Source organism: Triticum urartu, chromosome 4 (genome assembly GCF_003073215.2).
Source record: "Triticum urartu cultivar G1812 chromosome 4, Tu2.1, whole genome shotgun sequence".
Classification (NCBI taxonomy): domain Eukaryota; kingdom Viridiplantae; phylum Streptophyta; class Magnoliopsida; order Poales; family Poaceae; genus Triticum; species Triticum urartu.
Window position 1 is genome coordinate 558,546,555 of NC_053025.1, and position 72,089 is coordinate 558,618,643.

Genomic DNA, 72,089 nt, shown 5'->3' on the forward strand with positions numbered 1-72,089 from the left:
GGCGAGCTCCATTGGATCCATCTGTTCGGCGAGTGCCGATTTGACATGGAGGCTGTTTTCGATGTCCCGAGAAGTCATCGTCGGCGCGGCGGCCGAACAGGCGGTCATGGTGAAACCGCCTAGCCGGAGAGTTTGGCCGACAGCCAAAGTTCCCCTGACAGTAGTACCATCTTTAAAGACGAGACGAGATATCCTTCCTTCTGGCGACGGCACAGAGGAACTCTCAATGAAATCACCAATGTCGGTGTCAAAACCGGCGGATCTCGGGTAGGGGGTCCCGAACTGTGCGTCTAGGCGGATGGTAACAGGAGGCAGGGGACGCCAAGTTTTACCCAGGTTCGGGCCCTCTTGATGGAGGTAAAACCCTACGTCCTGCTTGATTAATATTGATGATATGGGTAGTACAAGAGTAGATCTACCACGAGATAAGAGAGGCTAAACCCTAGAAGCTAGCCTATGGTATGATTGTGTGTTGTCTCTACGGACTAAAACCCTTCCGGTTTATATAGACACCAGAGGGGGCTAGGGTTACACAAGGTCGGTTACAAAGGAGGAGATATACATATCCGTATTGCCTAGCTTGCCTTCCACGCCAAGTAGAGTCCTATCCGGACACGAGACGAAGTCTTCAATCTTGTATCTTCATAGTCCAGCAGTCCGGCAAAAGGATATAATCCGGCTGTCCGGAGACCCCCCAATCCAGGACTCCCTCAAGCCCCATGAAACAGTACATCATTATTGGGCCAGATTCCTCCTTGTGATGAACAAGGTTAAGGACTGCCGCGAGGAAGACGCAGTCTCACTTTTCTGCAATAACTGCACGAACAAGGGAATCCTTAACGCCATAAGTCTCCGTGACATATCATGCTTCGCCGACTTGGCGTCCATAGTACGAAAGTACTGTGCGATGGAAAGTGCCTGGAAAACCGAAACGAAATTTTGGGATAATCCGGCTCCGAATATACACCCAGTCCGAAGTAAAAGGGTGCACTATCATAAGACACCCGAGTTAATTACAAAGAAGCAAAAACCCTCTACAGGGCGTGGAACTGTATTGGAGGGATGGCTCAACGGACCCTGCAAAATTCATAGTACAGCGGATACCATACTAACACACAGCCTTAGAGCATGTTGGATACTCCGGCAGGTGGCCAAAAGCGGCGAGGATCTTCTCGTTCCAGATGCCACAGAGCACCATCCCAGGGATAACAATATGGTATTAACAGTCTTTGAGACCTTCGCATCAAATAATAGGCGCAAGCGAACACTCTGCAGCATTGCCGAAATCTGCCACGTGGCAGCAATAAATCCATGGAGTGACACAGCTATTACCTTCAATGCCAGTGACGAACCTAAATTCCGAACAGCCCGAGCACCAGCTGCACTAGTCCTCAGTCCAATTGTGGACGGCTTTCGACTCACAAAAGTACTCATGGACGGCGGCAGTGGATTAAACCTCATCTATGAGGAAACTCTTCAAAAAATGGAAATAGACTGGAACCGCATTGAGTAAAGCAGCACAACCTTCAGAGGAATCATCCCCAGTCAGGAAGCACGTTGTGCTGGGAAAATCACACTAGATGTGGTATTCGGCACGCCGGAGAACTATAGGTCCAAAGAAATTACATTCCAAGTGGCCCCATTCAGTAGTGGATACCACGCCCTTTTAGGACGGGAGGCGTTCACGATCTTCCAAGCCATACCCCATTATGGGTACATGAAGCTCAAAATGCCCGGGCCCAACAGAATCATCACTCTCGCTAGTGATCCGGACACAGCACTCCGCGCCGAAAACAAAACAGCTGCATTGGCCCTCGAGGCATTATCCGAAGCCCTTTCGGCCGAGGAATTAACTGCGCTACGCTCCACAGTGGACAGGGACGACGTGATACTTGACAAGAGATCCAAGTCCACCTATTTTAAACCAGCGGATGAAATAGTCAAATTCCAAGTCCACCCAACGGACCCTACAAAAACAGCCTCCATCGGGGCACAGTTAAACCCCGCCGTGGACGCTGCACTACGAGAGTTCCTGCGTGAGAATTGAGACATATTCGGCTGGCACCCCTCAGACATGTCAGGAATCCCAAGCAGGCTGGCCGAGCACAGCCTCAATATCCTAAAGGGATTCAAGCCGGTCAAGCAGGATCTTCGGCATTTCTCTGAACCTAAGAGACAAGCTATGGGAGAGGAACTAGCCAAGTTATTGGAGGCCGGATTCATTAGAGAAATAAAACACCCGGACTGGCTATCAAACCTGGTGATGGTACCAAAGAAGGACAAACCATGGCGCCTATATATCGACTTCAAGGACCTCAACAAGGCTTGCCCAAAGGATCCCTTCCCCCTCCCACGCATTGATCAAATTATCAATGCTACCGCAGGACACGAGTCATTGTGTTTCCTCGACGCATAGTCCGGTTACCACCAAATCAAGATAGCGGAGTCCGACCAAGCCGGAACGACATTTATCACACCATACGACCCCTTTTGTTTCAACACAATGCCTTTTGGGCTCAAAAACGCCGGCGCAACATATCAGCGTTTGATTTAGACATGTCTGGAGAAACAGATCGGCAAAACAGTAGAGGCATACGTAGATGATGTGGTCGTTAAAACCAAACACGTCGACTCTCTAATAGACGACTTGAGGCTCACATTCAACAACCTCCGAACATACGACATCAAGCTCAATCCGGAAAAATGCATTTTCGGCGTACCAGCCAGAAAGCTCCTAGGCTTCATTGTCTCCAGTAGAGGAATTGAAGCTAATCCAGCCAAAATCCGAGCTCTGTCATAGTTGGCTATCCCAACGGACCTCAAACAAATCCAGACATTAACTGGATGTCTGGCGGCTCTAAGCCGCTTTATCTCCCGCTTAGGAGAAAAGGCATTACCCCTTTATCGCCTCCTTCGGTGCATCGAACACTTCGAGTGGACGGACGCTGCCACAGCCGGATTGGAAGAAATAAAAGCCATACTGGCAACCAACCCAATCCTGGCCGTGCCAAACATCGGCGAACCAATGTTGTTGTACATTGAGGCAACTCATCAGGTTGTAAGCGCAGTGCTCGTCGTCGAACAAGAAGCGGACGGAAATAAATTTCCACTTCAAAAGCCAGTATATTATGTATCCACTGTCCTCACTCCATGTAAATCACGGTACCCACATTATCAAAAGATAGCCTATGCGGTATTCATGGCATCCCGGAAGCTGCGACACTACTTTCAAGAGTGTTCGATTACAGTAGCCTTGGAAGTGCCACTTAATGATATTATAAACAACCGCAACGCCACGGGCCGGATTGCCAAATGGGCCATTGAGCTCCTCCTGTTCGACATAACATACAAACCTCGGCGAGCCAGTAAATCACAAGTATTGGCTGACTTTGTCGCCGAATGGACAGAAGCCGAACTCCCTAAAGAGTACGGCACATACTCCAATTGGATCATGCACTTCGATGGCTCCAAAATGTTGGCTGGTCTGGGGGCTGGCGTCGTCCTGACGTCCCCAACCGGAGATACAGTGCAATACGTACTGCAGATACTGTATATAGACTCCAACAACGCAGCCGAATATGAAGCCCTGTTACATGGTCTTCGGATGGCAGTTTACATGGGCATTCAACGCCTGGAGGTGTGTGGGGATTCGAACCTCGCAATATCTCAAATAAATGGAGACTTCGATGCCAAGGATCCGAAGATGGCGGCCTATCAAAACGCTGTCCTAAAGATGTCAGCTCGGTTCGAGGGGCTTGAATTTCACCATGTGGCTCGGGAAAACAATCAGGCGGCGGATATCCTCGCCCGCATCGGTGCAAAACACAATGCGGTCCCTCCCAACATCTTTTTGGAGAGGTTGTTTAAGCCATCCATGGTATGGGAAGGGGACACCGGTAACAATAGTCCGGACCCGGCCAAAATGCCCGATACCGAACACTCTGACATAATCGGAGGCTCTGCCACCGAAATAACACCTTCAGCCCACGTCATAATGGCCATCATTGCCCCATGGACAGAACCATTCTTGGCCTACCTAACTAGGCAGGAACTTCTCGAGGACCAAAATGAGGCACGCTGCATCGTGCGGCGATCTAAAGCCTACAGGGTCCACGAAGGAGAGTTGTATAAAAAAGCACTATCGGAGTCCTTCAAAGGTGCATCTCTGAAGAGGAAGGGCCGAAGCTTTTGGCAGAAATTCACACCGGACTCAGTGGCCACCACGCCGCAGCCCGGGCCCTTGTAAGCAAGGCCTTCCGTGCAGGTTTTTATTGGCCGACGGCCCAGGCAGACGCATAGGACTTGGTCCAACGCTATGCCGGTTGCCAGCTTTTTGCAAACCAAAGCCACATGCCACCCACCGCCCTCCAAACAATCCCCATTACCTGGCCCTTCGCGGTCTGGGGGCTTGACATGGTTGGACCCCTTAAAGGGGGAACCCATAAGAAAAAATACTTACTGGTCATGATGGATAAATTCACCAAATGGATAGAAGCCAAACCTGTTAAAACAGCTGAATCCGGAGCGGTGATAGACTTCATATCCGGGGTTGTACACCGTTATGGCGTCCCCCACAGCATCATCACTGACAATGGCACGAACTTCATGGCCGACGAGGTAAAACTCTGGTGCAGCAACATGGGCATCAAGCTCGATTATGATTCCGTCTATCACCCACAAACCAACGGCCAAGTTGAGCGAGCAAATGGTCTTATCATGAGCGGCATTAAACCCAGATTAGTGCGGTACTTAAAGGAGTCTAACATGCACTGGGTAGAGGAGCTCGACTCCGTACTCTGGGGGCTGTGGACCACACCGAATCATACTACCAGATATACACCCTTCTTTATGGTGTACGGTGCAGAGGCAGTTCTGCCCTGTGACATAATTCATGACTCACCCCGAGTGCGCATGTACGAAGAAATAGAAGCCGAGCTCGATCGGCAGGATAGTCTGGACACCCTGGAGGAGGAGCGCGATGTGGCAAAAGCCCGTTCCGCATTCTATCAGCAACAGGCTCACAGATACCAAAGCAGAGAAGTATGGGACAAAACTTAGAACGTTGGCGAGTTAGTTCTACGCCTGCCGGAGAAGAAAAAGACCAAGCTCGAGCCCAAATGGGAAGGTCCCTTCATTATTGACCAAGTTCTGACCGGTGGACCATATCGTCTGCGGGATGCATCGAATAATCGACTTGAGCCGAACCCATGGAACGCAGTCAGGCTCCAAAGATTCTATGCCTAGCGCCGGACTCTATGTTCGTCTCCTTCCTCTGTCCATATTTTTCATATACATTATCTATCTTTTTTCTATTTCTTTCTTTTATTCTTTCTCAAGGCCTTCAAGGGCCAACTTGTGCCTCGCTTGCACACTATAGACGCGCTAACCGCGCTCATTATACCTGGGGGCTTCTTACACAGAAGCTTAATTATCTATCTCGGCTTCATGCCCCGCACATGTGTTATTCTTCTGCATGTACCTTTTCTTCGCCATTATATGCATCGATATGACTTAAGTTTTGGCCAAGCTGGGTTGCCTGGCTCTTGTATTAATTCGGCTAGGGCATAAGGGGCGCACCTCTGCGATTGTTACTGTCGGGTCAGCCGGATGTGTACCTCAGACTGGGTGAAGCCGAAAGCTAGCGTTCTTAAGGGAATATTCGGTCGGCGAACAAAAGATGATTTTTATTTATTTTCCATATATGCCCCCAGATGTTTTTGCCTGCGTCTCCGCTCGTAGTCCGGACATGCACTTTAGGGCATGCGTACCCAGGGAAAGGAACCCCTAACGGAACTATTCTCCCTGGAAGATGTTTCTTACTACCCATGTAATATAACATAACTAGTTGGGTACTTGTCTGTTCAAGCACTAATGACCCCTACGCCTGGTTTCCACGCATACCCCGGTTCTTATATAACTGAGCGGGTATTCGGACACACTCCAGACTATCGGGTCCCGAGGTTAAAGTGAAAAGGTCCGCCATGACAAATGATTTACAATACGGCTAGAAGGCATTATACATGTCACTTTAATTACATAGTCATGTAGACTGACTAAATTCCTCTTCTATACCATCCAACAGGCGGTCTAGCCTACAATCCTGTTGGGAATACTTTGCGGCTAATTCTACTTGCCCATAGACTAAGCTAATGGGGATTTCTTTCCCATCGGGCCCCACAGGTCCGACCTCGGCCATGTGATTTGGGTCAGCCTTGGTATACCGCGTCTTCACCATGGCCCAGGCTTCCCTGGCACCTTGAAGGCAGGCTGATATCTTCCATAATCGGAAGCGCCGCCGTGCTCCCTTGAGCTTCTCCGCAAGCTCTCCAATGCCTTCTGGCAGGGAGACTGATGGCCACAAGGTCTGGGCAATACCTTGAATCACCTGCCGAACTTGTTCGTGCAGTTGTGAGAGCTCGGATAGAAGATCACCCGCAGACCCGGGCATCTCCTTCGTGGGATGACCCGTCAGCATACCTGCAGACATAACTCTGTTAGCCGGCTTCTCCGCCGTCCCCCTTTTAAGGGTTCGTTCAAGCACTTACTGAAAATGCCGCGTCGAAGCCGCTTATTCTCCTTCTCGGAGTCCGCAAGCGGGGCTCGAACATCTTTCAGTTCCACGCTCAGCTTGGTATTGGCGTCTTGGAGATTGTTTTTCTCCCGCCTGACCTCAGTCAGCACGCGTTCGCCAGCCTTTAGCTGTCGTACGGCATGCTGGTCCTCCGGATTCTCTCTGGATTCATCTGCAATATCTATTGTTAGATCTGCAGCCACGACGCACGCTATATGGTACCCATCATTCCTTGAAACAAATGTTACCAGCTGGGGACTTTTTAGGTTCCTTCAATGCGGCAACGGCGGCCCAAATTGGGTCTTGCATTCCTCTACCTCCTGTGACAGTCGAGTATTCTTCTCTGTAAGAACCTGCACAATAGATGATCCTTAAATCAGTTCTGCTAACTGTTTCAATTCTCAGGGGCTAATGATACATATAATCGTCAGATTTGCTTACCCGTACATCCCTTACATACTGGTTCGTGGCTCTGTCTAGACCATTTTGAGTAGCACGGAGGTACACGTCTCCAGAATTGAAGGCATCAAATGCCTCTGGTGAGAAGCAAGCGTCACGGAGTACGGCCCGGCGACGCCTATGAGTCATGGCGCTCTCCACTTTTGAATTTGTAGCGGGTAGTCTATCCGCATCCTCTGTAGGGGGAGTATCCGGCGTCCACCCGATGCCGCCTCCGCCTCTATGTCCGGTCCTGGAGCCCGACTGGTGGAAGTATGATCGGCAGCCTCACCAGACATATTCCGGCGAGCGTTTTTTCTGCTAAAGAAACATGGACGTCATTACATTTTGAGAAAGACGACAACCACGGAGCGGGGGTTTTGTCATACCTCTGCACCGGCGTCTCCGTCCTGACCGCCTTCCTTTTTGGCCTTCCTGGCCTCGGTGCCTCTTGTTGGCGAGTTGTTGTGGGTTCGGCACGGCGTGCCGAATGCCTTCCCTATAAATGACCATATGTATATGGTAGGTGAAGTGTCTAAAAGGGGATCCTAGTTTTTGGAGTTGGGATTTTTGGTTCTTCTTACGTGCGACGCAGGAAGCAGTCCGGGATAGTTGGCCGTAATGGCCACCATGCCGTCATCACAACTTAATTGATAGAACTGTCGGTCTATCAGCTCCACGAATATGTCCGGATCTTCTTCGAGTCCGGGACCGAGGGCCCGGTCAGGGTCCTCTGGTTGTGGAGATGGGTTGTTGACCTCCCTTATGGCTTTTCACAGTTCCTGCCGCAAAATGGCAAGGTGAGTACCTACGACAAAGAATGCGGGAAGAATGGGAGTAAGGAGATATAACTCACCCAGCTTGGAGGGTTGTACATGGAGAATCCATCCCATGGCTTGATGCAGATGAACTCCTCTTCCTCTCCCTTGAACAACTCGGACAGAACTTTTGCTAAAGCAGCAGCGTTGTCCGGACCCTTCCGCCCACAACGGGTGGCATCATCTTCCCCGTTAAAACACCACAGGGGATGCCCTCGATATTGAAGTGGATGCACTCCCCGCATTATGCATATTGACATAACCTCGATTACTGTCAATCCTGATTGAGCCAACGCTTTAATCCGGTTCATCAGGTAAAGGACTTCTCCGATGTCTTCCTCCTGGGGCTCCGTGGGCGCCAACTTCGGCGTTTCTTCAGAGGAGCATTGTTGAACTCGGGAAGACCCCGCCGAACAGGGTCCGGAAGGGGGACGTCCTCCATATAAAACCATTCCGAAGGCCAGTCTTCGGACGTCTTCTTCGGAGTACCGGACAGGTATCCGGTTTCGGCGATGCGCCATATTTCGGCTCCGCCCACTTGATAAAGTGACCCCTTCTGTGTGTAGGGGACGAGGCAAAATAACCTTTTCCACAGCTCGAAATGAGCCTCGCATCCCAGGAATAACCCGTAGAGGGAAACATAGCCGGCGATGTGTAAAATGGAAGCAGGGGTGAAATTATGCAGTTGGAGGCCGTAAAACTCCAGGAGACCGTGGAGGAATGGATGAATTGGAAATCCGAGTCCCCTTAATAAGTAAGGAATAAGGCATACCCGCTCCCCCGTAGAGGGGCTGAGGAAGCTCTCCGCTTGCTCCCCGCCATTGTAGGTGGCGAGCCCGGCTCGGACGGGAACCATATATGCTGGAGGGAGAAATCCCTTGGTCTGCAGTTCGACTAATCAACTGTGTGGGACAAAACACCTCTCCCAATCACCAGGCTTAGGGCTACGGGGGCGGGAGCAGGAGCTGCGGAGGTCGGCCATGCTGGAGTGGATCTTTCCAAAGCGCGCTCCGATGGATTCTCGCTGGGGGAGGGTGGTATGGATTGGATCTAAGAATCCCCGTCCCTTTAATAGAAAATTTATTTATCTGGCTAGGGAGCGAATGTAAAAACACCCCGGCTCCTCGTATTCATTTGACGCGTGGAAGATAGCCCTTATTAGGCGCGGAAGCCAAGAAGTCCAACATTTATGGTGCCAGACACTACTTGACAAACATTCGAAATTTGGAGAAGAACCCGCCTTGCAATGCCGCAGACAATACTGCGTGTCGGACTTGACGTCATTGAAGCCTGGTTCGGGGGCTACTGAGGGAGTCCTTAATTAGGGGGTCTCCGGACAGCCGGACTATATCCTTTGGCCAGACTGTTGGACTATGAAGACACAAGATTGAAGACTTCGTCCCGTGTCCGGATGGGACTCTACTTGGCGTGGAAGGCAAGCTAGGCAATACGGATATGCATATCTCCTCCTTTGTAACCAACCTTGTGTAACCCTAGCCCCCTCCAGTGTCTATATAAACCAGAGGGTTTTAGTCCGTAGGGCAACATACAATCATACCATAGGCTAGCTTCTATTTAGCCTCTCTGATCTCGTGGTAGATCAACTCTTGTACTACTCATATTATCAAGAATAATCAAGCAGGACATAGGGTTTTACCTCCATCATGAGGGCCCGAACCTGGGTAAAACATCGTGTCCGCTGCCTCCTGTTACCATCCGCCTTAGACGCACAGTTCGGGGCCCCCTACCCGAGATCCGCCGGTTTTGACACTGACAGGGGGTGAATAGGCAACTAACAATTTTTAGCTTTTCTTTACCAAATTAAACTTTGCATCAAAGTAGGTTGTCTAGATGTGCAACTAGGTGAGAAACCTATATGATGCAACAACAACAAGCACACAAGCAAGCAAGGGAAGTAACACAAATAAGCTTGCACAAGTAAAGTTACGAGATAACCAAGAGTGGAGCCGGTGAAGACGAGGATGTGTTACCGAAGTTCCTTCCTTTTGAGGGGAAGTACGTCTCCTTTGGAGCGGTGTGGAGGCACAATGCTCCCCAAGAAGCCACTAGGGCCACCGTATTCTCCTCACGCCCTCACACAATGTGAGATGCCATGATTCCACTATTGGTGCCCTTGGAGGCGGCGACCGGACCTTTACAAACAAGGTTGGGGCAATCTCCACAACTTAATCGGAGGCTCCCAACAACACCACGAAGCTTCACCACAATGGACTATGGCTCCATGGTAACCTCAATCGTCTAGGGTGCTCAAACACCTAAGAGTAACAAGATCCGCTAGGGATTAGTGGGGGAATCAAATTTCTCTTGGTGGAAGTGTAGATCGGGGCCTTCTCAACCAATCCCGAGCAAATCAACAAGTTTGATTGGCTAGGGAGAGAGATTGGGCGAAAATGGAGCTTGGAGCATTAATGGAGCTTTGGGGGAAGAGATAAGTCAACTTTGGGGAAGAAGACCCCCTTATATAGTGGGGGAAACAATCCAACTGTTACCCCCCTGAACAGCCCCGCAGAGGGCGGTACTACCGCTGGGACTGCAGTACTACCGCTCCCCCACGCGGTACTGCTGTTCGGACCCCTGCGCGGTACTACCGCGGTGGTAGGGCGGTACTCCCGCTCTCGAGCGACACTACCGCATCTACTGCCGCTGCTTAGTGCCGCACAATCCGACACGAGAGGTGACCCCCTCGAATCGACGCGGTAGGAGCCCGGTGCCGCAGCAGTACTACCGCTGCCGAGCGGTACTGCCGCCTGTGGCTCTTGAGCGGTACTACTGCTGGGAACCGCAGTACTACCGCTGGGACCCAAAACAAGTACAAAGGAAGGGGAATGAGCTCTCCATTGAAGCGGAAAGGCTCATAGGGTGTGAAAAGGATGTGTACATGTTGATTCCACGGTAGCCTTACCAAAGCGGACCCCCTCTTGATAGTACGATGCCTCCTACGAAACTATTCCACCAAAATAGAAACGAAAGAGCTACACCGTCTTGAATAACACTCCGAGGGGAAAGAAATTGTCTCGTGCCAAAGGATGAAACTCTGAAATGATCAAAGCACACGATTAGTCCGCAAACATGTTGTCATCAATCACCAAAACTACCGCAAGAGAGATATGCCTTAACAATCTCCCCCTTTTTGGTGGATTGATGACAACCAGGGATTTGCACAAAGATAAGACATGAAAGTAAAGATACTTAGAACTAAAAAATATAGATGGGCTCCCCCTGAATGTGTGCACCTAGTTAGTAGTGCCTTTGGAATGCAAGACACACACATTAGGATCAACACTCCACCTATATTTTATAGTCCAACATCCTAAGCAAATGATACATGAGAGCAGGGTATATAACAGGATAAAGCATGCAACTCATAAGATACTAAAGTACTAGAAAGACATAGAAAAAGATAAGGTAAGGATAAGGTAGCATATGTTTCACACCATATCTCTCGAACTTAGGTCTCACGGGCACAACACCAAACAACGCAAACGGCGAGAAAACACAGCGACACCACAAACCAAACCACAAAGACACACTCGCAAACACAGCAACAACACAAATCCCTAAACTCTCTCCCCCTTTGGCATCGAGACACCAAAAGGGAAAAGAGCATTGCTACGGCTCCAGGTGATAGCAAGCTGAGGATCTCGAACATCATATCCCAGCGAGATCGTCTGCACCACCGTCATCGGTCTGAAACTGCTCGGCGTCTGAATCGGTCCACGGGCAATGCTGCTGAACCCACTCCTCATTAGTGATTCTCTCCTCAGATCCACTGTTAACAGTGGCACCCAACTGTCACATGAGCTGCTTGTGACGGCTGCGGGCCTTCTTCTCAGAGACATGAGACATGTACTGGCCATGAGACTCCATGCAAAAAAGTTTCTTCATCTTGCGCTTAATCTTCTTAGCCCATGAGGGCTCCACGCCGGAGGGCTCATAGTCCTCATCCATGTCTGCCTCAACCTCGTCCTCAGTCTCCATGTCAGCCTCAGCTCCGGAGGTCTCGGTGGGTGGAGGGTCCGGGGTGCCCCAATTGTCCTTCTTCCTCAAACGCTTGATCTCATGAGAAATCAATTCTCCTGTATCCAATGCAGTCCTGGGATAGTGATGAGCCCATGCCTTCTCAATGAGCAGCATGATGAATGGACCATAGATAGGGCACTTGCGCTCAGAAATGGCAGACAGGAGTTCAGACCACATAACATGAGAAATGTCCAGGGACTCTCCAGTGTTTGCTTCCTTCTCACGCTGGCAGAAGAGAAGCATGTCCACAAGATAGGAGTGGACCATATCCAGATTCCCAATGCGAGGGAAAAGAGTCTCTCGGAAGACGCGGTGAAGGATGTCCAGAAAAGTAGGCAGCTCATAGGTTACCTTCTTAGTCTTGGGGTTAACCTTCATAGTACATTAGGGCCAGAGGGCTTGCTTGTGAGTGGAGGTTACATTGTGGTGAGGGCGGAAGCCGACTGGACTCTCAAGCCCGTGATCTTCCACCCCAAGTGAGGGAGTCCTGGATTAGGGGGTCTCCGGATAGCCGGACTATCTCCATTGGCCGGACTGTTAGACTACGAAGATACAAGATTGAAGACTTCATCTCGTGTCCGGATGGGACTCTACTTGGCATGGAAGGCAAGCTAGGAAATACGTATATGGATATCTCCTCCTTTGTAACCGACCTTGTGTAACCCTAACCCTCTCCGGTGTCTATATAAACCGAAGGTTTTTAGTCCGTAGGACAACAATCACAACATACAATCATACCATAGGCTAGCTTCTAGGGTTTAGCCTCTCTGATCTCGTGGTAGATCTACTCTTGTAACACCCATATCTTCAATATTAATCAAGCAGGACGTAGGGTTTTACCTCCATCAAGAGGGCCCGAACCTGGGTAAAACTTCATGTCCCTTGCCTCCTGTTACCATCCGGCCTAGACGCATAGTTCGGGACCCCCTACCCGAGATCCGCCGGTTTTGACACCGACATTGGTGTTGTCATTGAGAGTTCCGCTGTGCCGTCGCCACCAGGAAGGATGTCTTGTCCCGTCTTTAAAGACGGCACTATCACGGTGGTTCTCTTATGACCGCATGTTCGGCCGCTGCGCCGACGATGACTTCTCGGGTCATCAAAAGCAATCTTCATGTCAACTCGGAACTTGCCGAGCAGTTAGATCCAATGGAGCTCTCTTCCCTGAACGAGCTCTTGGATCGCATCACCGCCCTGGGAGTCGCTACAGACTACGATCAGGTTGGGCTTAAACCCGATTTGAGAGAAATTAACTCTCCCCAGGTCTCCCATCACGTTGCAGTGGTGGAAGAACAATGCGGCAACCCTTCATCCATCTTAAGGACTAGCTACGTCCAGATTCCCGATCCCTCCAAGCCGGATACCTGCAGAGGGGAGGATGTCACTCAAAGCCTGAACCCAGAATTAGGCAGCGGGCTAGATTTACCGGAAAACATCCAAGAATCCAAACTTTCGAGTTCGGAAACTCCTTGGCCACTGAGCCTCAGATTGGGTGAGGATTCGGATTCAATTCCACCCACCCACCCAAACATACGTGATCTATCCTAGATTAGGCAAGAGCCCGAAGAAACAGTACACCATTACTGGGCCAGATTCCTCCTGGTCAAGAACAGGATAAAGGACTGTCGTGAGGAAGATGCAATTTCATTCTACTACAATAATTGCACAGACAAGGGAATCCTCAACGCCATAAGTCGTCGCGAAATTACACGCTTTGCCGACTTGGTGTCCATAGTACGAAAGTACTGTGCGATGGAAAACGCCTGGAAAACCGAAATAAAATTTTGGGATAATCCGGCCCTGAATACAAACCCAGGCCGAAATAAAAGGGTGCATTATCACAATACACCTGGGTTAACTACCAAAAAGCAAAAGCCCTCTACGAGGCAAGGAACCATACTGGAGGGATGGCTCAACGGACCCTGCAAAATTCATAGTACAGCTGATGCGATACCAACGCACAGCCTTAGAGCATGCCGGATACTCCGGCAGGTGGCCAAAAGTGGTGAGGATCTACTCCTCCCAAAAACCACAGAGCACCACCCCGAGGATAATAATAATACGGTCTTAACGGTCTTCGAGACTTTTGCGTCAAATAATAGACAGAAGAGAACACTCCGCAGCACGTCCAAAATCTGCCACATAGCAGAAACAAATCCTTGGAGCGACATGGCTATTACCTTCAATGCCAGTGACGAACCTAAATTCCGAAAAGCCCGAGTACCAGCCGCACTGGTCCTCGGTCCAATTGTGGATGGCTTTCGACTCACCAAGTTACTCATGCACGGCGGCAGCGGATTAAACCTCATCTATGAGGAAACTCTTCAAAAGATGGAAATAGACTAGAGCCGCATTAAGCAAAGCAGCACAACCTTTAGAGGAATCATCCCCAGTCGAAAAGCATGCTGCGCTGGAAAAATCACACTAGACGTGGTATTCGGCACGCCGGATAATTACAGGTCCAAGGAAATTACATTCCAAGTGGCCCCTTTCAGCAGCGGATACCACGCCCTATTAGGGCGGGAGGCGTTTACAATCTTCCAAGCCATACCCCATTACGGGTACATGAAGCTCAAAATGCCCTGGCCCAGCGGAATCATCACTCTGGTTAGTGATCCGGACATAGCACTCCGTGCCGAAAATAAGACAGCTGCACTGGCCCTTGAGGCACTGTCCGAAGCCCTAGCGGCCGAAGAACTAACTGCGCTGCGCTCCACGGTGAACAGGGACGACGTGATACTAGATAAAAGATCCAAGTCCACCTCCTTTAAGTCGGTGGAAGAAATAGTCAAATTCCAAGTCCATCCAACGGACCCTACAAAAACAGCTTCCATCGGGGCACAATTAAACCCTGATGTCGACGCCGCACTGCGAGAGTTCCTACGCGAGAACTGGGACATTTTTGCCTGGCACCCTTTCAGATATGCCAGGAATCCCATGCAGGCTGGCTGAACACAGCCTAAATATCCTAAAAGGATTCAAGCCAGTCAAGCAGGCTCTTCGACGTTTCTCCGAACCTAAAAGACAAGACATGGGAGAGGAACTAGCCAAGCTATTGGAGGCCGGATTCATTAGAGACATAAAACATCTGGACTGGCTAGCAAACCTGGTGATGGTACCAAAGAAGGACAAATCCTGGCGCTTGTGCGTCGATTTTAAGGACCTTAACAAGGCCTGCCCAAAGGATCCCTTCCCCCTCCCCCGCATCGATCAAATCATCGATGCTACCGTAGGACACGATTCATTGTGTCTCCTCGACGCATACTCCGGCTACCATCAAATCAAAATGGCAGAGCCAGACCAAGCCACAACAGCATTCATCACACCATATGGCCCATTCTGCTTCAACACAATGCCCTTCGGGCTAAAAAACGTCGGTGCAACATATCAGCGCATGATTCAGACATGCCTGGCAAACCAGATCGGCAAAACAGTGGAGGCATACGTGGATGACGTGGTTGTTAAAACCAAGCATGTTGAAACTCTAGTAGACGACTTGAGGCTCACATTCAACAACCTCCGAACATATGACATCAAGCTCAATCCGGAAAAATGCGTTTTCGGCGTACCAGCAGGAAAGCTCCTGGGATTCATTGTCTCCAGTAGAGGTATCGAAGCTAATCCGGCCAAAATTCGAGTGTTGTCACAGTTGGCTACCCCAACAGACCTCAAACAAATACAAAAATTAACTGGATGCGTGGCGGCTCTAAGCCACTTTATCTCCCGCTTGGGAGAAAAGGCATTACCCCTCTATCGCCTCCTCCGGTCCACCGAACACTTCGAGTGGAGGGACACCGCCACGGCCGGACTCAACGAAATAAAGGCCATATTGGCAACAAACCTAGTCCTAGCCGCGCCAAACATTGGCGAACCAATGCTATTATACATTGCAGCAACTCATCAAGTAGTAAGCGCAGTGCTTGTCGTCGAGCGAGAAGTGGACGGACACATATTTCCCCTTCAAAAGCCGGTTTACTACGTGTCCACTGTCCTTACTCCATGCAAATCAAAGTACCTGCATTATCAAAAGATAGCGTACGCGGTATTCATGGCATCCCGGAAGCTGCAACACTACTTTCAAGAGTGTTCGATAACGGTAGCCTCGGAAGTACCACTTAACGATATTATAAACAACCGCGACGCGACGGGCCGGATTGCAAAATGGGCCATTGAGCTCCTCCCGTTCAACATAACTTACAAGCCACGGCGAGCTATTAAATCGCAAGTTTTGGCTGACTTCGTCGCTGAATGCACGAAAGCCGAACTCCCTAAAGAGTACGACACATATTCAAACTGGATCATGCACTTCGACGGCTCCAAAATGTTGGCTGGTCTGGGGGCTGGCGTCGTCTTGACATCCCCAACAGGAGACACCATTCAATACGTACTGCAGATAATGTATACGGACTCCAACAACGCAGCCGAATATGAGGCCCTTCTACATGGTCTCCGAATGGCAGTATCCATGGGCATTCAACGCCTAGAGGTGCGCGGGGATTCAAACCTCGCGATATCCCAAATAAATGGAGACTTTTATCGCAATGCCGTCCTAAAAATGTCAGCTCGGTTTGAGGGGCTCGAATTTCACCATGTGGCTCAGGAAAACAATCAGGCGGCGGATATCCTCGCCCGCATTAGCGCAAAACGCGATGCGGTCCCTCCCAACGTTTTTCTGGAACAGCTTTTCAAGCCATCCGTAGCATGGGAAGGGGACACCGATAAAAACAGTCCGGACCCGGCCAAAATACCCGATACCGAACTCTCTGACACATTCGGAGGCTCCGCCAGCGAAATAACACAATCAGCCCACGAAATAATGGCCATTATTGCCCCGTGGACAGAACCATTCCTGGCCTACCTAATTAGACAGGAACTTCCGGAGGACCAAAATGAGGCACGCTGCATAGTGCGGCGATCCAAAGCCTACAGGGTCCACGGGGGAGAATTGTACAAAAAAAGTACTACCGGAGTCCTTCAAAGGTGCATCTCCGAAGAGGAAGGGCGGAATCTTTTGGCAGAAATTCACGCCGGACTCGGCGGCCATCATGCCGCAGCCCGGGCTCTTGTAAGCAAGGCCTTCCGCACAGGATTTTATTGGCCAACGGCCCGGGCAGATGCACAGGACTTGGTCCAACGCTGCACCGGTTGCCAGCTCTTTGCAAATCAAAGCCACATGCCACCCACCGCCCTCCAAACGATCCCCATTACATGGCCCTTCGCGGTCTAGGGGCTCGACATGGTCGGACCCCTTAAATGGGGAACCCACAAGAAAAAATACTTATTGGTCACGGTGGATAAATTCACCAAATGGATAGAGGCTAAACCGGTAAAAACAGCCGAATCCGGACCGGTGATAGATTTCATATCCAGGGTTGTACACCGTTACGGCGTCCCCCACAGCATCATCACTGATAACGGCACGAACTTTACGGGCGACGAGGTAAAACTCTGGTGCATCAAAATGGGCATCAAGCTCGATTACGCTTCAGTCTATCACCCATAAACCAACGGTCAAGTCGAACGAGCAAATGGTCTTATAATGAGCGGCATTAAACCCCGATTAGTGCGCTCCTTAATGGAGTCCGACACGCACTGGGTAGAAGAGCTCGACTTCGTACTCTGGGGACTGCGGACCACGCCGAATCGTAGTACCGGATATACACCATTTTTTATGGTGTACGGCGCAGAGGCAGTGCTGCCCTGTGACATAATTCATGACTCACCTCGAGTGCGCATGTACGAAGAAAGAGAAGCCGAGCTCGATCGGCAGGACGGTCTGGACACATTGGAGGAAGAGCGCGACGTGGCCAAAGCCCGTTCCGCATTTTACCAGCAGCAGGCTCGCAGATACCAAAGCAGAGAAGTACGGGCCAAAACTTATAACGTTGGCGAACTAGTTCTACGGCTGCCGGATAAGAAAAAGAACAAGCTCGAGCCCAAATGGGAAGGTCCCTTCATTATCGACCAAGTTCTGACCGGTGGAGCGTACCGACTGCGGGATGCATCGACCAGTCGACTCGAGCCGAACCCATGGAACGCAGCCAGGCTACGAAGATTCTACGCCTAGCTCCGGACTTTATGTTAGTCCCCGCCCTTCGTCCATTTTCTGCATATGCATCATCTGTCTTGTTTCCCTTTCTTTCTTTTTATTTCCCTAGGCCTTCAAGGATCACCTTGTGCCTCACTCATACATCATAGATGCGCTAGCCGCACTCTTCATACCTGGGGGCTTCTTTCACAGAAGTTTAAATTATTTACCTGGGCCCAACGCCCGACACATGTGTTATACTTCCGCATGTACCTTTTTTCACCATTATATGCATCGATATGACTTAAGTTTTGGCCAAGCTGGGTTGCCTGGCTCTTGTATTTAGGCCCTACGTTCCCATTAATTCGGCTAGGGCATAAGGGGAGCACCTCTGCGATTGTTACCGCCGGGTCAGCCGGACGTGTACCTCAGACTGAGTGAAGCCGAAAGCTAGCCTTCTTAAGAGAATATTCGGTTGGTGAACAAAAGATGACTTTTATTTATTATCCATATCTGCCCCCAGACGTTTTCACTGCGCTTCTTGTCGCAGTCCGGACATGCACTTTAGGGCATGCCTACCCAGGGAAAGGAACCCTTAACGGAACTATTCTCTCTGGAAGATGTTTCTTACTACCCATGTAATATAACATAACTAGTTGGGCACTTGTCTGATAAAGCACTAATGACCCCTACGCCTGGTCTCCACGCATGCCCCGGTTCTTATATAACCGAGAGGGTATTCGGATACACTCCGGACTGTCGGGTCCCGAGGTTGAAGCGAAAAGGTCTGCCATGACAAATGATCTACAATCCGGCTAGAAGACATCATATATGTCACTTTACAATTACATAGTCAATTTGACTGGTTGAATTCCTCTTCAATGCCCTCCAATAGGCTGTCTAGTCTACAGTCCTGTTGGGAATACTTTGCGGCCAATTCTACTTGGCCGTGCACTAAATTCACAGGGATCTCCTTGCCATCAGGCCCCACAGGTCTGACTTCGGCCATGTGGTTTGGGTCAGCCTTCGTGTACCGTGTCTTCACCATTACCCAAGCTTCCCTGGCGCCCTAACGGCAGGCCGAAATCTTCCATAATCGGAAACGCCACCATGCTCCCTTCAGCTTTTCTGCAAGCTCTCGAAGGCCTTCGGGTATGGAGACGGACGACCACAAGGCCTGGGCAACGCCTTGCATCACCTGTCGAACTCGTTCATGCAACTGTGCGAGCTCAGGAAGAAGTTCGTTCAAGCACTTACTAAATATGCCGCGTCGAAGCCGCCGATTCTCCTTAACAGAGTCCGACAGTTGGGCACGAACATCTTTTAGTTCCACGCCCAGCTTGGTGTTGGCATCTTGGAGATCATTCTTCTCCTGCCTCACCCTTGTAAGCACGCTCTCACCAGCCTTCAGCTGGCGTATGAGCTGTTGCTTATCCGGATTCACTCCAGCGTCATCTGCAATTTTATCGTCAGATCTGCATATAAAGCTGCACTCTAGATATGATACTTATCATTTGACGGATATGATACCAGAGGGGGTCTCTTTGGGCTCCCCTGCTGCGGCCATTGCGGCCTGGAGTTGGGCTTTGCACTCTTCCAGCTCCTGGGACAGTTGAGTATTCTTTTCTGTAAGAACCTACATAACAAATGATCCTTAAATCAGTTATCCTAACTGTTTCAAGTCTCAGGGGCTACTGATATATAGAACCATCAAATTTTCTCACTCGTATGTCTTTTACATACTGCTCCGTGGCTCTGGCTAGACCATTTTGAGCGGCACGGAGCTGCACGTCTCCTGAGTTGAAGGCATCCAATGCCTCTTGGGAGAAACAAGCGTCACAAAGAACAGTCCGGCAACGCCTGTGGTTCATGGCACTTTCCACCTCGGAATGGGTGGCGGACAGTCTATCCGTATCCTCTGTTGGAGGAGCACCCGGCGCACGCCTTGTACTCGTTCCCACCTCTGAGTCCGGCTTTGGAGCCTAGCTTGTGGAGGCGCGATTGGTAGCCTCTCCGGGCATAGTCTGGCGAGCGCTCTTTTTCCTGAAAAGAAGGCATGGGCGTTAATATGCCTCTGTAACTAATGTCTTGCAATAAAGATGGCGCGCCATACCGCTGCACCGGTGCCTCAATCCGGACTATGGATCTTTTCAGCCTGCCTGGCCTAGCGGCCCCTTGTTGGCTAGTTGCCACAGGCTCGGCCTTCTGCCCCGAGGACCTCCCCTGCAAGACACGGCTGTTATACGGCAATGAAAAAAAGAGCACAAGGACGGATCCCTCTTTAAGTGCTGGGATTCCGGTCTCAGTTACCTATGAGGCTGGAACTAGCCCGGGGTAATCGGCCGTAATGGCCACCAAGGTATTGTCATTACTCCCTTAGTAAAAAAAAACCCCGTCGATCAGCTCCACGGATATGTCCGGATCCTCCTGGGAGGTCAGGTCAAGGGACCGTCCAGGGTCCTCGGGCTGTGGAGGAGGGCTGTTTATCTCCTTTACGGCCTGGCGCAGCTCCTGCGATGAAATCGCCGGAATGAATACTTAAGCTACGGGAATACGAAATGGATGGGCGAGAAAAAGTCTCCGCTTACCCAGCTCGGAGTATTGTACATAGAGAATCCGCCCTGTGGGTTGACACAGAGGAATTCCTCCTCTTCTCCCTTGTACAAAGTGGACAAGATCTTTGTTAGATCAGCAGCCGATCCCGACCCTTTCGGCCGTGGCCGGTGGCGTCATCCTCCCCGTGGAAATCCCACATGGGGTGGCCTCTATACTGGAGCGGCTGCACCCCCCGCATAATGCATATAGCCATGACTTCGATCATGGTTAATCCGGATCGAGCTAAAGAGCTTATCCGGCTCATCAGATAAAGAATGTCCCGGTCGTCTTCCTCTAGGGGGCTCCGTGGACGCCAGCTCCGGCGCTTCTTCACAGGGGCGTTGTCAAACTCAGGAAGGCCGATCCGAATAGGGTCCGGAAGGGGGACATCTTCTATATAAAACCATTCCGAAGGCCAGTCTTAGGACGTCTTCTTCGGGGTCCCGGATAGGTATCCGGTCCCAGCAATACGCCACTCTTCGGCTCCGCCCACTTGATATATTGATCCCTTCTTAGAACGGGGCACAAGGCAGAACAACTTCTTCCACAGAGCGAAATGAGCCTCACAGCCCAGAAATAACTCGCAAAGAGCTACGAATCCCGCGATATGCACCAGGGAGGCAGGCGTAAGGTTGTGCAGCTGGAGGCCATAGAACTCCAGAAGCCCCCGGAGAAATGGATGAATTGGGAATCTGAACCCTCTTACCAGATAAGGGACAAGGCATACCCGCTCTCCCTTGGAGGGATTGGGGCGGCTCTCCGCCATTATAGGTGGCAAGCCCGGCTCGAACCGGGACCAAGTACGCTGGGGGAAGAAATCCCTTGGACTGAAGCATCACCAATTTGTTGTGCGGGATGGAACATCTCTCCCAATCTCCAGGCTTGGAACTAGGGGTGCGAGAGGAGGAGCTGCGTCGACCGGCCATGGTGGAATGGATCTCTGTCGGGTATGCTCCGATGAAAACTCGGCAAGGGAGGATGATGTGATTTGGATCTGAATCCTCGTCTTTTTAAATAGGCGGCTCATTTACATAGCTAGGGGGTAAATGTGAAAACACCCTGGCTCTTCACATTCGCTCGACACGTGGAAAGTGGCCATTATTGGGCGTAGAAGCCAAGGAGTACAAACCGTCACAAGGAACCGGACATTATTTCGACAGGTACACAGAATTTGGAGAAGGAACCCGCCTTGCAATGCCGAAGACAACTGCGCCGGACTCATCATCATTGAAGCCTGGTTCGGGGGCTACTGAGGGAGTCCTGGATTAGGGGGTCTCCGGACAGCCGGACTATCTCCATTGGCCGGACTGTTAGACTATGAAGATACAAGATTGAAGACTTCATCTCGTGTCCGGATGGGACCCTACTTGGCGTGGAAGGCAAGCTAGGCAATACGTATATGGATATGTCCTCCTTTGTAACCGACCTTGTGTAACCCTAACCCTCTACGGTGTCTATATAAACCGAAGGGTTTTAGTCAGTAGGACAACAATCACAACATACAATCATACCATAGGCTAGCTTCTAGGGTTTAGCCTCTCTGATCTCGTGGTAGATCTACTCTTGTAACACCCATATCTTTAATATTAATCAAGCAGGACGTAGAGTTTTACCTCCATCAAGAGGGCCCGAACCTGGGTAAAACTTCGTGTCCCTTGCCTCCTGTTACCATCTGGCCTAGACGCACAGTTCGGGACCCCCTACCCGAGATCCGCCGGTTTTGACACCGACACCAAGTAACTCCATGAAGGCCTTCCACTTGACAGTGAGCAACTTGCCATTCGTCATCCAAGTCAGAGTCCTTTCTTCATCAGTTCCAAGATGGACAGTGGCATAGAACTGACATATCAAATCTGCATCAAAGTCCTTGTTGAACTGCATGATTCTAAGAATGTTCAACTGAGTGCACATCTGAAGGGCTTCACCAAAGTACTCATGGTCCTTTTCCATAGGATCAGTGTCGATGGAACGAACATCAACAAAGAGATTCTTCTTAGCCTTGATCACATCGAAGAAGATGGCGAACTGAAAGCGGTTCCAGAATGGGCGGTTGACCAAAGTGGGGTCTTGGTCTTCCTCATAGGGGTTGCAGCGACGCCTTGCTCAGAACTCCTTGGCAGACATCTCAGTCACAGTTTTCCCCTTTGGCTTGCTGGCAGATTTCTTCGAGAGCTTTGGAGCACTTGAGGAAGCACCCGCTGGCGGCGGTGGAGCACTTGAGGAACCACCTGCTGAATCAGATGTGCGGTAGCGCTTTGACGTTGCATGACCGGGGTTGACACGGCGGACCTGCTGCTCAGGATGATCATCACCTGGAACCAAACACACGAGCAAATGAAACAAAACGAAAGAAAGAGCATAAGCCACCAAACAAAACAACATGGATCAAAATGTGGTAGGAAATGATGGAACTGTGCATCCAACGGTAGTACCGCGACCCAACCGCGGCAGTACCGCTTGGGCAGTAGTACCGCTCAGGATGGGCGGTAGTACCGCTCAAGACGGGGAACGGCAGTTCCCTACTGCCGTGGACAGATCCGGCACTACCGGAGATGCCAAATTCAAAAATAGGCCTACCAAACATCAATCCAAAGGGCCTAGACGCCAGCTCCATCCTACTCAAGCCTCGACATAGCCAAAAGACAAGAAAAGCAATGCCTATTGCCCCTAAAAACTAGATGCAAGATCTAGGCAAAGAGAGAACGGGAGCGGGGACAATACCGACATCCATGGCTAGAGGACGAGGTGGGGATCGACTCCACTGGAGGAAATGGAGAGGGACGGCACGAAAACGGCGGCCGGCCAAAGACCTCCTGCGGCGAGACGTTGCTGGAGCGACGAGGAAGACGAGCGAGTGGGGGCGAATGGGTATGGGGGAGAAAATAACTCCCCATGCCCCAACATAAACCCCCATCGCCCGCCCCGCAGCGGTAGTACCGCTGGGTGGGCGGTAGTACCGCTTGACACTCATCAGCGGTAGTACCACGCACACAGTGGTAGTACCGCTCAGCCGCAAAAAGGACTGACCAAAAAAGGCTTAGCTCAAGAAAAGAAACCGAGAAGAAAACGAGAACAAACACACACACACACACACACACACAACCAACAAAAGGGAACGAGAAACACACACCTCTCCAAGAGAGGGCGGTGACCGAGGCCACATATGTTTGAGTTCAGTGGTATGGCGCCGCGAAGATTTTAACCTTGGGCCCATGACCAACACTCATCTTTGAAGCACAAGTACCATCAAGAAATGGCTAATGTGAAAGAGTTTGATTAGTTTATGCATTAGGGGGGGGGGGGAGTTCATTGAGAGAACAACACTCCCCCTATGACCATGCCTACACCTAAACTAGACAACAAGTTGAGAATGGTGTGGTGTGCAAGGGTTCAAGTCACATATAGAGTATTTGTTTATATGAAATATTTCTAAAGTTTCTACATTTCATAATTATTTGCAATATATTTATCTTTACCTTTCAGAAATGACCAGTCCCGAAGAAAATGTTGACCGGATAGACATTGTATGAACCATTATACTGTGGCAATTTATGTGGCGCAAGGGGCCAATCCATTTGTTATCGACAATGAAGGATCTAGAACTTTTGGAATTGGTTCAGGGACTGAACTTAGACTGTAATAACGAAACAAAACAAAAATCTCTTTTACCCCTTGATTTATCTTTTGTTAGATTTTCCAGCTTTTTTCAAACCCTTGATCTGGAGTAAAGTTGAAATTGAGAGTACGTCCAGACTTATTTTTGGTGGTATTTTTATGTTGATCTGAAATATGTTCATCTCATAGGGTAATGCATATTCTGTTGATCTTTTTTCTAGATGCACATGTTGACTTCCAATAACATGCATGGTACTATGGTAGGTAGTATTCTTCTTCTTCAGATCTACTAATTATATATGTAGATTGCAGCTGTTAATCTGACCCAAGGGGAAGCACACGCACACGCACGAGCCACGTCTGACTTGAAAGAGCGATCAATCGTTTATGCGAATATCATAGCTTTTAATATATATATATATATATGAGACAAAAGAATATACATACATGTTACAAAAAGATCGAAAAAATCCCCAACTTCAGATCAGAATTCAGAATGCAGACGAATAAATGGCAGGCAAATCAAGCTACGTACACGCGCAATCCGATGCAGCTTGATGCCATTGCCATATGCAGCCTAGCTGAGATCGACGCGGCAGTACGTGCGAGGTAGTAGCGAGCTATTGATCAGGTGAATAATTAATAGCCGAACTGCTGGTTGCTGGTGAAGGTCATGCCGAACCCCCACCACGCCGGCACGAGGTTGTACATGTAGAGCGTCTGGCCGTTGGTGGAGGTGACGGAGAAGGAGATCCCCTGCCCGACCAACGGCGCGTTGCACTGCCAGTTCGCTCCCCAGTTCCGGCTCAGCTGGATCCAGTCCGTCCTCTCCCCCTTGATCGACACCGACCGGATCGACCCCGGCCCGCCCACGTTGGTGATCAGCACCAGCTCGAAGTTGTTGAACCCTCCCATGGTGAACCTGATCCCTCCCATCTTCGAGCACCTCACCCTACACCACCATCAGGACATGGCGACATGCTCATTATATACTACACTCATATAAGATAATGGAAGGAAGAAGAAGAAGTTGTGTGGGCACTCTTCACTTACTGCTGGTAGAGGATGGGGACGATGCCGGCGCGGTAGATGGCGAGCGTCTCCCAGGCGGGCTGGGACATGTCGAAGTGTTGGCGCGGCGGGTTGCACCAGCCGCCGTTGTCGTTGGCGAGAGCCCAGTTGGGAGGGCAGAAGTTGGTGGCGGTCACGGTGATGGACGTGCCGGGCTTGCACATCGTCGACTTGCCGGTGTCGCAGGTGATGAGGTAGCACTGCCCGCACGACGCGCCGTCGTTGAACAGCGCCGTGCTCAGCGCCGCCGTGTTGACCCCGTACCCAGAATTGTACAGGTTCCCGTACCCACACGCGCCCCCCATTGTCCCGGAGCCGTCGGCGCCGCCGTAGAACGTGGCCGTTCCTGGGTACCACCACGCCTGGGACGCCGGCAGGAGGCAGCCGGCCGCCGCCAGGACGACGAACAGGGCCAACATGGATCTGGCCATCTCAGCTGAGATGAGATGGGCAGTGAGCACTAGTAGAGCTACAAGAGATGGAGGGACAGGCGGAATCAATGGTGTAAACTTGGTGGATTTGCAGAGAACGTGGAGTGGCTTATATAAGAGGAGCAGGGGAATGAGAATTTGTCAGGGAATGGCAGAGAACATGCCATGGATCCATCGACATCCCAGTGCACGCTAGGCTGCTAGCGAAGCTCACATGCAATATGATGCCAACAAGGAATTGCGCGTTAATTAAATTGGACGACTTATTGGTGCATGCATGCGCGTGCAGCATGGCATGGCATTTTGTACGTCTCTCCTGACGATCAAGTGGGCGATGTCCTCAAGTGGGAGGATAATACATTCCATGCATGCTCCATAATCCGTAGCTCCGTGCTCGCCGGCTTGAGATGGAGCTAATTGGACGATCGACAGCTTAGTATCCATGGCATACGCCGTTAAACTATAGTATTTTGGAATGAACTCGCATGGCTTAAATTATGGTCGTCTCTCTCGTGTGTGGGATAACTGATTAGCAGCAGATTCTTGGAGCGGAGGGAACTCGGGGCCACATGAGGCCATGAGGGCCAGCGGTGTCCGCACATGAACGATGGCCTGGAGGTGGATAAACTAGACGAAGTACGTGCTTATCATCTCACCGTGTACGTACGTTGGTTGGCAGATGCCTAATCATTCTCAATCTGGCTGAAAGAGTCAGCGGTTTAGTGCCTGGACTTGGCCTAGTTGACGGCATTGTTTAGAGGAAATTAAAGAGCTGACCAGGTCGTTCACACTACACAGACAATTAGACGGAGTGACAAGCAGAGGAAATTTGTTTATTTTGACAGAGTTTGGTACCATTCCTGATGGTTATGCTTCCATGGTCCAATCAAGTGCAGTTAAGTGTTGCGGGGTTAGGGCCTCTAGTGTACTGTACTGACCTTGTACCATTGTACGGTACCGGCACAGCCTCTCTTTTCATTGATGTTGTTGGTGTTGGTGTTGTTGTTGTTGTTGAGTACACCGGACTGATGGACATGGACCAGTCCCAAGTACACTTGGCTAAGCTAGACCAAGTGGCATCGTGCAGAAGAGAACCAACAACTTTACCAATAGTTTTAACAAAAAAGAAATGTTTTTGTTGTTGAGGTTCTTAACAAAAGGGTATGACCAGGTTCAATTTTAGAAGAACTTTTTGGGGAAATTCCATTTAATTATGGCGGAGCATAATTGACACCTAGCTACTTTGGAATTACTCTCTGTCAGATCAGTAGACACTGTAAGTTGGCCCCTGGCTGCTAGTGATTTTTTCACTATCGGGTCTTTCTATCAGAAAATAATAATGAAGAGGCAAACTTCACCTCCAAATTTCACTGGAAGATTAAGCTCCCTTTAAACATTAAAATCTTTTCTGGTTAATCTTGTGAAACAGCACCATTTACAAAGGATAATCTGCTTAGAAGAGGTTGGAAAGGAGCAAAAACATGTCAATTTTGTGTGTGTGTGTGGGGGGGGGGGGGGGGGGGGGGGGGGGGTTGCTAAATTGAACTACAACATTCTTCAATTTGCATTTGGTTTAGAGATGTATGTGGTAGTATGCATGATCTAATTCAGCCGTGGTTATCATGATCTACTCTAGTGTTCTGGACTATTTGTGAAGTCAGAAAAGAAGCCTATTTCGACAATAAAAGGGTCACTGGCCGATTTGTATTTGTTTCTTTCATTGGCTAAATGTTTGGTTAACTCTGCATGAAAAACAGGAAAAATGTGAGGCCTAAGATGGCGAGTAAGACTGTGCAAACAAGTAGTAAGTGAAGTCTTCAATTCTGCTCAAGAATGGAGACCTGTCATTTGTCGGATAGTTTGGTTGTGTGCGTCTTAGCTATGTAAAGATCAGGTGGATTCATTTGCACTAAATTTTTACAGGAAATTTTAATCCTCTTAAATCTCTCTTGCACTATATGGGACGACCCATTCAAGGTTTCCTCCGCACTAGTTTCAGGAAGGTTGAAACTTGGCTTCACAGAAAGATGGGTTGGACTGTTATGAGCATGATAACATCAGTAAAATTCCCAGTCTTGTTCAATGGTAAGAGGCTTCAGGAATTCAAACCAACATGTGGGATCCGACAAGGGGACCCTATCTCTCCTTATTTGTTTTTGCTAGCAACAGGGGGCTTTTCGTGCCTTATAAAATCAAGAGAAGAGTCATCTAATCTGGACTAGAAGTGGCACCTTCGGCGCCGCCAGTTAATACTTATTTTGCACAGATGACAACCTGTTGTTTTTCAGGGCAAATGGAGTGGGAGCATCAGGGGTGCACCAGCTGTTGGACACCTATTGTCAAGCTACAGGCCAGAGAATCAACTATGACAAATCTTCACAGTAAAGAAGTTCCTGACGATGTAAGAGCTAAAATAAAAGGCTTACTAAATCTCCCCAACGAAACCTTGAGCGAAAGGTATCTAGGGATGCCATCGGATGTGGGATCTTCCAAAAACGATGCTTTCAAATATCTCAAAGACCGCTTGTGGAGCAAGGTACAAGGATGGATTGAGAAAAGCATGACCACGGCAGGAAAAGAGGTACTTGTGAAAGCAGCCATGCAGGCGGTTCCTATCTATTCCATGTCATGTTTTAAACTTTCAAGAGGTTTGTGCGAACACCTAAATATGCTGATTCAGAAGTTTTAGTACGGTAGCAGAGATGGTAAGAGGAAACCTGCTTGGGTTGCATGGAAGGACATGACGCAACCAAAGGATATGGGAGGCCTTGGTTTCAAGGATTTCGAGTTGTTTAATTTAGCTTTGCTCGCTAGGCGGGCTTGGCTGATATTGCAGAACCCAGAATCTCTTAGTTCTCGCGTACTCAAGGGTGTCTACTTCCCCATGACAACAATACTAGAGGCAGTCCACGAAGGCCATCCCAGCCAAATATGGAGGGCTATCATTGAAGGAAGGGACATCTTGAAACAAGGCTTGATACAAAGAGTTGGTGATGGCTCAACCATCAACATATGGAATGACAACTGGTTGCCTAGGGACGAGATGATGAGACCGTACGGTGTTTGGTAAATAACACTCCTCAAACCGTGTCTGGATTGATTGATTCGACCACAACTAATTGGGACATGCATCGCATCCAGCAGGCAATGCTTTCAAATGATACCCCATCTGTAGCATTCCGCTCTGCACCAGAGTTGTCTCAGATTTTTTTTCATGGAATTATGAGAAAAGGGGGCTCTTCTCGTCCCGGTTAACTTACAAAATGCTTATCACAACAAAACAACGGTGCGAGGCCTAGCTCGAAGAAACAGTAGGGACATCCAATACAACAAGAGAGGAGCACATGGAAATAAATATGATGTGTCCAAGTACCAAGAAAAATACGGTTGTTTCTCTGGAGACTCGCGAGACATTCGCTGCAACCGAGGATGTCAGAGAACATCGAAACATGTCAACTACCAGCTCATGTTGATTTTGCGGTGCTCCTGGCTCATGGAGGCACTCCCTCCTACTGGATGGTGACCTTGCGAATCAGCTGAGGGCGTCAACCGAACCAGCAGCGAAAGCATGGCTATTCTTGATGATCCAGGTATTATCGCATGACGCTTTTCTGAAACTAGCGATCACCTTGTGGGCAACTTGGACTGCGCGAAGGAAGGCTATACACGAAGGTGTCCTCGAGGGCCCCTAGGCAACTCATGCTTTTATGAATCAGTACATGACGGAGTTGGAAATTGTCAAGGACCAGCAACCAACAAGGTCGATCGGGGGCTCAAACCAACAAGCATCGAGTGGCAACGCACGGCCCAGGGCCCCGTCGACAGGTTTTGCAAAAACTCATGTGGATGTAGGCTTCTCAAAATACCACACAAGGGGCTCGACTGCGGCGGTTTGTCGTGATGAGCACGACACATACCTGGGAAGCTCTTGATTGGATGTCTCAGGAGTACATGACGCAGCTATCCTAGAGTCGGTTGCTTGCCAAGAAGCATATGCTTTGGCAGAAGATCTAGCTCTTCACGATTCTGTCATTGCTTCAGATGCCAAACAAGTAGTAGATGATATAAACCGGAATGGCAGAGGCACATATGGTTCATTCATCACCAAAATCAGGCCTAGGGCAGCGAGTTCAACAACAAGGTTATTTATGAAGGTCGTCGTTCAAACAATGATGCACATAGCTTAGCAAAGTTTTTTTCCCTTAATTTAGTTCAGGGGCGCCACATGTGGCTTATTCAACCCCATGATCCTTTATGTATCCCACAAAATATAGCATTTGATGAATAAAGTTATGTTCATCCCTCAAAAAAAGGAGGGCTCTTCATAGAAACGTTTTTTCCTTTTTTATTTCTTATTTTTTACATTTTATTTCCTTTTTTCTTCTTTTAGTTTTTCTCCATTTATTATATTAAATTCTATTTTTTCTTAATTCAGGAGCAAATTTTGAAATCCGAGGACAATTTCTGAAATTCATGAGAAATTTTTAAATTTCAGGATCAGTTTTAAAATTCGTGAAATTTTATTAGAATTCAAGAATTTTTTTTTACTTTGCCGACATTTTCTTAAATCATCTTACAGTTTTTCGAATCAGTAACTTTTTTATTCTTTAAAATTTTCGGAATATTTTCAAAATTCACAAACATTTTACCAAATTCCCAATCTTTTTTTGAATTCGTGAATATTTTTCAAAATCAAGTAACATTTTAAAGATTGATGAAAGTATTCTGAAAATTTGAGCATTTTCTAATTTGCGATATTTTTTTAAATATAAAATTGTTTATTTCAAATTCATGATCATTTTTAAAATTTTGCAAATATTTTTTGTAGTCTGGAAGTATTTTTCAAATTTGTGGACTTTTTTGAATTTTGGAACATTTTATTAATTCGGAACTTTTGTTGAAATCCCTAACATGTTTTAAAGAAGCAGAAAAATCAGTACAAAAAACAAAACAAAAATGATGGAGCGTCGCCACGCATATTACCGGCAAAAAGCTACCATGGGGAAAGGAGGAGCATGTGTTTCCTCTTTATTACCCGCGTAGTTCGGGAAATAGGAGGTCCCAGATCAACACCAACGTGTCAGTGGCGAAGTTTCATAAAATTGTTGGACGGGCCAAGGTGGGCTAGCGCAAAGAATATCACATATATTGTGTTCTTCAGGCCCGGTACTACTCATTCTTCACTGTTTTCTGAAGCAACTATCCACCTGTTACCCCTTGCAGGACTCCCACAAGAGTCACACCATCACTTGTCGCGTGTCGGGCACTCTCTCAAGTTTTGGTTTTTTATTTTTCTAAACATGTTTTCAGGTTGTAGATGGAGTTCTTTTTTTGATTTTTGCCTGGTTTTTCCTACGTTTGGGAGGAAAATATTTTTTCTCGAATGGTAACTGTGCTTCTTGAAAAAGAAAACTATATTTTCATAAGAACTACTTCCTTTGTCTCATAATGTAAGACGTTTTTTGACACTACACCAGTGTAAAAAAACGTCCTATATTATAGGATGAAGGGAGTACTAATTTGCTTCTCGTGGAAGCATTGTGATTCTCGTGGAAGTACTGTGATTCTTTTTAAAGAAAAGGGGGTTTTGAGCCCCCCGGCCCCATTTTTATAGATGAGACCAGGAAAGTAACACCATTACAGTCATGCCAAGCATGTTCAGGAAAGTAACACCACTACAAAGACTGCTAATCAGCTGAAAGACAGCAGATCAGCTCTACCAAAGAAGTCTAAACAGCGTTTTTCATTATTACATTTTTTGCGCACAAGTATGTAATAACCAACATCTCTCTTCCCTCCCTTTTCTTCCTGGAGACCAGATTTCTTCCACTTTTTTAGTTAGCGCGCCGCATTATGCAGTCCCCAGCGACACCATTTCCTTCGCCACGTCTGTAATGGGCACCACCTTGAGCTTCTTCCATGGTTTAGCTGGCGATCCACCCAGCTCCAGAGGGGTGACCGGGCTGAGCAGCGTCGCCTTGCAGGTGCTTTCGCGAGGGCTTCTTGGTGGAGAGATTTGGTATGCTGCCCCCTTTGTGATTGGAGCGTCATTGGACTTCGAGCGGGAGAAGAGAAGCGAGCGATCGAAGCCACCTTCAGTGTCTTTCGTCTCGACAGTTAACCTGCCAGAATCTGGAGTGGGGCTTCCAGGATGCAGGAGATTTTCTGAACGAACGCCTCCAGTTTTGTCAAGGCAGGTCCTTCGAACAAGATCAGCCATCTCCTGGATTGTCCTAGCACTCTCCTCCATATCTGTTTCACATCAGTCCATATAGCATTGTTAAAGACATGTGAATTTCTATTTTTCCACATAGCCCATAGAACACATGCACAGACTGAATTCAAAACGATGTGCTTCTTATTAGCAGGCCAAAATCTAGCAATTGATAAGTAGTTAGTTCCTAATTCTACACCAAGAAAATCTGATATTTCCTCCCATATTTGCTTGGCCACCACACATTCAAAGAATAAGTGTGTAATGGATTCTTTTTCAGAGCAGTAAACACATTCTGGGCCTTTTTCTATGCCTCTCTTGGCCAGGTTGTCTTTTGTCATCAGTTTCTTGTGGGAGAGTTGCCACAAAAACACCTGGACTCTGGGTGGGATTTTTATTGACCACACCGCTGGTATATATACAGGCTGGACCCCCCTAAAGTTGATGATACTATAAAGGGAACTAGTGGTGTATTCCTCCTTGGCTTCATATTGCCAAATGAGTGAGTCACCCTCCTCTCGGAGCAGGGTACTCCTAATGATTTGCTCTAGGGCATACCAGTGCTCCATCATAGCAGGTGTGAAAACCCTTCTGAAGGTGAGTTTAATCTCACAGCTGTCCCAGATCTCAGCTATGGTAGAGCATTGTTGATGGCAGATGGTGTAAAGCGGCCAGAACTGGACTGAGAGGGGAGATGTACCAAACCAGATGTCTTCCCAGAATCTGATCTTCTGTCCATCTCCCACCACCCATTTATATCCAAATTTCAAAGCCTTAGTAGCCCACATGACCCCTTGCCAAAATCTGGAAGGGTTTTGGGGTTTACTAGCAAAGATGTTAGGGGAGTTGTGGATGTATTTCTTGTCCACTATATGTTTCCATAGCTTGCCTTCATCTTTGATATATCTTTTTACCCAGCTCCCAAGGAGACAAAGGTTAACATCTTTGATGTTGGGCACACCTAAACCCCCATGTTTTTCCCCATACAAACTAGGTGCCAATTGGCCAGGTGAATCTTCCTATTTCCTTCAAAGTCATTCCACAAACAGTTGGCCATCTGACTGTTGATCATATCTAAAGCCCATTTTGGAAATTTGAAAAAATAAAGGAGGTATATAGGAATGCTAGCCAGGCAGGTTTTAATCAAAGTTAGCCTAGCAGCATAGGAGAGGAGTTTGCCTCTCCAGCCAGACATCCTTTTGAGGATTTTGTCTATTAGGGGTTGTATATCCTCCCTCCTAAGTTTATCATAGTGTAGAGGAATTCCCAAGTATTTTATTGGGAAAGCCCCTATTCTACATCCTAATATATCTGCAAAGGATTGAGTTTCTTCAGGAGAAAGCTCTATTGGGATGATCTCACTCTTTGTGTAATTGATCCTCATGCCTGAGACTTGCTCAAAGCAAGTGAGGACCATCTTCATGTTCTTTGTTTTCTGCTCATTTTTCTCCATGAATAGGATGGTGTCATCTGCATACTGTAGGCAGATGACCCCATTGGGAATTATCTCAGAACACAAACCACTAATCAGCTTGTCAGAAGTTGCTTTGAAGAGCATCTTGCTTAGAACATCTACTATCAGGTTAAAGAGAAGGGGGGACAGAGGATCTCCCTGTCTCAGGCCTTTTCCTGTGAGGAAGTAGTTGCCTTCTATTCCATTAATTTTCACTCCAATTGATCCCATGTGTGTGACCTGTTTGATCCAAGTCACCCAAAGGGGATTGAAGTTTCTTTTTTCTAGGATTTCAATAAGAAAGTCTAGGTTAACTTTGTCAAAAGCTTTCTCATAGTCTAGTTTTAATACTAGACCTGGGTTGCCAGATTTAGCAGTGGAGTGCAGCACCTCATGTGCTGTGACTACACTCTCTAGGATAAACCTCCCTTTTATGAAAGCTGATTGGTTACTAGATGTAAGCCTATTCATCAGCATAGCTAATCTATTTGTAAGTACCTTGGTAAACACCTTAAAGATACAATTGATCAAACTAATGGGCCTAAATTTTTTCATGCTGGTAGCCTCTTTCTCCTTTGGGATAAGGGTCAACACAGCAAAGTTTAATCTATAGATATCCAATTCCCCTTTATGGAAATCATCAAACATGGCTATCACATCTTTTTTAATCACTTCCCAAATTTTTTGGAGGAATATAAAAGATAGACCATCTGGACCAGGGGCTCCATCAGAGTATGAACCAAAGATGGCCTCCTTAATTTCTCCTTCAGAGAAAGGTTTTTGTAGGGATTGGTTTTCTAAATCATTGACCTTTTCTTCAGCAGCAACGAAATTATTATTGATTCTAAAACCTTTTCTATCTTCTTTCTTAAAGAGGTCTTTATAATAGTCTGTGGCTATACCCAACATGTCCTTGACATCTGTGGTAGTGCCAGTAGGTCCTTCCAACCTGTTAATAAGCGTTTTCCTTCTCCTTTGGTTTGCTACAGCTTGAAAATACCTAGTGTTTCTATCCCCTTCAAGGATATCCCTATCTCTGGATCTTTGTCTAGCTTTAACTTCTTCTACAATCCAAAGTTTATGGAGTCTGGAGAGGAGTTCTTTCATCTTTAAATTTTCTACCTCAGAAAGCTGCACAGTTTCTGATTTAATATCAAGTTTATCATACTCTTCTTCTAACTCCTGCTTAGCTTTTCTAATCTCAGCATCTACATTTCTACTCCATCCTCTACTAAACTTCCTAAATCTTCTCACTTTTTCCTGCCAAATGTCTATGGGGGTGGTACATTTGACAGGAGCAGACCAATTTTTCTCCACAAGCTCCTTAAATTCAGCTCTTAGTAGCCACCATTTCTCAAACTTATAGCTTGAGCTTTTTGGGGTACCATCCACCCCTGAATCCCACAGAATAGGAGTGTGATCACTACCAGTTCTAGGGAGAGCTTGAGAACTACTTAAAGGAAACATTGCATCTAGTTCAGTGGTACAAAAGACCCTATTTATGGTACTCATAACCAAGTTATCTTGATTATTTGCCCATGTGAATTGTCTTCCAGACATCTTAATTTCTAACAGACTCCAAATTTCTATCCAAGCATTGAATTTGTCACTCCAATTATGGTTAATCCTCCCATTGTTCTTATCTTTCTGATATCTAACTAAATTGAAATCCCCCCCCCTATAATAGTGGGTGGGTGGTCATCAATGAACATACTATGGAGTTCAGAGATGAACTCATCCTTGCCCTCTTCATATGGTGATCCATAGACTGCTATGAACCTGAAAGTTTTTTCACTTGTCTTATGTACTAGATTACATGAGATAGAGTATTTGAGGGAGTTCCAGCTAATAACATAAAAAAAATCCAAGTCTACTCCTACCAGAACACCACCTGAAGTGCCTTCAGCAGGTAGGTGATGCCAGCTATAAGGTTTATCCCCACCAATAGATTTTAAAAAGGAAGCAGAGAGTTTATCTTTCTTTGTTTCCTGAAAAGCTACTATACTAGGTTTATGTTTAGCTAGAGTTTCAATAATGCAAGGTTTTTTTCCTGGGGTTGTTATCCCCCTAATATTTCAAAACAAGGCATTCATTGGATCATGTGTTTCTTAGGGTGCTTGACCCGTCCTTTTTTGGAGACTAGGTTCCACAAGGCACTTTGGTCCAAGTGCTTAGATGGGATCACACTGAACTCTGAAGGGGTACCAGGAGTACCACAATAATCTATGAGTTCTTTTTGGGAAGGGAGCCCTTCAGGCTCCTTTGCCCAGGGTTTTTTTGTGAGTCTAGGGTAATCCATTAGACTACTAATATCTGGGGGCCCTCCAGGCTTCTCTACTAATTGGTTCACATTGCAAAATACATCCATCTTACTTTTTTGCTTAACAACAACACTACTATTCAATCCAGCATTAATTTGCTCAAAATCCCCTGCATTTTGTCCTTCAGACAAAGGCAGAGAGCTGGAAGAACTAGCATCTACAGTGAAATTACAACTAGTATCTATCTCTATTCCTATCTTCTTAGCTACTTCTAGGAAATTAGGGTTACTAAAAAGCTCAAAGGAGTTTTTAACAATGGTACCTTTGTTGTCTTTCTTAGTGACTTCCAAGTTATGCACCTTCTTAGTGTTGATTGCAATCTCCATCATGGATCTGCCTCCCACCTCAACCCTGTTGCTTTTCCTGAGTGCTTGTACTGGGCCCCATTTGTGTTTCCCATCTTTGTGCCCGTGCTGAGTTACTGTCTCATCAGTAGGGGGCTGAGGGTTGGAGCCATTTTCTGGTTCGAGCTGAGGGCTAAAAATCACCTCTTCTCCATCTCTACTCATTGCATTCCAATCTTCAGTTAGTAGATCTTCTATCTCATCTTCATCCTCTTCAAGCTCCATTCCTTGCAGGATGTTGTAGCTCTGCTCCATGCTAATTGGGTCTTGCAGTTGCTTCAGATAGTCCACTACTTTCTGTTTTGAGTTCTGGCTTGAGGTACTGTTGGCAGATTTGTTACTTTGGAGAGAGGGAGTGGATCCTCCTCCGGTGTTCCCTTTTTCCCTAGTGGTATTCTCTTCCTCCTTGTTGTCCTTCTCTAACTTGTTGCCATTAGCATTATCAGCTAATTCATCTTCTAACAGATCATCCAGTTCTGGGTCATCTTCTGGTGGTTCTACAGTAATCCCAATCCTGAACAGCTTGTCACCTATGCCAAACAGCCTTTCAGGGGGTATTTTGGTGTGATCTTTATATTTGATCTTGATCCTGACCACCTCAAAGAATGACTTGAAATTTCCTTGCCAATCAACATCAATCAGGATCCCAAACACAGATGCAAATTGCTCCAGTACTGCCCATTCAGCCCAGGCTGGTGCAACCCCATCCAGCTGAAGACATACCTTCTGCAGTTCACTATGGTGTTCTAACATCCCTTTCCACACTTCTACATTCAATGTGGCTCCTTCTATCCCAGGCAGGCCAAAAATAGGATATCTGGCTACACTCTCAACTGGGATGTGAGGTGGGAATTTGACCAGAAAAGTCCAATCATCAAGTACCCTTATCTGCCATGGCCAATTGGTCTTGTAAATCAATGAGAAGTTATGGCCCAGTTCCTTCTTTGTGACCTGTCCTGACTCCACATAGACAATTCCTATATTCCTCTTAACTTCAATGTGTTGTTCATTCACATCAGAGACATCAATTTGGTGATAGCCAAGTCCAGGAGCCCCACTGCCAACAAATTTTGCTGGATTTCTTGGCTTCTTTCTTACTGGGCAGTCTTCCACCTTGTGTGTCACCACTTTGCATATGAAACAAGCAGGTGGTTTTGGGAAGTTGGTCTTGTGGTGTCCAGGTTCTCCACAACTATAGCATATGACATCTGCATACTCTCTAGCATTCAGATCATCAAATTTGTTGAGGGGTTGCTTTACTTTGGCCATGTTCCTCCCTTTCTTCTGCTGGTTGCCACTCACAGAGGAACTGAGCCCTTGCTCCTGGACAGATTTTTGCTGCTTCTGATCAAAGCTTGAATTGCCTTGCTTTCCAGGATTCTGCCCTTGTTGCCCTTTCTGTTGCTGATTGCTAAACTGTCTGTCAGAGGGCCCTGAATCTTGGTTCTGCCCACCACCCTAGACGCCAGGGGGGCCTCTCCATTGGTTCATCTGTGGTGGAGGGAAGAATCCTCCCTGATACCAAGGGGGTGGGATCTGGGGTCCTCCAGGGAATCCAAAGCCAAATTGGAATTGGGGGGGGGGAGGACTGTATTGTGGGTCAAACTGAAGCCAATTACCTGGGGGTGGAGCTCCATCTCCTAATGTTTGGCCCCCCTGTTTGTTGCTTCTAGGGTTCCCTCCTCTTCCTCGCCCGTGCCCTCTCCCTTGCGCTTCTGCCATGGCTCTGATTTCTTCACACAACTTTGGATCAACTCCCCTGATGGTGATGTATGGGAGGGTGGCGGAATCGTTCTCCGACGCTGGGTGGCAGTCGGCGGCGGAGAACGAGCGGGGTAGGGTTTGGTCTCTTCGGATCCAGACTAGGAGAGGATGGGGATCCGGGTTAATATCCTGTTCCCACAACTGCCCGTAGTGCTCGCGTGGGGCCAGGTCGTCTTCCACGCCTCTCCCCCTTTTCATGTCAGCAAGCTTTTCCCCCCCCCCCCCCCCCACTGGTAGTGCTTTGTGGGCCTTGATTGTCATTCTCTGTAGTAGGATTAGGAGCAGAAATTCCTTCTCCAGTTGCGGACTTCAGGGAATTGCGCTTTCGGACCATGATTGCACGATCAGGAGCGTCGATTTTTGCAACGAAGTTGAGGCAGCGCCGGGTTGAGCTTTGTTCTCCAGCCCATCGAAGCGGGGTGGCAAATTCAAACCTCTGATTCTCCAGTTTTGATGAGGCATAAATCCGCCGCTGCAATGATGGGGTGGAGCCATGACTTCTCGCCGGCGAGGTCAGCTCTGCAGGGACCAGAACGCTCGCCACTTCGCCCTCTGCTCCGGGATGTGTGAGTGCATCTCTGCCCTCGCCCAGGAAATCACCTCTTCCGGGGAGGAGGAATCCATGGGGATCATCCCGGCCATCTCTTCCTCTGTCGCCTCGACGCAGATCCGTGTCACCAGCTTCTTCAGGGTGTCTCCGCGCCCTGGCCTTCGCATCGTCCTCTCTATTCGCACACGGTGGCGCTCCTCCATCTCCTTCTCCTCTATTGAGATCCGCCCGTCGCACGCGGGGACGCTCAGATCTGAGAATCTGAGGCGTCTCTTCATTCGCGGCTTTGCGGGGAATGGGGGCGACTGAAGGCGCGCGTGCTGCGGTGGAGTGGAGTAGCGGTAGGCGCGTGCGTGGCGGTGGCGGCGGCGGCGATGGCAGGTGCGGGGGTGCCCAGCGGCAGCGGTGGTGACGGTGGTAGGTGGATATGGCCGTGGTGAGGGGAATCGCCAGAGCAGCCATCTCTAACCAGATCTCTCCAAATACTGTGATTCTCAAAAAAGGAAAAAAAATCATGCTTCTCAGAAACCACTCCAACTTCTCTCAACCTCCGCTTCTCCAGGTTTTGTTCACACTACTATTCGACCACACGACTACGCTACTCTAGCATCATTTCCACCCTGAGACCCAGACTAGTCTGCACCATTATTGGACGGACCCAAATACAGGATGAAAACCGAGCCTCCAAGCAAACCAGGGAACTCGTTCTCCTGCCCTGTCCGACCGCTGAATGTACGACACAGAGGAGTCAGTAGGAGAACTGAAGGCTTGAGGTGAAGGCCAGGCCGAAGCTCCACCACGCCGGCACGACGTTCGGGAAGACGACGGTCTGGCCGCCCGTGTCGGTGACACCGAAGGTGAGCGCCTGGCCGGCGAGCGCCGCCAGCGACTGCCAGTTGGCGCCCCAGTTCCGGCTCATCGGCATCCTCTCCGTGCCCGCCCCCTTCACCCACACCGCCTTGATGTCCCCCGTCCCGGCCACGTTCGAGATGAGCACCAGCTGGAAGTGCTCGAACCCTCCCATGGTGAACCGCACCCCTCCCCGCTTCACGCACGCTACCCTACAAAAGTAAAACATCACACACTGATTAATCCATCCATCCAAGTCAAACCGCCCATCCAATGGTGAAGCAGTACCTTTGGTAGAGCACCGGCACCACGCCGCCCTTGTAGATGCCGATGTGGAGCCAGGCGGGCTGCGCCATGTCGAAGTGCGCGCGCGGCGGGTTGCACCAGCCGCCGTCGCCGCCGCCGGCGAGGGCGTAGTTGGGCGGGCACAGGTTGGTGGCCGTGACGGTCACCGACTTCCCCGGCACGCACCACTGCGACTCGGCCTCGTGGTCGCACGTCACCCGGTAGCACTGCCCGCACGACGCGCCGTCGCCGAACAGCGCCTCGCTCAGCGCCGCCGTCCCCGTCCCGTACCCAGTCCAGTACAGGTTGCCGTACCCGCACGCGCCACCTGCATCCATGCACGCACGCGTTGAAAACTTCGTGTACTGCTTAACCACTCCACTCTACCTGCTGGTAGCTCTGAAGTAAACAGAGGCTAGCAGCGCGCACCCGGCCGGCGAACTTACCCATGGTGCCGGAGGCGTCGCTGCCGCCGTAGAACGTGGCCGAGCCTTTCGACCAGCCCGCCGCCTCCGCCGGCACGAAGCCCGACGCCTCGGCGACGACGACGGCGAGCAGCATAAAGCTCCATGGTTTACTCCGCGTCTCCATTTTTCAAGATCGGCAGTGAGACTGTGAGGGTGAAACGTGAAAGGTAGTCCCAGCTCTTGTGCAACATACAGTACACTGTACGCGCGGTACTTAACTACGTAGCGGGAGTGAGCGATCGATCGAGTGGAATCGATTTCACAATTTTAACCGTGCGCGCAGGTCGGTGCAGCGAATCGGCGGAGCGTGTGACACGTGCACTGGAAACTGGATCGCTCAGCTAGAATTGCGTGCTCTTCTCGCAGATCGGATCGCCGGATCGACCCGCTCCGTGTTTCTTTCCTCGTAGTAAGCACCGGCCATGAATCTTGCTCAGCTCGATTCGACAATGGGATGAATAGCTGGAACTGTTTGCCGTTTCTTACCGGGACGACGAACTTGCCATGCATCTCCTGAGTTGTTAGTTTATTTTCCAAAGTTTGACATGACATGCCACACAAGGAGGGCCGGGGTTGGTGATAAGAAGGAGAAGAGGAATCCTGGGACTGTTGGTAAGTAGACCGGCAGCTCACATGAGGGCGGCGGCCACAGCCGGCCACAGGGAGAATCCAGGTGCATGCGCTGCCGTGCTGTCACAAGGATTGTGGCGACAGAGACGGTGCCGGTGCGTGGTTGTTTATCAAAAGAAAAAATTCAAAAGTCCACCGGCGATCTATCGATGGATAGCTCATGCGCTGTGGATTCCCGAAAAAAAAAAGGAAAAAAAAACTCATGCGCTGTGGAAAGTGTGGAGTATTTCTTCTCAGGGAAACTATGCTACGATCTGTGATGTCAGAGGGCAGGAGCTTTGAAAGTTACCGACTTCTGGGCCCGGCTTTTTGTTTCTATCATTTTTTTTCACCGGGTTCCTTTCTTCTTTTTATTCAACACATATCTATTTTTTCAGTACGCATTGCACATTTTTCTTATGCACGTGCAACATTATTTTGGTACATGTTAAAATATTTTTCAAATATATGATGTATATTTTTTAATTACATGTTTTTAATATATTCTTTGACTACATCTTCAAACAAATCCAAATATATGTTAAAAATTAGCTTTAATAGTATGAAACATTTGTTAAACTACGCGAATTTTTTTCTGACATTTTTTAAACATTTCTTTTAATGTCATGAACATTTATTTGGAATATGTGAACATTTTATAATGTCACGTACATTGTTTTAAATCACGTTAATATATTTTTGTATTGCATAATTGTTTAAAAAAATTGTAAAAATACATTTTATGAGACAAACAGTGCTAGAAATGCCTAGGACGAGATATCGAGCAAAATTGAAAATTGAAGGCCACAATTTTAGGGAGTGTTATACATCGGCATTGCAAGTCTGCGTGGAGTCCTCGTTTACGTCTACCCTAGGTGGACGACCCATATGTGTGCACCGGCAGCTCACATGAGGAGCACGGCGGCCACAATCCACAGGGAGAATTCAGGTGCATCCGCTGTTGTGTTGTCACATGCATTGCGACGACACAGACAGTGTTGGCACGTGGTTGTATAAAAAAATAAAAAGCCCACCCATGCTCTCCTTCCCTCCGATGTTGGGATTATCGGGCATAATAGCTGAACATCCCATCTATCGTGAACGTTGGGTTGATCAGGCCTAAGAGCTGGACATAGATGTACAATACGTAAAAGATGATGGCCTAGGATGACATGGCGAGGAAAGATGAAAGTTGAATGCCAGGGCTATTTCTCACCCATTGCTACGCTTAACATGGTATCGCCTTTGGTGCGGGTGCTACTTGGTCAGCCTAGTACAACAGCTGCAACGCGAGTTTTTTTTATCTCTATGCTTTACTTTATCATATTATTATTGTTTTGATCTCCTTCATGTTTTTTTGGTGTTTCCTTTTCCTTTTTTTCTGTTGTTGTCTTCGGTTTTCATTGTTTCTTTCTTCGATTTTCATAGGTTTGCTTCGGATTCTGTATTTTACCTTTTACTTTTATTATTTTTTATTTTTTATTCTTATTTTAACACGTGTCCACTTTTTTCATACACATTTTACATTTATAGTATACATCATGATGATTTTTGTATATATGTTGAGCATTTTTCAACTGCATGATTAACTTTTAAAAAATAAATGTTTTAATGTCTAATTCATAAATACACATTGTACACTTTTCATATACATCTGAAACATTATTTACATGCATGTTTAACATGTATTAAATACATGATTAACATTTTTTCTAAATCTTCTTTATTTTTTGAATATGTGTTAAACAATTTTCCAATTCATGTTGAATCATTTTATCAATCATATGGATCATTTTCTTAAAACTAGGATAACATTTTTTACAATGTATAAACCTTTAAAAAATGGCACTAACATATTTTTCAAATGTGTGTACATTTTCTTCATTTTTGCATACATTTTTTAATTGTGTTACACATTCGTTTTGAATTACAATAATGTTTTATGCAAATGCGACATACATCTTAAACACGTGAACTTTTTATATAAATGTGATGCCATTTTTTTAATGCTATCGATATTTTTTATAAATCAATCTAACACATTTTTACACTGTGTTACATTTCTAAATGCATGGTTTTAAAATCCTAACATTAATATGGATCTAAAACATCACAAAACTATGAACAAAAGAAAGAAAGAATGAATGAAACTATGAATAGAGAAGGATAATAAACCAACCTACAATAAACTACTTAGGCCGGCCCATTCTAGCTGTAAGGGAGACAAAGCCACTCCCAAATTTGAATGGCACAAATCAAGGGGGTGTTTATATATTGTTACATACTTTTATTTTGCTAATTTATTTAAAAATCACCGCATATAAAAAGTTGCTAGTGCAATAAAAAATTATAGTTTACAAAATATTCATCATGGTTAAAAGATATTCATCATGGATTGAGAAAGTGTTCATCACGTGTGAAAACATGTTCACTACGTAAAGAAAGTCGGCATGTATCTAAAAAGTGGTCATTGTGATTTTTCCTAAAAGAGTATTAATAAATGTTAATCGTGCATATAAAAATGCTCATTCTTTATTAAAAAATGTTATCTTATGTTTAAAAAATGTTAATCATGTGTTAAAAATGTATTCAGCATGTAGTTTAGAAATGTGCATTGTGTATTTACAATATTTCATCATGTATTTAAAAGATGTTTATGTACAAAATGAATAGAAAAATAATAAAATAGAGGTAAGTGCATAAGAGAAAAGGTGCTTATTTCATCATGTTCTTTTAAGGGCAGTGGCGGAGACAGGCCTGGGGCAGCTAGGGCTATAGCCCCAGGCCTAGAAACAACTTTCTTTGTAATTTCTTCATGCAAAGCATAGAAAATCATAGAAGTTTATCACTTAACATAGCACAGCCCCAGGCGTAGTCTGCATCTAGCTCCGCCACTGTTTAAGGGTGTTTTTGTAAGTGCTGACTACACGTAATTGACTCCGGCCTGAGAGAGAGAGAGAGAGAGAGAGAGAGAGAGAGAGAGAGAGAGAGAGAGAGAGAGAGAGAGCCCAGCAGATAGCAGACCACCAGAATGGTTTCATTCAACATCCAACGCCAGAAGTGATTTGCGACACTTGTCTATGAGAATGCAGAAAGGATAGGTCCAACGTTCGTTGTCATTTGTCCCTGTTTACCCAAGAGAAGAGGTGAAGCATATGAGTTTACCCAAGAGAAGAGGTGAAGCATATGAGAAATGAAGGATGTACCTGTGAGTTTCAATAATATGATTCTAAGTGTTTTGGGATTATTTGATTTTCGTAAGATGATTTATATACCTAGATAGAAAGAGTAGTAGTACACTTCTCAGCTCAATGACACTTACGTACATGTAATAACTTAGGGCCTGTTTGGTTCCAATAAGTAACCTGACTTATAAGTCAGGTGACTTAAAACCAGTGACTTATAAGTCACACCTGTTTGGTTGCCACCTGATTTATAAGTCACCTGAGCACATCTTCCCATCTTGTTTTTTTTATGTAAAGGTGGTGGGACCCATGCAAAAGGGGGTGACTTATAAGTTTTAAGTTGCGGTGGAGCAACTTATGACTTATAAGTTGGGGTGACTTATAAGTTGGGTTCGTTTGGCAAAATAAGTCACATTTTACACTTTTCGACTTATAAATTGGTGACTTATTTGGAATCAAACAGGGCCTTAATAAGGACTTCAATCAATCGTTTACTTCAGACCACACACTTCGATGTCCGCCCGCATTTTACCATGGTGAAAGAGCATATAACGCACATGCATTCATTTTACTGGTCAAAGTCAGAAACCATGGCCATCACATTCTATTATAGTATTAATTAAAATCATCAATGGATCGGTGGTCAACAGTAAACAGTCCGCGCCTTGCAGCGAGGATCGGGGCGCCATTTCAGCCGGTCATCGCACGGCGGCAGGCACGGCGGGTAATTGATCGATGAGGCACCTCAGCCATGCAAACCACCCCACGCGCGGCACCTAGCTACCTACTACCTACCACTTCCCATCCATGAGAATGAGGCTAATCTTACTTGAGTTCCCAAATGCGAAATCGAAAAAGCGTAAACGGAAACGAAGGCGCGGGAGCGCTCCGGCGGCGCGCGGGGATCGCTAGTAGAACTGGCCGGAGTTGGTGAAGGTCTGGCCGAACCCCCAGTTGCTGGGCGCCACGTCCTGGAAGACCACCTTCTGGCCGTTGGTGGCGGTGACGGCGAAGGAGATGGACTGCCCGTTGAGGTAGCTGTTGGACTGCCAGTTGGCGCCCCAGTTCCGGGACATGGTCGTCCACCCGGTCCGGGACCCCTTGATCTGCACCGCCCTGATCGACCCCGGCCCGCCGACGTTGGTGATGAGCACCAGCTCGAAGTAGCTGTTGCCGTTGATGGTGAACCGCACGCCGCCGCTCCTGGAGCAGGACACCCGCTGGAAGAGGATGGGCACGATGCCGGCGCGGTAGACGCCGATGCGCTCCCACGCGGGCTGCGCCATGTCCAGGTGCTTCCGCGGCGGGTTGCACCAGCCGCCGTTGTCGTTGGGCTTGGAGTAGTCCGTCGGGCAGAGGTTGGTGGCGGTGATGGTGACCGTCACCCCCGGCTTGCAGTTCGGGGAGCTGCCCTGGTCGCACTGCACCTGGTAGCACTCCCCGCACGCCGCCCCGTCGTTGAAGAGCGACGTGCTCAGCGCCGCCGTGTTCGTCCCGTACCCCGTCGAGTACAGGTTGCCGTACCCGCAAGCGCCCCCTGCCATTAGTTACAACGCCATATCCTCGATCAGCATGTGTCAACGGCGGTACAAGACAGGCAATGCGAGGAGCAATCGGTCGTCGCTTACCCATGGTGCCGGCGGCGTTGCTCCCGCCGTAGAAGGTGGCGGAGCCCTTGATCCAGTCGGCAGCCCCGGGCGTCGCGGCGGCGAGGCAGTAGGCCGCGACGACGACGACGGCCAAGCGCGAGAAGGCTCCGCTCCTGCGCGCCATCTCTCACAGTGCGTACGGAATGGCCTCGGGCACAGGGCACTGTGGTGGGTGGGTGCACTCGATCGGCAGGCGACGTGGGAGGGGAGTGAAGTGAGGAGGTGGAAAAGCCATGGCGTCGGCGGTGGTTAAATAGCGATGCGGCGATTGAGGCGCGCGCGAAGCCCGGCGGGGACTCACGTGCCCGCCGAGGCGGTCGACGGCCCCGTTGCACCCAGCGCCATAAATGCATGCCATGCCATGCACGATTCCTGATTTCATTTTTCTCCCGCCCAAGAAATGAATGGGTCGTCTCTGCTGCTCCTCCATTACGTTCTCCAAGGATTCCCCTGGCCGATCTGCGGAGGGCCGCCGACTCTTTTCATTTTCTTTCTTCTCTGGCAAGCAGCAGAGCCGGCCCACTGTGCCCCAGTAGGTTCCACTGATCCGTGCCAGTAGTCCGTCTTAATCATTTGGGATCAACATTAACATTTCGATCAACATAAAACAATCATCAGCTGGGAGGGAGGGAGACGTACAGTAGTAGTACGTACGAGTGACCAGCATTAACATTTCGATCAGAAGTAAACCAGCTCGACCATCCGGAGGCGGAGGCGTCACGTGAGCTCACGAGGCTCGCTGCCCTGAATCACATGGGGATTACTGGCGATGGAGTGGTTACCGAGGGTCATTGGATCGGTAAGCAAGCCCCTAGCCCTAGGCCTAACCACTCCAAACCACGATGCGGCCCCTTGGATTGAGCCGCTTGACGCGCTGCTCAGCTCGGCCCAACTGATACCCGCCAAGAAATGGAAGCTACTCCCACTCCACTTGCGCTCGTTGTTACTGTGTGGTCCCCACTGGCAGGTACTAGCGGTTAGGGTTAGGGTTAGGGGTGAGGGCTAGGGGAATTTAGCACCCTAGGTAGGTCATTTTGGCTTGATTTACGGGAGGGTTAGTTCTCCCCCCGCGCGGGCCTCGAGCTTAACTTTGTCTTGCTCGGTTGATTGGAATCTACGGGAAGAAACTCTTTTGCTTTGGGGCAAGTCAACTGCCATGCACACACTAGTGGTAGCCAGTAGGGCATTGAAAAAACTGTCACTCTACGGCCTCGACATTGGATTATTAGGGCAACTGTTTGTACATGTACGGCTAGTGCTTTTCTTAATCGGTATGACCTCAATTTTATACTCGCGATCCCTGCTAGATTACGGGGTCAAACCTTTGGATTTGAATGCGTTCAGATTTCATCGTTTTCGGTTAAAGATATGTCTGACACTGAGAAGAGAGGCTCTTTTCTTTTGCTGAGATTCGTTCGGATGCAAATTAGCGGCGTTCTGTCTCTTCTATGGTTTATCTTTTGAGTAGTAGTAGTACTTAAACAATCAGTTCAAAAGTAAGGGACTGGCTATATGTCGGTCGCCTGGGAAAAAAATATGTCAGTCGATCTTCCTCCTCCTTTCTCAACTGTTGGATCAAAATCCAACGGACACTGTTATTTTCAGCCTCGAGCCGATGTTTCTCTTCTTCCTCTCTCACCCCCGACCGATCTAGCCCAAGTCTAGCTGCTTGTTTCCGCCCCTGCGGCCGGCAGCGCTCCCATGACCGCCTCCCCGCACCGCCGGTCTTCCCGCCGCCTCCGGCCATCCTCTAAGCCAGGCGACCTCCAAAAAAAATCGGAAGCAGCACCCCACCCGCCATCCTAAGATAGATAGTGGGGTTGCTTCTCAAGTGAACCTGCATCCACCACCCTATGATAGATAACGGGTTTTTCTTCCCCGGCGTCAGTGGCCTTGCCGTTTCCTTCTTCGTCTCCGTCGGCGCTTCCTTCTTCCTTCTCAAAATCGACCGACCCAAGCCAAAAAATCAGCCGACTCCCATTTACCTATTGTGCAAAAGTAACGGGGCATTATCCTTTTACTCGAATATTTTCTGTACGCCGCTTTTAATGCTCCAAAAAACAATTGAGAAATAAGAGCTGGCAAGCAAATTAAAAATAGCGAGACAAGCAAAAGAATCTGGCCTCTTTCTTCTAAGGGTTACAGTAGGTTTTTTTCCCCGACAAGCTAATTTTGCGATTGATCTGATCTTTTCTGGAACGTAGCAACCTTTTAGCCAGTACTCATGACATGGTACGGCACCATGCATGCTCATGATCAGCTTCATCATGTCGGCCGGAGTACTATGTGATGATGGCTAGCCAGCAGGGATTCCTCACGCTTGTCACGACAAAATTACGTGGAAACGTCAACCATTCCGTGGGGTCCTTGAATGCAGATGAGGCCACTTGGTGAAACCGGCTGGCGGTTTGTTGTTAATCTGCCCACATGCACCCTTGTTTAACTGTTTCCGAGTAATAACAGAATCGCGGCATGTGGTGTTGCAGCCTCTGTTGCTCCCTCCTCTCGTCCGCACCGGCGCCAAAAAGTCCACTGCAAACTAGAAAGATCGATCGATCCATCTTTACGTCACACAGTCATGTGTTGACATCAAGTTTCCTCTCGGAAAAATATTAGTACTACTACTAGTAGCGTCGTAGGATCTTGCGTCTGCCGTGCTGCGTGCATTGTACGGTGGACTTTAAGCTCCCTGTCACGCATTGCATGGTTAACGACATCACAAGATTGTTCCATGTGATCCTAAAAACAATGAAGGATGGATGGACTAATGGAGTGGTGGTCATTGCTTACGACATCTACCTAATTGCTCACGGCCATGTCAAATTTATTTTGGTTATTTCCCGCCAAAAAAAATTATTTTGGTTATTGTTTAGATCAAAAGGCTCCTCGCATGTTCCATTCACTTGAAATGAAACAACTTACACAGTTATCTTGCATCAGAGTGTGCGAACATGCTGTACAGAGCAACTACGGGAGATACAACCACTAGTAGAGAAATGGCCTAATGTGAAGCACATTAGTCTCGGTTTGTAACTGAACCGGCACTGGTTCCAATGGCTAGGCGGGCGGCGCTCATTAGTACCGGTTCGTGGCAAACCTTTAGTACCGATTTGTGACACGAACCGGTACTAAAGACGTAGTGGCAGGCTTGTGTCGGGCTGAGGCCCCACCAGCACCTTTAGTAGTACTAGAGATTTTAAGTTGATTCTTTTTGCTATTGAAGAATATTATAGTTTTGTTTAAGTGGATAATAACAAAATATTTTAATTGAGCCATCAATCGGGACTAAAGGCCATGTCGAGGCGGTGGCTAAAATTTAGTCCCACCTCGCCAAGCGAGAGGGACTCGCGGCGGTTTATAATAAGCCCCGAGTGAAGAGACGAGGAACGATGAAGGAGAGGCGCAATGCTCACATGCATGTTGCTTAGCTTCAGGCCTTGAGGAAATGGTGTAGACTACATGGAACTATGTGTAGTTTCTCAAGGCCTGAAGCTAAGCAATATGCAGTGAGCATTGCGCCTCTCCTTCACTTTTAATAACTTATTTTAACTCCGGACTTTTTGTGTGTTCATTATGCACCATTCAAAGGCACATCATCAATGTTCAACTCTTTTCTGCCTTAATTTGCTATTTTTCATGCATTTAATGATTTATTTTGAGCTAAATGACCCTGAAATTGAAAAGCACTGCAAATAAACTCTGAAAAGGTTGAAAGTTGGCATGATATCATCATTTCACCCACATAGCATGTGTAAAAAAGTAGAGAGGGTTACGATCTCTTTGGAAGTATCAGGGTTTCAGAGGAAAACTCATCTGTTACAAAGGCAATTCATTTTTTAACTTATTACAACTCCAGACTTTTTGTGCGTTCAGTACGCACAATTCAAAGCCACGTCATCAACTTTCAACCCTTTCTGACATCATTTCCTATTTTTCCTGCATTTCTGATTTTTTGAGCTAAATAACCCTGAAATTGAAAAGCACTACAAATGAACTCTGAAAAGCTTTCCAGTTGGCATGGTATCATCATTTCACCCACATAGCATGTGCAAAAAAGTAGAGATGGTTATGGCAAAAACTAGATGCACTTCGTGTACAAAAGGACAATCTCTTTCGAAGTATCAGGGCTTCAGACGAAAATTCATCTGTTACAAAGGCAATTCATTTTTCTTAACTTATTACAACTCTAGACTTTTTGTGCGTTCAGTATGCACCATTCAAAGCCACGTCATCAATTTTCAACCCTTTCTGACATCATTTGCTATTTTTCATACATTTACTGATTTTTTAGCTAAATGACGTCCCTGAAATTAAAAAGCACTACAAATAAACTCTGAAAAGGTTGAAAGTTGGCATGGTATCATCATTTCACCCACATAGCATGTGCAAAAAAGTATAGAGGGTTACGACAAAAGCTGGATGCACTTCGTGTACAAAATGGACAATCTCTTTCGAAGTATCAGGGTTTCACACGAAAACTCATCCGTTATAAAGGCAATTCATTTTTGAACTTATTACAACTCCAGACTTTTTGTGCGTACAGTATGCACAATTCAAAGCCACGTCATCAACTTTCAACCCTTTCTGACACCATTTGCTATTTTTCATGCATTTACTGATTTTTTTAGCTAAATGACGCTGAAATTGAAAAGCACTACAAATGAATTCTGAAAAGGTTGACAGTTGGCATGATATCATCATTTCACCCACATAGCATGTGCAAAAAAGTAGAGAGAGTTATGGCAAAAACTGGATGCACTTCGCGTACAAAAGGACAATCTCTTTTGAAATATCACGGTTTCAAACGAAAACTCATGTGTTACAAAGGCAATTCATTTTTCTTAACTTATTACAGCTCCAGACTTTTTGTGCGTTTATTATGCACCATTCAAAGCTACGTCATCAATTTTCAACCATTTGTGACATCATTTGCTATTTTTCATGCATTTACTATTTTTTTGAGCTAAATGACCCTAAAATTGAAAAGCACTACAAGTGAATTCTGAAAAGCTTGACAGTTGACATGGTATCATCATTTCACCCACATAGCATGTGAAAAAAATATAGAGAGGGTTACGACAAAAACTGGATGCACGTCGTGTACAAAATGAACAATTTCTTTTGAAGTATTGGGGTTTCGGACGAAAACTCATCCGTTACAAAGGCAATTCCTTTTTATAACTTATTAAAACTCTAGACTTTTTGTGCGTTCAGTGTGCACCATTCAAAGTCACGTCATCAACTTTCAATCCTTTTCTGTCATCATTTGCTATTTTCCATGCATTTACTGATTTTTTTGAGCTAAATGACCCTGAAATTGAAAAGCACTACAAACGAACTCTGAAAAGGTTGAAAGTTGGCATGGTATCATCATTTCACCCACATAGCATGTGCAAAAAACTAGAGACGGTTACGGCAAAAACTGGATGCACTTCATGTACAAAATGGACAATCTCTTTCGAAGTATTAGGGTTTCGGACGAAAACTCATCTATTACAAAGGCAATTCATTTTTTAACTTATTACAACTCTAGACTTTTTGTGCATTCAGTATGCACCATTCAAAGCCACGTCCTCAACTTTCAACCCTTTCTGACATCTTTACTATTTTTCATGCATTTACTGATTTTTTGAGCTAAATGACCCTCAAATTGAAAAACACTACAAATGAACTCTGAAAGGTTGAAAGTTGGCATGGTATCATCATTTCACCCACATAGCATGTGCAAAAAAGTAGAGAGGATTACAACAAAACTGGATGCACTTCGTGTACAAAATGGACAATCTCTTTCGAAGTATCAGAGTTTCGGACGAAAACTCATCTGTTACAAAGGCATTTCATTTTTTATATAACCTAAATATTACTAAATTGAATATAATGATAAAACACATTAATATTAAACATAAGAAAAAATAATCACTGAAAAAACTATTTTTAAAGTAAAGCAATTCACATGAATTTCAAATAATTCAAATTTAAACTATTCAAATTTGAAAACTACTGGCAGTAACAGAAAGTTTGTATTTTTTTGTACCTAAAGCAAGAATATTCACAAAGAAACTCTAAATACAGCAAAAAACAACTCACAAATAAATAAAAGAAAATAAATAAAGCAGAAAAGAAAAAAACAAAATAAAAAAGCCCGCCTACTCGGCCACATCGGCCTGCATACGACTAGAAACCCAACCTGTAGTTGGGCCAGGATGCAGGCCCAGTAGGCCCATAGGGCAGCGCATCAGTTTAGGCCAAGAAGTCTGCTTTAGAGAGGAGCTCGAAAGAGCAGCCGCGGCTAGGTTTATAAATCAGTGCGGCTGTCCTTCGCTCGGCGAGCTGAGACTAAACTTTGTGCACCGCGGGGTGGCAGCTCACCCCTTTTAGTACCGGGTCGAGGCTCCAACCGGTGCTAAAGACCCCCTTTAGTACCGGTTGGAGCCACGACTCGGTACTAAAGGGGGTTGCTTCCTGCCGCTTGGCCTTGCCAAACCTTTAGTACCGGTTGGTGGTTCCAACCGGTACTAAAGGCCCCTCCTATATATATAGCACTTACGAAATTTTGTAGTTTCTTCTCCCACTTCCTCTCCTCCTGCTTCGACGTCCTGCGCCGCCGCCCCCCGTCCTGCGTCATCCCCGTCGTCGCCCCCGTCCCCGTCGCTGCCCCTGTCCCCGTCGCCGCCCCGACCCGTCCATGTCGTCGCCGCGTCTTGCCGCTGCCCCGTACGCCGCCGCCCTGTCGCCACGCCCGTCGATCGCCGCCCCGGTCGCCCCGTACTATGAGCCCCCTGCGCGCGCCATGGCCGTGCCCCGATCTCGAGCCCCCGCCCGTACACACACACGTACACGTACGCACACGCACACACACAAACACACACACACACACACACATTTTTTACTTATTTTCTATTTTCTGTTTTTTAGATTAATGTCAAATTGTTAATGTCAAAGTTTTAGCTAGGTAGATGAATTAGATTAATGTCAAATTGTTAATTATTAGATGATCGAATTAGATATACTAATGTCAAATGTTAGATGAATTAGGTAGAAATGTTAGATATTAATGTCAAATGTTAGATTAATTAGGTAGATATTAATGTTAATTAGATGAGTTAGTTTTTTTATACTTTTAGTTACAGAAGAATTAGATATATTAAAGTTGAAACTAGTTAAAATTCTATATGAGATTTGAATTAGTAAGTGCTTAGTTGAATTAGTAAAAATAATAATAAGTGCTTAGTTGAATTAGTAAGAAAATTAATTATTTTTATTTATAGTAAGTACTTAGTTGAACTAGTTGAATTAATAGAACTAGTTTACTTTTAGTAAGAAAATTTAGGTATATGAGATTTGATGATCTAATTAAAATTTTACTATAGAACTAGTTTATTTTTAGTAAAAAGTTAATAGAACTAGTTTATTTTTAGTAAGTGCTTAGTTGAATTAGCTGAATTAATAGAACTAGTTGAATTTATGTCATTATCACTTTGTCATCAAATAATGCTATATATATATATGAGATTTGATGATCTAATTAAAATTTTACTCGGTGGAATATGCAGGCTTTGTAGAGTCGTGTCTTCTTGGAGTGATCGTCATCCGAGCTACCTCTACTTTCTCTACACCCGAGTTGGTGAGCTAAAAGTTCACATCCTCCTTCTCCACTCCTCGGTGTTGAATAGAGTAGAACTAGGGTATTTAGTTATGCTTCTTAACCAAATGAAATGTTCGGATTATAAGATTTTCAATTAATGTTTCAACTATGAACATAGGAAATGTCAGACGACGAAAAGGATTTCGGTATGTGTGAATACTGCAAAGACGAGCGCGGCCTGTGCGACAGAAATTTCCTAGTTGATGGCACGCGCTTCAACATCAAGCTGGATGAGACCTTCAAAGTGGATAGAGTAAGTCACACCGACAAGTCTTTTTTCGTAATTAAGCATGACTTCTGCTTCATTTGCTTCAATTTATAATTTTATTTTTTTACTATTCTACTAGTGTATCCCCTGCCATGCAAGAATTTTTGTCTTGGATAAAATTGGTTTCAGTCCTATGAAAACTATGGAGGTAAAGAGAGTTCACTTGATGACCGAGTATGGTTATACTTTCGACGCAAAATTATACAATGCAGACACCTACACCTATTTTGAATGCAAAAATTGGTGAGCACTATGCAAGGCTTATACATTTGAGCCCGATATTCTTATCACCTTTGATATTCGTCCGGAAGATGATATTGAAGGTAATATCAACATCTGGGTCGATGTGCAGACGCCTCCAGTTCTACCATTATGTGAGTTTCTCAACCATATTTATGTCTTTGATATTGTTTATTCAAAAATAGTTGACAACTAATATCTATTGACAGCTTATTTCCATTCAAGCAAACATGTCTGGCTCTTGGTAGACATGACCTATCACTGTCCCGGAGCTGAACTAAAGTGAGAGGAGATAAGTCATTATGTTTCATGGCTTGAGGATCTTGAAGTTGTCAAGACAGATTATAAAGATTGTTAGTACTCAAAACATGCGACCAATACTGTTCGTATTGAACTACGATCACATCTATTTAGGAAAGATGGTAAGATTTTTACTATTTGTCCCCAGTGCATCTTTTGCATACATTATTTTCTAAGCTAAACTTCATTGGTAAGTATGTTACTACGATGTTCTTCAACAGGGACTCCCGATGACATAGTTGTGCCTCATTTGATCCAGACTAAAGTTTGCATGGAAATGGTTAGCTTACGGCCAAGACATCCTATATTGCACATGAGTGCATTCAGGATTTCTAAAACCGAGCAAGTCTTAATAATGAAAGACTGGAGCAAAATTGTGAAGGATCACACAGAAGTACTAGGGGGCAGCAATCATAAGCGCATCCCACAATTAGGAGACAGGTACATCTGCATGCTCCAATATGATAAATCAGGAGTGCTACACATGTTCTATGCTATTTTACCAGAGAGAGCATCAGGAGTGATTAGCTAGCTAGAATGAGTTTGAAGATGATGATGTGCTACACTATGACTGTGATGATTAAATAGCTAGTGTTGGTGGTAATGACTATGATGATTATTATTAGCTAGTGTTGGTGGTGATTAGATAGCGGTAATGACTATGATGATTAAATAGTGATAATGACTATTATGATTATTAGCTAGTGTTGTTGGTGATGATATGATGCAAGAGTTTTTATATTAATATGATGATGATGATGATGAGTTATTATATCATTGGGTGAAAGAACCGCAGATTAGTTTCAAGTGGATGGATATCCTAAGTGACCGTCACTTAGGATATCCATCCACTTGAAACTAATCCGCGGTTCTTTCACCTAGTGATTTAATAACTCAATATAATGTAAAAAAAATCTATAAATTGCTACTGTACGTAATTATACCTCGCCGGTCTTTGTATACCAAATTGTATATATACATGTGTGTATGTGTGAATGGTGGTGCGAGGCATTCGATGATATATATATATTGTTGGGGAACGTAGCAATAATTCCAAATTTTCCTACGTGTCACCAAGATCAATCTAGGAGATGCTAGCAACGAGAGAGAGGGAGTGCATCTTCATACCCTTGAAGATCGCTAAGTGGAAGCGTTGTAAGAACGCGGTTGATGCAGTCGTACACGCAGCGATTTAGATCGCGGTCGATTCCGATCTAAGCGCCGAACAACGGCGCCTCCGCGTTCAACACACGTACAGCCCCGGGACGTCTCCTCCTTCTTGATCCAGCAAGGGAGAGGAGAAGTTGAGGGAGAACTCTGACAACACGACGGCGTGGTGGTGATGAGGACATCCCAACCATGGGCACCACACCACCAACCATCAACGGTCCAATCACAAGAAGTCACGCAATGCAAATACATGATCAGGTGAACGCTAACTTAAGTCTATCATTTGACCTTGAAAACATGGTTGTGCCTTCACCTCCTTTGTTGTTGGTTGAACTCAGGTGCGATGTCGAAGAAGGCCAAACACACTTCAGTCCGTGCAAAACAATATTTTATGGCGAGGAAACAAAGTTAGGAATTCATGAAGAATGAGTTGTCTGCTGAAGAAACATTGTTCCGATTCTGAAGAAACAATGTTTTATACGAGTTTGGATATCCCAACTTGTGAAAGGTTTTCAGAACTCGAGTTTTCTGCTGAAGGAAACATTGTTGGACCCCAGTGAACAATGTTTGGTCGGGAACTGCCAACCACCTCCAACGAGAGTTTTCTAGAAGCTACCTCATTAAGTCTTGAAGCCATTTAGTCAAACAAAGATGGTTCACTTTCACACCTAAGCTGGTTCCGGAAGCTAATTCTCTTTCACACCTATCTAGGGGGTTGTCCCGATTATAAATAGGCCAGCTCTTCCCTTTGTTGGGGACTTCTGCCATTTCTATCAAATACCAAAGACATAGACCCCTCCTGAGATTGGAGAGCTCTTGTTATCCTTATTCTCGTGATTCCTTGAGAAATTGCTCCTAATTCGTGCTCCACGACTAGATCGTGTTGTGTGGGTTAGAGTTCGTGGTTTCCCTTGCGGATTGCACCTATCCCGTGCTCCACGACTTTGAGCGTGGTTGTGTGGGGTAGTATTTCGGGTTGTGGATCGGCGAATGTTAGGATTGCAAGCTTCGGTGAGCATCCTCCTCGTCGGGTCATAATCTCTTATTTTCTGTTTTTCGGCTGCTTGCAGCTAGTTATCCCCATCCATTATCGATCCTACGCCGTGAAGATCGGACCTCCCCTTGAACACCCTCTTCTCCGAAGACGGTGTCGCATCATCTGGTATTCAGAGCAAGGTTTACACGGTAGGATCTGTATCTTTGTTGCTAGATCTATCCTTTTTAGTTTGATTTTCTCCATCCCAGAGTCCAAAGCCAAAAAGCCACAAAAAAACCCAAGCCTTTATTGCTGAGATCTAGTTGTTTGTTTTCCTCTTTGTGTTTGCACCAAGTTCTATCCAAAGTTGATGCTGTTTTTCTTTGAGTCTTGTTGATGGATCTATTGTGTTGCAAAAAAGAGCAAAAAAAGAGAAGAGAAAGTGTTGAGGAATTGTGCAATCATATTCAGTTTGGTGAGAAATTTCAGAAATTGAAGTGGCAAGTGTTGTAGCTCAAACATGGTGCAAGGATCTACCAATTTTTTCTTGTTCATTTGGTTTGCATAGATTGGATCTCAGCACTAGCCCTCCATTTTTACCCCACCCAGATCCACCTAGAAACCATCAGCTTCCTTCCTTTCATTCGCCCGTCCACTCCTGATTTGCTACTTCTGCACAACCGCCAAGGAATCATTAGAATTTGGGTAAGTAAGAAGGTGAGCTGAGTGTTTTCCACATATATTTTTCTTTTTCCACTTGTTTCCAAGAGTTAACATGGCAGGATCCAACTCGAGTGTACATGGACATCAACATGTGGAAGATGATCTCCCAAAAACTCGTGCATCACTTAGTGATATGATAGAGGAGAGTATAGTTGCAGCTATGCGAAGGATGTTCGGTGGTCGTCTTCCTATCGTGAGTAATGGGGATCAACATCAACACAGCCCCGCTGCCTCGCTGGCCACTGACAATCGGCAACGTCAATGAAACAACGATCGCCATGTTGGTCGTGGAAGAGAGGCAGGAGTTGCTGCCCATGGCGCCCCTGCTGTTGGTGCTGAACGGAGGCGTGATGACTTTGCTGCCCCCCGTGAGGGTGGGCTGCATGGAGGAGAAGCTCGCGGGCGAGGCCATGACCCTCGCGGGTTTGCTGCTGATCACTAGCGACGAGCGGCACATGATGGTGATGCCATCTTCCTTGAAGATCTCTTCGAGCACGGTGACGAAGATGAAGGCATGGGGGACTATGAACCCTACTCACCGCCTCGCCGTGGTGTTGTTTTTGGTCGCAATGGTCATCATTACGACCGTCGTGATCAGGATGACCGTGACAAACAAGCAAGAGTGAAGCTACATGTACCATCATTCACGGGAAAAGAGGACCCGGATGCATATATTGAGTGGGAAGAGAAGTGTGATCAAATCTTTCGCATCCATGGTTTTTCTGAAGCCAAGAGAGTTGATCTTGCTATTATGGAGTTCTCTGGTTATGCTCTTACATGGTGGAATCAGCTGCAAGACGATCGGTTGATGTCCGACAATAATCATATCTGTAGCTGGACTTTGATGAAGGAAGTCATGAGGCGCCGTTTTGTTCCATCATACTATGAGAGGCAATTGTACAAGCGGTTGCAGGGGCTCACTCAAGGTTCCCGCACCGTTGAGGAGTACTATAAAGAGATGGAGGTGCTGCTAATTCGAACAAGAATCTGTGAAAGTGATGAGGCGTAAATGGCAAGATTTTTACATGGGCTGAATGATGAAATATCAGATTTTGTGGAGATGTTTCCTTATGATACAATACAATATGTGGTACATCAAGCTATAAGAGTTGAGAAGAAGGATATGTGTAATGGTCGTACTCATGCTTTCTAAGGCCGCACCGCCACACGCTCATGGCAGCGAACACAACAGCCATATGGTTCTCAATTTGAGGGTGCACCACCTAGGCACCCACATGCCTTGAAGGCTTCCTCACCTGCTATTCGCAATCAAGATAAGAGGCCATCAGCTATAGCAGGAGTATCCTTTGCTCCACCTCCAGAAAAGAGATCTACACACAGCAGCGATATTCAATGCCACAAGTGCAAAGGAAGAGGTCATATTTCTTCGGAATGTCCAAGCAAATGAACTATGATAATCAATGAACGAGGTGAATGGGAGTCTGAAAGTGACCCTGAAGGTGGCAATGATGAAGTCGAAGAGGAGCAAGGTTGGGAAGTAGGAGGAACTATTTAATCTCACGAAGAACTTCATGGTGAAGCTTTGGTTGTATGTCGTTCATTTAATGCCCAAGTTGTGGAGGAGGAAAAGGGGCAGCGGCATAATCTTTTCCACACCTGTTGCCTTATCAACTCAAAGATATGTCGAGTGATTGTTGATAGTGGCAGCTGCAACAATATTGCAAGCACGGAGATGGTCGAGAAGCTTCAATTGCAAATAACACGTCACCCACATCCATACCGTATACAATGGCTGAATGATTGTGGCGCAATTAAGGTGATTAGCAGCGTGCGAATACCAATTTTAGTAGGGACATATCAAGATGATGTTGAGTGTGATGTGGTGCTGATGCACGCTTGTCACTTGCTTCTTGGACGACCGTGGTTGCATGACCGTGATGTGCAAATCAGCGGGCGTGCGAATCGCTTATGTTTTGTCCATAGAGGAGAAAAGTTCACTTGGCTGCCCATGACACCCGAGGAAGTCTATCTTGATGATATGAAAAGAAAATGAAAGAAAAAGGGAGAGAGTGATCATACATAACGAGTGAGCCACCCAACATAGTGAGGGAGTGTTCCCACAACCAAAAGCTCCACAGCCGAATATGACCAAGCCTCGGGAAAAAGAGGGATTAGTTATGACAGCTAGGAAAAGGGATATGCGGGAATTGAGAGAACCTAATACTCCATTTTTTGTACTCCTGTACAAGGAAACTTTATTGGGTGATTTACCCTCAACTCTTCCTAGTGTTGTTCTTGATCTTTTGCATGAGTATGAGGATGTGTTTCCCAAGGAGGTACCACCTGGTTTGCTACCGAAGCGGGGCATTGAGCACCAGATCGACTTGGTTTCGGGCGCCCCGCTACCAAACCGGCCACCGTATTGAGCAAACCCAGAGGAGACCAAGGAAATTCATAGGCAAGTAGAAGATCTTCTTAACAGAGGGTATGTAAGAAAAGTCTTTATCCTTGTGCTGTTCCCATACTTTTAGTTCCAAAGAAAGATGGTACCATGTACATGTGCACTGATTGTAGATCCGTTAACAACATAACTGTGAGATATCGACACCCTATTCCTAGGCTCGATGACATGCTTGATGAACTTTGTGGCTCCACCATATTTTCCAAAATTGATTTGCGAAGTGGTTACCACCAAATAAGAATGAAAGAGGGTGACGAATGGAAAACTGCATTTAAGACGAAATTTAGCTTGTATGAATGGTTGGTTATGCCTTTTGGATTAACAAATGCACCTAGTACATTCATGAGATTGATGAATCATGTGCTTAGATCCTTCATTGGCAAGTTTGTTGTGGTTTACTTTGATGACATATTGATTTATAGCAAAAATTTGGAGGATCATGTTGTACATATAAAATGTGTGCTTGTTGTCCTACGGGAGGAAAAGTTGTATGCTAATGTGGAAAAGTGCATATTTTTCACAAACAAGGTTGTGTTTCTTGGCTTTGTTGTTTCAGCAAAAGGTGTGGAGGTCGATGAAGATAAGATCAAGGCTATTCGTGAGTGGATGCCTCCACAAAATGTGAGCCAAGTACGTAGTTTCCTCAGACTTGTAGGTTTCTACCGCCAGTTCGTGAAGGATTTCAGCACCATTGCTGCACCAATGAATGAGTTAACAAAGAAAGACACTCCATTCCAATGGGGTGATGCCCAAGACAAGTCCTTCCAAGAACTAAAGATGAGATTGACATCAGCCCCATTGCTTTCACTTCCTGATTTTGGTAAGACATTTGAGATTGAATGTGATGCAAGTGGTGTTGGCATTGGTGGAGTACTAATGCAAGAAGGTAAACCCATCGCCTATTTTAGTGAGAAGCTTAATGGTCCAACTCTTAATTATTCTATCTATGATAAAGAATTGTATGCACTTGTTCAATCTTTGGAAACATGGCATCATTATTTGTGGCCAAAAGAGTTTGTCATACATTCTGACCATGAATCTTTGAAACATCTAAAGGGCCAACTAAAACTGAACCGTAGACATGCAAAATGGAGTGAGTTCATAGAGTCTTTTCCTTATATTGTCAAGTACAAGAAAGGGAAGGGTAACGTTGTTGCCGACGCATTGTCTAGGCGTCACATTTTACTTTCCCAACTTGATGTTAAAATCCTTGGTTTACAAAGCATCAAAGAATTATTTACTACCGACTCATACTTTGCTGAACCATTTTCAAAGTGTAACAAGGGAAAAGGATGGGAGAAGTTTCACTTGCATGATGGATTTCTATTTCGAGCTAACAAATTGTGCATCCCAGATTGTTCCGTTCGTTTGTTTCTCTTGCAGGAGGCTCACGTTGGTGGTCTCATGGGACATTTTGGAGCCAAGAAAACTGAAAGTGTGCTCGTTGATCACTTCTTTTGGCTGCGCATGAGCCATGATGTGGAACACTACGTGATGAGATGCAAGATTTGTCACAAAGCTAAGTCCCGCTTGAATCCTCATGGTTTATATACTCCTCTATCTATCCCGAATACTCTATGGGAGGATATTTCTATGGATTTTGTTCTTGGTTTACCACGGACTAAGAGGGGGAGTGACTCGGTGTTTGTGGTAGTTGATCGTTTTAGAAAATGGCACATTTTCTCCCATGTCATAAGAGCGATGATGCTTCACACATTGCTGATCTGTTTTTCAGGGAAGTTGTGCGACTACATGGAGTACCATGCATGATTGTGTCAGACCGTGATACCAAATTTCTGAGCTACTTTTGGAAGACCTTGTGGGGAAAACTCGACACCAAGCTCCTATTTTCCACGACATGCCACCCACAAACTGATGGAAAGACTGAAGTTGTCAACTGGACGTTGTCCATGATGCTGCGAGCAGTCCTGAAGAAGAATTCGAAGATGTGGGAAGATTGCCTACCTCATGTGGAGTTCGCGTATAACAGGGCGGTACATTCGACCACTAATTTTTGCCCATTTGAACTTGTTTATGGCTTCAAGCCTATTGCTACCATCGATCTTTTGCCTCTGCCACTGCAGGAACGAACTAGCCTTGATGCCAGTAAGCGTGCTGATTTCGTCAAGAAACTTCATGCCCAGGCAAAGGAGAACATTGAGAAAATGAATGAACACTATGCGAAGCGGGTAAACAAGAACAGGAAGAAGTTGGTGTTCGAGCAAGACGATTTGGTATGGGTACACCTTCGGAAGGACCATTTTCCTGAGCAACGCAAGTGCAAGTTGCAGCCATGGGGTGATGGACCATTTGCAGTGCTCGAGCGAATCAACGACAATGCTTACAAGATCGATCTTCCAGAAGAATATGGTGTTAGTCCAACCTTCAATGTCTCCGATCTTTCCCCATACTTCAGTCCTTTAGAGTCGAGGACGACTCCTTCTCAAGAGGGGGAGGATGATGAGGACATCCCAACCACGGGCACCACACCACCAACCATCAACGGTCCAATCACAAGAAGTCGCGCAATGCAAATACATGATCAGGTGAACGCTAACTTAAGTCTATCATTTGACCTTGAAAACATGGTTGTGCCTTCACCTCCTTTGTTGGTGGTTGAACTCAGGTGCGATGTCGAAGAAGGCCAAACACATTTCAGTCCGTGCAAAACAATGTTTTATGGCGAGAAAACAAAGTTAGGAATCTATAATACCTAAATAGTTCATCCCACTATCATATTTCTCTTGACATGCAGCCTATCCACATCATCATCCATTCATATGCGGCCACGTCACCTATGATCCCAAATAATTTTAACCCCTCTATCCTCCACATAATCCTCTTTTTCCCTACTACCCGACGCTTTAAATTTGTCACCGCCTCCACTTCCACTCGATTTGTTATGGTAGGGTCGTAACGCCTTCATGAAGAATGAGTTGCCTGCTGAAGAAACATTGTTCCGATTCTGACGAAACAATGTTTTACACGAGTTTGGATATCCCAACTTGCAAAAGGTTTCCAGAACTCGAGTTTTTCTGCTAAAGGAAACATTGTTCGACCCCATTGAACAATGTTTGGTCGGGAACTGCCAACCACCTCCAACGAGAGTTTTCCAAAAGCTACCTCATTAAGTCTTGAAGCCATTTAGTCAAACAAAGCTGGTTCACTTTCACACCTAAGATGGTTCCAGAAGCTAGTTCTCTTTCACACCTATCCAGGGGGGTTGTCCCGATTATAAATAGACTAGCTCTTCCCTTCGTTGGGGACTTTTGCCATTTCTATCAAAGACCAAAGACATAGACTCCTCCTGAGATTGGAGACCTCTTGTTATCCTTATTCTCATGATTCCTTGAGAAATTGCTCCTAATTCGTGCTCCACGACTAGATCGTGTTGTGTGGGTTAGAATTTGTGGTTTCCCTTGCGGATTACACCTATACTGTGCTCCACGACTTTGAGCGTGGTTGTGTGGGGTAGTATTTCGGGTTGTGGATCGGCGAATGTTCGGATTGCAAGCTTCGGTGAGCATCCTCCTCGTCGGGTCATAATATCTTATTTTCTGTTTTTCGGCTGCTTGCAACTAGTTATCCCCATCCATTATCGATCCTACGCCGTGAAGATCGGACCTCCCCTTGAACACCCTCTTCTCCGAAGACGGTGTTGCATCAGGTGGTGATGGAGCTCGTGGTTCTCCAGCAGAGCTTCGCCAAGCACGACGGAGGAGGAGGAGGAGGTGTTGGAGAGGGGGAGGGCTGCGCCAGGGGAAGGGTGTAACTGCCCTCCCACCCCCACTATATATAGTGGCAAGGGAGAGGGGGTCGCGCCCCTAGATCCCATCTACAAGCGGGGGAGGGGGGCAAGGGGGAGGCTTACCCCCCCAAGCTAGGTGGGGGCGCCCCCTCTAGGGTCTCCCCCAACCCTAAGCGCATGGGCCCTAGGGGGAGTTGGCTCCCAGCCCACCTAGGGGCTGGATCCCCTCTATATTCAGCCCTTAGGGCCCTCCGAGGCTGGTGGACCCTCTCGGTGGACCCCCGGAACCCCTTCGATGGTCCCGGTACAATACCGGTAACCCCTCGAACACTTCCAGCGACCGAATAAGGACTTCCCATATATAAATCTTCATCTCCAGACCATTCTGAAACTCCTCGTGACGTCCGGGATCTCATCCGGGACTCCGAACAACCTTTGGTAACCACATACTATTTCCCATAACAACTCTAGCGTCACCGAACCTTAAGTGTGTAGACCCTGCGGGTTTTGGAACCATGTAGACATGACCGAGACATCTCTCCGAGAAATAACCAACAGCGGGATTTGGATACCCATGTTGGATCCCACATGTTCCATGATGATCTCATCGGATGAACCACGATGTCCGGGATTCAACCAATCCCATATACAATTCCCTTTGTCCATCGGTATGTTACTTGCCCTAGATTTGATCGTCGGTGTCTCTATACCTCGTTCAATCTCGTTACCGGCAAGTCTCTTTACTCGTTCCGTAACGCATGATCCCGTGGCTAACTCCTTAGTCACATCGAGCTCGTTATGATGATGCATTACCGAGTGGGCCCAGAGATACCTCTCCGTCATACGGAGTGACAAATCCCAGTCTCGATTCATGCCAACCCAACAGATACTTTCGGAGATACCTGTAGTGCACAGGAAATGATACTTGACATTAGAAAAGCTTTAGCAAACGAACTACACGATCTTGTGCTATGCTTAGGATTGGGTCTTGTCCATCACATCATTCTCCTAATGATGTGATCCCGTTATCAACGACATTCAATGTCCATGGTTAGGAAACCGTAACCATCTATTGATCAACGAGCTAGTCAATGATAACCCATAAGTATAGGGTATCGCAACAATCTTCGAGGGTAGAGCATTCAACCCAAATTTATTGATTCGACACAATGGGAGCCAAAGAATATTCTCAAGTATTAATAGTTGAGTTGTCAATTCAAGCACACCTGAAAGACTTAATATCTGCAGCAAAGTATTTAGTAGCAAAGTAATATGGAAGTAACGGTAACGGTGGCAAAAGTAACAATATTAGTTTTGTAGTGATTGCAATAGTGGCAACGGTAAAGTAACTAAGCAAAGATCAATATGTGAAAAGCTCGTAGGCAATGGATTAGTGATGGATAATTAGGTCGGTTGCAATTTCTCATGTAACAGTTATAACATAGGGTGACACAGAACTAGCTCTAGTTCATCAATGTAATGTAGGCATGTATTCCGAATATAGTCATACGTGCTTATGGAAAAGAACTTGCATGACATCTTTTGTCCTACCCTCCCGTGGCAGCAGGGTCCTATTGGAAACTAAGGGATATTAAGGCCTGCTTTTAATAGAGTACCGGAACAAAGCATTAACACTTAGTGAATACATGAACTCCTCAAACTACGGTCATCACCGAGAGTGGTCGCAATTATTGTCACTTCGGGGTTACCGGATCATAACACATAGTAGGTGACTATTGACTTGCAAGATAGGATCAAGAACCCACATATATTCATGAAAACATAATAGGTTCAGATCTGAAATCATGGCACTCGGGCCCTAGTGACAAGCATTAAGCATGGCAAAGTCATAGCAACATCAATCTCAGAACATAATGGATACTAGGGATCAAACCCTAACAAAACTAACTCGATTACATGCTAAATCTGTTGGGGAACGTAGTAATTTCAAAAATTTCCTACGCACACGCAGGATCATGGAGATGCATAGCAACGAGAGGGGAGAGTGTTGTCTACGTACCCTCGTAGACCGTTCGTGGAAGTGTTATATCAACGCGGTTGATGTAGTCGTACGTCTTCACGTCCGACCGATCCAAGTACCAAAAGCACGGCACCTCCGAGTTCTGCACACGTTCGGCTTGGTGACGTCCTCGCCTTCTCGATCCAGCAAGAGGGGTGAAGTAGTAGATGAGTTCCGGCAGCATGACGGCGTGGTGACGGTGTTGGTGAAGAACAATCTCTGCAGGGCTTCGCCTAAGCACTACGAAAACTATGACAGAGGATAAACTAGAGGGGACGGGGTTGCCGGCACACGGCTTGGTGTTTCTTGATCTGTCTTGGGTGCTAGCCCTACCCCTCTATTTATATGTTGAGCCTTGGGGTCAAAACTTGGAGTAAAAGCCTCCACAAAGTAGGTTTCACCCGAAAGGCAAGAGTCCTTCTCGGACTCTAAGGCCAGACGCTAGGGTTCCCGGCATCTGGACCCAGATGCCAGGGACCCTGGCGTCTGGCCCCTGGACTCCGCAAAACTTCCTTTTGCTCTTTCTAAAAACCTTGTGGGCTTTCCCCTTTGGCCCAAATAAAGTGTTCTCGTACCCAAACATTTCGGGAAACATCCGGAACCCCTTTCGGTGAATTCCGGAACCCTTCCGGTGACCAAACACTATTATCCCATATATCAAACTTTATCTCCAGACCATTCGAGAGTTCCTCGTCATGTCCGTGATCTCATCCCGGACTCCGAACAACATTCGGTTATCAACATACATAACTCATATAGTACTATATCGTCAACGAACGTTAAGCGTGCAGACCCTACGGGTTCGAGAACTATGTAGACATGACCGAGACACCTCTCTGGTCAATAACCAATAGCGGGACCTAGATGCCCATATTGGCTCCTACATATTCTACGAAGATCTTTATCGGTCAGACCGCATAATAGCATACGTTGTTCCCTTTGTCATCAGTATGTTACTTGCCCGAGATTCGATCGTCGGTATCTCAATACCTAGTTCAATCTCATTACCAGAAAGTCTCTTTACTCGTTCCATAACACATCATCCCGCAACTAACTCATTAGTTGCAATGCTTGCAAGGCTTATAGTGATGTGCATTACCGAGTGGGCCCAGAGATACCTCTCCGACAATCGGAGTGACAAATCCTAATCTCCAAATACGCCAACACAACAAGTACCTTTGGAGACACCTGTAGAGCACCTTTATAATCACCCAGTTACGTTGTGACGTTTGGTGGCACACAAAGTGTTCCTCCGGTAAACGGGAGTTGCATAATCTCATAGTCATAGGAACATGTATAAGTCATGAAGAAAGCAATAGCAACAAACTAAACGATCAAGTGCTAAGCTAACGGAATGGGTCAAGTCAATCACATCATTCTCCTAATGATGTGATCCCGTTAATCAAATGACAACTCATGTCTATGGTTAGGAAACTTAACCATCTTTGGATCAACGAGCTAGTCAAGTAGAGGCATACTAGTGACACTCTGTTTGTCTATGTATTCACACATGTATTATGTTTCCGGTTAATACAATTCTAGCATGAATAATAAACATTTATCATGATATAAGGAAATAAATAATAACTTTATTATTGCCTCTAGGGCATATTTCCTTCAGTCTCCCACTTGCACTAGAGTCAATAATCTAGATTACATAGTAATGATTCTAACACCCATGGAGCCTTGGTGCTGATCATGTTTTGCTCGTGGAAGAGGCTTAGTCAACGGGTCTGCAACATTCAGATCCGTATGTATCTTGCAAATTTCTATGTCTCCCACCTGGACTAAATCCCGGATGGAATTGAAGCATCTCTTGATGTGCTTGGTTCTCTTGTGAAATATGGATTCCTTCGCCAAGGCAATTGCACCAGTATTGTCACAAAAGATTTTCATTGGACCCGATGCACTAGGTATGACACCTAGATCGGATATGAACTCCTTCATCCAGACTCCTTCATTTGCTGCTTCCGAAGCAGCTATGTACTCCGCTTCACACGTAGATCCCGCCACGACGCTTTGTTTAGAACTGCACCAACTGACAGCTCCACCGTTTAATGTAAACACGTATCCGGTTTGCGATTTAGAATCGTCCGGATCAGTGTCAAAGCTTGCATCAACGTAACCTTTTACGACGAGCTCTTTGTCACCTCCATATACGAGAAGCATATCCTTAGTCCTTTTCAGGTATTTCAGGATGTTCTTGACCGCTGTCCAGTGATCCACTCCTGGATTACTTTGGTACCTCCCTGCTAGACTTATAGCAAGACACACATCAGGTCTGGTACACAGCATTGCATACATGATAGAGCCTATGGCTGAAGCATAGGGAACATCTTTCATTTTCTCTCTATCTTCTGCAGTGGTTGGGCTTTGAGTCTTACTCAATTTCACACCTTGTAACACAGGCAAGAATCCTTTCTTTGCTTGATCCATTTTAAACTTCTTCAAAACTTTGTCAAGGTATGTGCTTTGTTGAAGTCCAATTGAAGTCCAATTAAGCGTCTTGATGTATCTCTATAGATCATAATGCCCAATATGTAAGCAGCTTCACCGAGGTCTTTCATTGAAAAACTCTTATTCAAGTATCCCTTTATGCTATCCAGAAATTCTATATCATTTCCAATCAGTAATATGTCATCCACATATAATATCAGAAATGCTACAGAGCTCCCACTCACTTTCTTGTAAATACAGGCTTCTCCAAAAGTCTGTATAAAACCAAATGCTTTGATCACACTATCAAAGCGTTTATTCCAACTCCGAGAGGCTTGCACCAGTCCATAAATGGATTGCTGGAGCTTGCACACTTTGTTAGCTCCCTTTGGATCGACAAAACCTTCCGGTTGCATCATATAAAACTCTTCTTCCAGAAATCCATTCAAGAATGCAGTTTGACATCGATCTGCCATATTTCGTAATCATAAAACACGGCAATTGCTAACATGATTCGGACAGACTTAAGCATCTCTACGGGTGAGAAGGTCTCATCATAGTCAATCCCTTGAACTTGTCGAAAACCTTTCGCAACAAGTCGAGCTTTATAGACAGTAACATTACCGTCAGCGTCAGTCTTCTTCTTGAAGATCTATTTATTCTCAATTGCTTGCCGATCAACGGGCAAGTCAACCAAAGTCCACACTTTCTTCTCATACATGGATCCCATCTCAGATTTCATGGCCTCAAGCCATTTTGCAGAATCTGGGCTCACCATCGCTTCTTCATAGTTCGTAGGTTCGTCATGTTCTAGTAACATAACTTCCAGATCAGGATTACCTCGTACCACTCTGGTGCGATCTTACTCTGGTTGACCTACGAGGTTCAGTAACAACTTGATCTAAAGTTTCATATCATCATCATTAACTTCTTCACTAATTGGTGTAGGTGTCGCAGAAACCGTTTTCTGTGACAACCACTTTCTAATAAGGGAGCAGGTACAATTACCTCATCAAGTTCTACTTTCCTCCCACTCACTTCTTTCGAGAGAAACTCCTTCTCTAGAAAAACTCCGAATTTAGCAACAAAAGTCTTGCCTTCGGATCTATGATAGAAGGTGTCCCCAACAGTCTCCTTTGGGTATCCTATGAAGACACATTTCTCCGATTTGGGTTCGAGCTTATCAGGTTGAAGCTTTTTCACATAAGCATCGCAGCCCCAAACTTTCAGAAACGACAACTTTGGTTTCTTACCAAATCATGGTTCATAAGGCGTTGTCTCAACGGATTTCGATGGTGCCCTATTTAAGGTGAATGCGACTGTCTCTAAAGCATATCCCCAAAATGATAGCGGTAAATCAGTAAGAGGCATCATAGATCGCACCATATCTAGTAAAGTACGATTACGACATTCGGACACACCATTACGCTGTGGTGTTCCGGGTGGCGTGAGTTGTGAAACTATTCCGCATTGTTTCAAATGTACACCAAACTTAACTCAAATATTCTCCTCCACGATCAGATCGTAGAAACTTTATTTTCTTGTTACGATGATTTTCAACTTCACTCTGAAATTCTTTGAACTTTTCAAATGTTTCAGACTTATGTTTCATTAAGTAGATATACCCATATCTGCTTAAATCATCTGTGAAGGTGAGAAAATAACGATATCCGCCACGAGCCTCAATTCATCGGACCACATACATTGTATGTATGATCTTCAAAATCTGTTGCTCTCTCCATAGTTCCGGAGAACGGTTTTAGTCATCTTGCCCATGAGGCACGGTTCGCAAGTACCAAGTGATTCATAATCAAGTGGTTCAAAGTTCCATCAGTATGGAGTTTCTTCATGCGCTTTACACCGATATGACCTAAGGGCAGTGCCACAAATAAGTTGCACTATCATTATCAACTCTGCATCTTTTGGCTTCAAATATTATGAATATGTGTATCACCACTATCGAAGATTAGTAAAATAGACCACTCTTCAAGGGTGCATGACCATAAAAGATATTACTCATATAAATAGAACAACCATTATTCTCTGATTTAAATGAATAACCGTCTCGCATCAAACAAGATTAGATATAATGTTCATGCTCAACGCTGGCACCAAATAACAATTATTTAGGTCTAATACTAATCCCGAAGGTAGATGTAGAGGTAGCGTGCCGTTCCGCGATCACATCGACTTTGGAACCATTTCCCACGAGCATTGTCACCTCGTCCTTAGCCAATCTTCGCCTTAATCCGTAGCCCCTGTTTCGAGTTGCAATTAGCAACAGAACCAGTATCAAATACCCAGGTGCTACTGCGAAGCATTAGTAAAGGTACACATCAATAACATGTATATCACATATACCTTTGTTCACTTGCCATCCTTCTTATCCGCCAAATACTTGGGGCAGTTCCGCTTCCAGTGACCAGTCTGCTTGCAGTAGAAGCACTCAGTCTCAGGCTTAGGTCCAGACTTGGGTTTCTTCTCCTGAGCAGCAACTTGTTGCTGTTCTTCTTGAAGTTCCCCTTCTTCTTCCCTTTGCCTTTTTCTTGAAACTTGGTCGTTTATTGACCATCAACACTTGATGCTCCTTCTTGATATCTACCTCCGTGGCCTTTAGCATCGCGAAGAGCTCGGGAATAGTCTTATTCATCCCTTGCATATTATAGTTCATCACGAAGCTTTGTAGCTTGTGTGGCAGTGATTGAAGAACTCTGTCAATGACACTATCAACAGGAAGATTAACTCCCAGTTGAGTAAGTGATTATGATACCCAGACATTTTGAGTATATGTTCACTGACAGAACTATTCTCCTCCATCTTGCAGCTATAGAACTTATTGGAGACTTCATATCTCTCAATCCGGCATTTGCTTGAAATATTAACTTCAACTCCTGGAACATCTCATATGCTCCATGACGTTCAAAACGTCGTTGAAGACCCGGTTCTAAGCCGTAAAGCATGGCACACTGAACTATCGAGTAGTCATCAGCTTTGCTCTGCCGGACGTTCATAACATCCTGGTGTTGCTCCTGCAGCAGGCTTGGCACTTAGCGGTGCTTCCTAGGACGTAATTCTTCTGTGCAAGCAATGAGGATAATCCTCAAGTTACGGACCCAGTCTGTGTAATTGCTACCATCATCTTTCAACTTTGCTTTCTCAAGGAACACATTAAAATTCAACGGAACAATAGCACGGGCCATCTATCTACAATCATAACATAGACAAGCAAGATACTATCAGGTACTAAGTTCATGATAAATTTAAGTTCAATTAATCATATTACTTAAGAACTCCCACTTAGATAGACATCCCTCTAATCCTCTAAGTGATCACGTGATCCATATCAACTAAACCATGTCCGATCATCACGTGAGATGGAGTAGTTTCAATGGTGAACATCACTATGTTGATCATATCTACTATATGATTCACGCTCGACCTTTCGGTCTCCGTGTTCCGAGGCCATATCTGTTATATGCTAGGCTCGTCAAGTTTAACCTGAGTATTCCGAGTGTGCAACTGTTTTGCACCCGTTGTATTTGAACGTAGAGCCTATCACACCCGATCATCACGTGGTGTCTCAGCACGAAGAACTTTCGCAACGGTGCATACTCAGGGAGAACACTTATACGTTGATAATTTAGTGAGGGATCATCTTATAATGCTACCGTCAATCAAAGCAAGATAAGATGCATAAAAGATAACATCACATGCAATCAATATAAGTGATATGATATGGCCATCATCATCTTGTGCTTGTGATCTCCATCTTCGAAGCACCTCATGATCACCATCGTCACCGGCACGACACCTTGATCTCCATCGTAGCATCGTTGTCGTCTCGCCAATCTTACGCTTCCACGACTATCGCTACCGCTCAGTGATAAAGTAAAGCATTACAGGGCAATTACATTGCATACAATAAAGCGACAACTATATGGCTCCTGCCAGTTGCCGATAACTTGGTTAAAAAACATGATCATCTCATACAATAAAATTTAGCATCATGTCTTGACCATATCACATCACAACATTCCCTGCAAAAACAAGTTAGATGTCCTCTACTTTGTTGTTGCAAGTTTTACGTGGCTGCTACGGGCTTAAGAAAGAACCAATCTTACCTACGCATCAAAACCACAATGATAGTTTGTCAAGTTGGTGCTGTTTTAACCTTCGCAAGGACCGGGCGTAGCCACAGTCGGTTCAACTAAAGTGGGAGAACCTGACACCCGCCAGCCACCTGTGTGCAAAGCACGTCGGTAGACCCAGTCTCGATTAAGCGTATGCGTAATGTCGGTCCAGGCTGCTTCATCCAACAATAACGCCGAACCAAAGTATGACATGCTGGTAAGCAGTATGACTTATATCGCCCACAACTCACTTGTGTTCTACTCATGCATATGACATCTACGCATAAAACCTGGCTCGGATGCCACTGTTGGGGAACGTAGTAATTTCAAAAATTTCCTACGCACACGCAGGATCATGGAGATGCATATCAACGAGAGGGGAGAGTGTTGTCTACGTATCCTCATAGACCGTTCGCGGAAGCGTTATATCAACGCGGTTGATGTAGTCGTACGTCTTCACGTCCGACCGATCCAAGTACCGAAAGCACGGCACCTCCGAGTTCTGCACACGTTCGGCTCGGTGACGTCCTCGCCTTCTCGATCCAGCAAGAGGGGCGAAGTAGTAGATGAGTTCCGGCAGCACGACGGCGTGGTGAGGTGTTGGTGAAGAACAATCTCTGCAGGACTTCGCCTAAGCACTACGAAAACTATGACGGAGGATAAACTAGAGGGTACGGGGTTGCCGGCACACGGCTTGGTGTTTCTAGATCTGT

The 72,089-nt window shown here is 46.3% G+C and overlaps 3 protein-coding genes across 3 annotated transcripts; all 3 read right to left on the reverse strand.

The window, feature by feature from the left end:
- Positions 1 to 24,490: 24,490 nt before the first annotated feature.
- LOC125554141 (expansin-A28-like) lies at positions 24,491 to 25,703 on the reverse strand. Its single transcript, XM_048717741.1, has 2 exons — positions 25,160 to 25,703; positions 24,491 to 25,058 (listed from the first exon to the last, which is right to left on the reverse strand). The coding sequence occupies exons 1-2, from the start codon at positions 25,606 to 25,608 to the stop codon at positions 24,746 to 24,748; spliced, it is 762 nt and encodes a 253-aa protein (XP_048573698.1). The 5' UTR covers positions 25,609 to 25,703; the 3' UTR covers positions 24,491 to 24,745.
- A 13,083-nt stretch (positions 25,704 to 38,786) lies between these two features.
- Positions 38,787 to 40,011, reverse strand: LOC125554142 (expansin-A15-like). The gene is made up of 3 exons (XM_048717742.1): positions 39,835 to 40,011; positions 39,392 to 39,716; positions 38,787 to 39,315 (listed from the first exon to the last, which is right to left on the reverse strand). The coding sequence occupies exons 1-3, from the start codon at positions 39,977 to 39,979 to the stop codon at positions 39,003 to 39,005; spliced, it is 783 nt and encodes a 260-aa protein (XP_048573699.1). The 5' UTR covers positions 39,980 to 40,011; the 3' UTR covers positions 38,787 to 39,002.
- A 4,219-nt stretch (positions 40,012 to 44,230) lies between these two features.
- On the reverse strand, positions 44,231 to 45,535 carry LOC125552670 (expansin-A12-like). Its single transcript, XM_048716298.1, has 2 exons — positions 45,278 to 45,535; positions 44,231 to 45,186 (listed from the first exon to the last, which is right to left on the reverse strand). The coding sequence occupies exons 1-2, from the start codon at positions 45,420 to 45,422 to the stop codon at positions 44,558 to 44,560; spliced, it is 774 nt and encodes a 257-aa protein (XP_048572255.1). The 5' UTR covers positions 45,423 to 45,535; the 3' UTR covers positions 44,231 to 44,557.
- Positions 45,536 to 72,089: the final 26,554 nt, after the last annotated feature.

What these genes read in the sequence shown, in the direction of transcription:
- LOC125554141 (XM_048717741.1), bottom strand. Translation starts at nt 25,608, where the DNA reads ATGGCCAGATCCATGTTGGCCCTGTTCGTCGTCCTGGCGGCGGCCGGC. An exon ending in GTCCCCATCCTCTACCAGCA is followed by an intron (nt 25,059 to 25,159) that starts GTAAGTGAAGAG and finishes ATGGTGGTGTAG; the next exon opens with GGTGAGGTGCTCGAAGATGG.
- LOC125554142 (XM_048717742.1), bottom strand. Translation starts at nt 39,979, where the DNA reads ATGGAGACGCGGAGTAAACCATGGAGCTTTATGCTGCTCGCCGTCGTC. An exon ending in CGACGCCTCCGGCACCATGG is followed by an intron (nt 39,717 to 39,834) that starts GTAAGTTCGCCG and finishes GCATGGATGCAG; the next exon opens with GTGGCGCGTGCGGGTACGGC. An exon ending in GTGCCGGTGCTCTACCAAAG is followed by an intron (nt 39,316 to 39,391) that starts GTACTGCTTCAC and finishes TTACTTTTGTAG; the next exon opens with GGTAGCGTGCGTGAAGCGGG.
- LOC125552670 (XM_048716298.1), bottom strand. Translation starts at nt 45,422, where the DNA reads ATGGCGCGCAGGAGCGGAGCCTTCTCGCGCTTGGCCGTCGTCGTCGTC. An exon ending in CAACGCCGCCGGCACCATGG is followed by an intron (nt 45,187 to 45,277) that starts GTAAGCGACGAC and finishes AACTAATGGCAG; the next exon opens with GGGGCGCTTGCGGGTACGGC.